The 57,606-nt window shown below is 45.1% G+C and overlaps 2 protein-coding genes across 3 annotated transcripts; both read right to left on the bottom strand.

Annotated features, from left to right (window-relative positions):
* Positions 1–3,218: 3,218 nt before the first annotated feature.
* LOC309517024 (von Willebrand factor A domain-containing protein 5A-like) lies at positions 3,219–25,773 on the bottom strand. 2 transcript variants are annotated; one of them, XM_082196022.1, is made up of 18 exons: positions 25,640–25,773; positions 23,218–23,314; positions 22,792–22,994; positions 22,135–22,357; positions 21,168–21,340; positions 17,957–18,146; positions 16,594–16,775; positions 16,173–16,261; positions 15,465–15,609; positions 14,917–14,996; positions 14,724–14,838; positions 12,763–12,927; positions 12,499–12,602; positions 8,415–8,620; positions 6,747–6,929; positions 5,237–5,388; positions 4,357–4,480; positions 3,219–3,868 (listed from the first exon to the last, which is right to left on the bottom strand). In XM_082196022.1, the coding sequence occupies exons 2-18, from the start codon at positions 23,255–23,257 to the stop codon at positions 3,789–3,791; spliced, it is 2,454 nt and encodes an 817-aa protein (XP_082052148.1). In that variant the 5' UTR covers positions 23,258–23,314; positions 25,640–25,773; the 3' UTR covers positions 3,219–3,788. The 2 variants fall into 2 exon arrangements, with proteins under 2 accessions (XP_082052148.1, XP_082052149.1); XM_082196023.1 differs by having other exon boundaries at positions 18,032–18,146.
* A 4,673-nt stretch (positions 25,774–30,446) lies between these two features.
* LOC309517025 (von Willebrand factor A domain-containing protein 5A-like) lies at positions 30,447–48,430 on the bottom strand. The gene is made up of 18 exons (XM_082196024.1): positions 48,302–48,430; positions 47,863–48,065; positions 47,202–47,424; positions 46,057–46,229; positions 43,602–43,716; positions 43,308–43,480; positions 43,029–43,117; positions 42,186–42,330; positions 41,530–41,609; positions 41,337–41,451; positions 39,938–40,102; positions 39,678–39,781; positions 39,251–39,456; positions 37,173–37,310; positions 36,510–36,611; positions 33,351–33,493; positions 32,851–32,974; positions 30,447–30,779 (listed from the first exon to the last, which is right to left on the bottom strand). The coding sequence occupies exons 1-18, from the start codon at positions 48,339–48,341 to the stop codon at positions 30,700–30,702; spliced, it is 2,418 nt and encodes an 805-aa protein (XP_082052150.1). The 5' UTR covers positions 48,342–48,430; the 3' UTR covers positions 30,447–30,699.
* Positions 48,431–57,606: the final 9,176 nt, after the last annotated feature.

Below are 57,606 nucleotides of genomic sequence, written 5' to 3'. Positions count from 1 at the left end.
GGTATTTAAGACAAGAGGTGCCAGAGTCTTCCGAGCAATTCTCTGTGACATGCCATGTAACATCCCTCTGCAAAAAAACTCCCTGGCCTCCTAGGAACTAGCAAAAGCAGTCACTTCATGTGAAGAGCTTTGGATAGGCCTTCAGCCTTCAACTGATGTGCTGAGATCTGCTACTGGGCTGCAGTCTGGTGGGGAGAGGCCGTAGCTCTATGGCAGACCATCTGCTTTGCCTGCCTGCAGAAGGTCTCAAATTCAATCTCCAGGGAGAGCTGGGAGAATCCTGTCTGAAACCCAAGAGAGCCACCAGGAGTGTAGATATTATAGTACTGAGCTAGGCAGGCCAATGGTCTGACTTGGTGCAAGACAGCTTGCTGTGTTTCTCAGTACCAAAGTCATCAACATCACCATGGGGGGACGGGACCATACAATATGTATGTTGTGGTTAAAGCTGGACTGAAGACTGCTGAAGGAAGCCCACCAGAATGCAGAACTGAGGAAACCACTGGGCAGTTTAGGATTTTCACGAGGCATCCTCACTAATAAAATATTCCAGGCATGTGCACTTGAAGGGTGTCCAACTCCTGTTTTGCACTGTGCCTTTCAGCCATGAGCCATAAATAAGGCCAAGGAAAATCACTCTGCCTGTGACACTGAGCAGCTCAGATGGTCCATGTAGGATAGCTATGTGGTCCTACTTAACAAAGGACCGTCCTCTATTTGAAAGGGTACCTGGTCCAAGTCTGGTATAAAGATACACAAACCATGTGGGGATCTTGAAGTTGCCAATCAACAATTAGCTCCTGAGTAGCAGAAACGAGGCCACCTGGTCAGTCATCTGTATTTCTATTTGAATTATAGTAATTATTTATAAATCTGCCTTCTCTATTTATATTTATGCAAATATTTTCCTTTTATTACTGATGCATTTTCACTTTTCTGGAGAGGTACAAGTGGCCACCCTAGTAGGTTGGCTGCATACAGCAGAGAACAGAATTCCCACACCTTAATAACCATTGTGCAGGAGAGGGGATTTAAGCAGGAGTTGCTGGCATGACAAACTACATTTGCTGAAATTCCCTCTCCTACCCACTATAAAAGGAGCAGGAGGCTTGCCTTCTGCATTTAGCCACCTTAGGGTACAACTACATTAAGTGGGCTCACAAGTTACTGAAATTATCTTATCCTCAGGGAAGGCATTTTATTTGATCTCCCACACTCAAATTCTTTGACCAGCTTAAGCGAGCTTTGGCAAAGGTTGCCTCCTATCAGCTGTGTGGAGGAACTGCCCGTGAAATGTGGCACCCAATTGCAGTAGGAGTTTCAGGTAGGAATCCCATTCTGGTTGCCTTCACAGTTGTTTGATTAGGAAATCAGCCCTGAGTGCTCACTGGAAGGACAGATCGTGAAGCTGAGGCTCCAGTACTTTGGCCACCTCATGAGAAGAGAAGACTCCCTGGAAAAGACCCTGATGTTGGGAAAGATGGAGGGCACAAGGAGAAGGGGACAACAGAGGATGAGATGGTTGGATAGTGTTCTCGAAGCTACCAGCATGAGTTTGACCAAATTGCGGGAGGCAGTGCAAGACAGAAGTGCCTGGCGTGCTCTGGTTCATGGGGTCACGAAGAGTCAGGCACGACTAAATGACTAAACAACAACAACAATTGTGGAGGAACAGAAGAGGGAACACAAGGGGATATAGAATATATAGATCTTAAGGAACTTGGAGAAAGGTGGGAGGAATGGGGTGCAAGGAAAGCTAACACATAAACCTCCCATTCAACCTGCTGAGTACTGGACCACGCTGGCTGTATGCACAAATGGTTGGGCTTGTTTTTCTCTTAAGTTCTGGTATCTCAAGAGTTGGTTATGCAAAGTATTCCTGTTCATGCCCAGGACACTCTAACAGCTACATCTTTCTATCTTCATATACTTGTGATCCCCGTGTTCTCCAGGCACAGAGTGCCATCTGGTGGTCCAAGCAATGCTTGCCTGCTTGGCATACAATTTCTTCTAGCCCGAACAATTCAGCGGTCTCTGTGCGGAAAAAGTTTGCTTGACAAAAAGCATAAGAGGAAGTTATACCTTTCAATATGACCTAGTTCCAGTCCTTGGTAAGAGTAAAATTAGAACAAAATACCATCACAGGTTGATGGCGAGACTTTGCTCTGTCTGAATCCATCTCAATTTACAGACAGGGTCATGCTACAGCTACACCATCTATTACAAACCAGCCCCATTCTGCAAAACAGCTCTGCTCAGCTGAAAAGATACAAAGTATCTGCTTATTTGTAAATCACACTACAGGATTTGTCAATTGCTTGCAGATACTTTCAATCAGTCCCTTTTCCCTCAATGAAAGCTTTGTCTGTTGACAGCAGACACTGAACATGGGAATACCTGCATCACTGGGCAATTACCCTTTCCCCAATTTGCAAACTTAAAATTGAAAGGTTACAAAATGCAGATCAAAAACTCAAAACTCAAAAGACTGTAACAGTACAAGAAAACATTATAGGTGTCAAGAAGACCATAATGCAAATGGTAGGCAAATCCCTCGGAGGACACTTCATAATCAGGGCATCACCACTGAAAAGGCTCTCTCTGGCCATCATCTGTCTTGCCTCATTAGGTGGGGAAACCTGGAGAAAGGGTTCTCTGATGACCTTAAGGACTAGGCACATAGAGCTACAGAAGACAGTCCTTCAGGTAACCTGGCCCAAATCCATTTGGGGCTGTAAAGGTTAATGACAGCACTTTAATTGGGCTTGGAAACTGACTTAGCTGCTTCATATGTAACACTAAGTCAAACTATGGCCATGAGGATTTCTGGGGAGATGGCAGCTGCTGCTCTGTCCTGCTGCTGTGAGCTAAGTAATGGTTTGGGGCTCAGCAGGTCATTCAAACATGCTGCTGTGAATTAAGCCATGGTTTAGGTCAGTGGGTTGTTCAAATGTGGCCTCATGGTTTGTCTTGCCCCAGACCAACCGCAAGCTGTTAATCTAAGGTTGATCTCAGTTTAGTAGCTTGTGGTTTGTTTGTTAGTGTGGACAACACACTAAGCCAAATCAGAACTCAGAACAGTGTAGCAGCAGCAGCAGGAGTGTAGCAGCCACAATTTCCTCTCCAAGAACTCTCACATTCCCACTTACATGTTGAAGAGAATTGTTGCTTCCACAATGAATGACTTTCAGCACCCACCTATACAACATTCATTCTCCTTTTTCAAAATTAATTTTTATTGAGTTTTCCATATTTATCATAATCACATTTTGTTACATACAACAATAACCTTAAACATTGCTCAAATGAGCACAGACTTCCTTCCCTCCCTCCTACTGACTTCCGAACATCTTTACTAAATTCTTAGCATCTCTATAACCCCCTTTTTACTTTCTGACTTCCTATTAACATTTCATCTCATTATATGTAAATCAGGTCCTTATGTTCACATTACAAAACATTTCAGTATACAACATTCATTCTCAACACATCCGACCCTCTCCTCTGATGTGTACCCTCTCCCCTTCTTAAGGCAACAAGACCTTTAATTAATTAATACATTACATTATATTATATTACATTACATTAATGTAAGGCAGCTCCAAAGGAAGGAAACTCCAGTGCTTTTTGCAGCGAAGCTATGGCAGCATCAGAAGCAAGCACACAGCTTGGGATTGATGACACCCTAGTGGGAATACAGCTGGGTACACTTGGAGGGGCGGGGGGAAGAAGAATGAAGCAGAAACTTCAGTTTTAAAAGGCACAGAGAGAAAATTGCAGAGAGAAACTCAGATTTCAAAAACGTCCGGGCTCACACCGCTTCCAAGCATTGCATTGCCGGCCTTTACACACTCAGCCAGCTGAGGCCCTGCAGACAAACAAGCAGTTAGCTAGGATTAATCAGTGCCACTCACCTCACTGCAGCCTGTGCACAAGTAGCTTTCAAACAGGCCTGTTCATTTCTCTCCATTCTATGCCCTCCCCATGATGGAAAAATGGGGACATATCCACCTCCGAGCTGGAGATGAAGAGTGTGTGCCATACTAATGGTACCACTGCCTTCTGCATTAGCATTTGTTTGGTGAAAATCTCTATGGCGGGAGCTAGGGAGTAGCAAGCTATGCTGCCCAGACTGGAGCTCTAGTGGTGGGGCAAGATTTTTTCTTTTTAGTGTGGATGCTAAATCCACAAGAAAGAGGATCGGGCTGGACCCAAGTAGGGATCAAATAAAAGTTTAAATGAAGCATTGGTTGGACTGGGAAACAGAAGTGCTGTCTCATCTTCAAGCTTCAGCCTCTCCATCATTCTTCCTCACACCATCCTAAGCCCGCCCGCATCCAGCTGCCCACAACTCACCTGTGGTTGCATGGAGCCAGCTGAGAGCTTTTGCTTCCAGTAACTCCCACTCATCCTTCTGCTCCATGGCATTGATGTGGAGCCATAGGATGGCCAGCACTGTCACCCATGCATTCAGGGCCACCTGGTAGCGAGAATCAGGAGTCAAAAGAGAAACATTGGACCCTGGTCACTCACTGGTCCTGCACATGCATGGCAATGCTTAAGCAAAATAAAACCATGGTTGAGTGTGACATGTTGGAACTATGGTTACAATTTAGCGACAACCCAGGTTATGAAGCCATGGTTTGAAGCAGGTTTGAAAACCATCGTTTACCTTACTGCTCATTCAAACATCATTTCTATGGAGGAAGCCATAGTTAAGGCAGTTTCTCCAACCTTTCTGCTTATAAGATGAGAAATAAGCCTCTCCTGCATCTCATTCTACATGGGTGGCCATTTATATCCACGGACTGTTGGCTATTTGCAGTATGGTAGCGCTGCAGAGAGCTTGCTGGGGAGACCATGAATTAAAAAGGGACTCAAAAAGTACTTAAACAAGGTTTTAATTACAAAAACAAAATCTCCATTTACACTAAATACATCAACAACAAACCAGACCCAACCACCAACCCATCCCCCAGGGTAATGGGAGAGCTAGGTGCTGCTCCTTATATACTACACCCAATTGCTGACACAGCTTAATCAATACAACTCAGCAGCACCTGCTATGTTTCACCGCTGCAAAGCTGGGTCTCGTTATCTTGCTCTGGCCCCTTAAAGACATACACATTGGGTGGAACAATGATGAACCTTTACATTTAAAGAAACCATTCAACAGTCAGATTGCTGTTGCCACTCTGCTCCCAGTAGATGCCACTGGTTCTGCCACAAAACCTACCTGGGCAGGTGATTTGCTTGAGATCTCAGCCTCACTCAGGCCTAGGATGCTGGCCAGGTCAGAATCAAGTGGCCAGGAGCCATCAGCATTCTGCAGAGATACCAGGTTCAAGAAAGGAGATTCCTCTTTCTTGGGGGTGGGCTCAACGTCCTCTGCAAAAGAGCCATTAAAAATATGATCAACTTTAAGGCAGCTAGTTTCAAAGTGAGTCAGCTGAATGCAATCTCCCTTGAACAGCTGACACTGAGGAATAAAGGACAAGGGAGCTCGATTGTACTCGATACCCTGTTTGAAAGTTTTGTGAAACTCTCTGGCTGGAAGCAGAATGCTGGACCTTTCATCTGACACAGAAGTGTTACTAAGGGCTTGCATGCTTGCTGGAACAAGTACAGTTGCAGTATACTATGTTCTCATTATGTCCAATTTCTATCAAAAGATGGGAGGAGGTATTCTGTACCAGCTGAAGCTTCTCAGCTCCTGTACAAAAGGCAGCCCCACAGTGTGTAGAGAAGGCTTCAATCTCAAGGTTGCTGAGAAAAGCATGGATGGTACTTCCTTCATTGCACTGGCAGGACAAGTGCATTCCTTTCCATCAGTATACATAGGACAATAAATAGCTGAGCCAATGGGCATATTGTTTCTGAGAGCTCATCCACACCTTGTTCTTCTTGCTGCTTTCCTCTGGGAAAACCCATGGTTTAGTACTGAATCAGAACAAATGGAAACTGAGTTTTCCATGGATTGCTGTTTGTTCCGATTTACCACTAGAGAGTGGGTTTTATGGGGAAAAGTGGCAGAACTGTTGCCTTTGTAGGAAGCACAGGACAAGCAGAAAACTGCCCAGACTCATGTTTTCTGGGCACGGGGCAAGCAGGAGTGTGGATGAACACTGACTCTCCCTCCTAACTGGACACCTTATCACCACCTGGCAGAGAAGCCCTCGTCCTGCGTTTAAGGAAATTCATCAACATCGAGACTTCCGATGTGTTGCCACATATCCGGATTTTCCCAACTTTCAAGCGATTCCCATCCAGACACTGCTTTAGATGGCTGAATCCGGGCAATGTTCAGGAAATTCCAGACGTATGGCAACCCTAACATAGCTTGTCTATTACAGGGGTGGCCAACTCCCGAGGGACTGCAATCTACTTTCAGAATTAAAACCTGACAGTGATCTGGTCAAAGTTGATCTGGTCAAAATGAGACAGCCCATTTTATTGGGCTTTTTTTTTGGGGGGGGGGGGCTTTTAAGGGATTAGTTGCTCTCCAAAACAACGCTATGAAAGCACTTTTCCATTACAGATATCAGGAGAAAATCCAGGCAGGGGAGAGGATGCGGGGCTGGGTGCTCTTAGGCAAAAGCAAAGGGAAATAAGCCCGCGATCAACTGTCATCGACTGCAACCTCCCGGGGATCGACCTGCTGGACATCCCTGGTCATTAGTTTGACAGATGTTTCCAGTTTCCACTGCTTCCAGTATCTGCACTGCATCCATTCCGTGAGGACTGACCGCAAAGAGACTCCGAACATAAGGTGTCTTCAAGCTCATTTATGCAAACAGCAGAGCAAAGGATGGGAGGACTTGGCATACTACACATCATATACATAGGTGCTGCTGCTCCTGCTCGTCTGCTGCTCATGCCAACTGAATGCATCACAGCAGGTCCACCAGGTGCTGAAAAGGGCAATAGATCTAGCAGGAAAAGAAAAGACATAGCTCATGTGATTTTTTGGTTGCTACCTTCCAGGATATAGCATGTTTATTTGTATCCTCCCAGTCTTCCAACAAGCTCAGGGTTGTCTAGACCTTGACAGCAACTGCAATGAAAGCCCACCTCTCTTACAATAAGTGTGCGGTGGGGACGCTGGAAAAAGTTCCAAAAGAATAGTTCAGACTTCACAACAAAAGATTTGTTATCTATCTACTCCTATCTTTACACTGGCCTAGGAGCACACTCCTCCATCTCTTGAACATCTATATCTTACTATCTGCATTAAAATGTAAGGCTGTCACCATGCAGTCCCCATTAGAGGATTCGCAGTGCCTCATCACAATCCTGGATTTGCATGGAGTCAGGGTGGGGTAGGGGTGCAAAGGAGAAGACAGGATAAGCAACACCAGTGGCTATTGCACAGGGGCGAGAAGGCATGAATACTAACAGGGGGAAAGTGGTTCTAAATAACAGAGGTTTAAGTAAAGCAGGGATGGAGAATAACTGAAAGGAAAAATGTTATTAATTATTGGGGGCACAAAATTTATTTTAAACAAAATTGTTATTTCAAACAATGGCAGAGGTTTGAGTAGCATGAAGAGGAGTAAGCTGCAGTTTAAAACAAGGTTTGAGTACAGTGAGAAGGGGCAGAAGGGAGAAGGGAAAAGCTCTGTTCTGTATAGCACCCATCTGTTATTTCTTCTTGTTAAAACTTAAAAAAATAAAACCCTCAGTGCTCCTCCATCCCCGCTTTACTCAAACATCTAAGGGAGGTATGAAGGGTGGTGGCCTTTTCAATGGTGGCCCCCCTCATTTATTGAATGCTCTCCCCAGGGAGGCATAACTATCACTAGCTGTTTGTAGGTGCCAGAGAAAAACATTCTTATTCATTGAGGCCAACAGATCTTAATTTTAGCGAGGTGTGTGGTAGAGTTGGGTGTGAATTTTCAGCTGTATTGTTCTTGTTTTTAAAGTTGCTTTGAGTTTCATGTTTGAAGAAAAACAGCTGATAAATAATGATAATAACGATGATAATTTTATGTGCAAAATGCTAAACAACTGATGATTTGAAAGGGAACTGATTTGAAACTGATCACAGTACAGTGGTATCTCGGGTTAAGAACTTAATTCGTTCTGGAGGTATATTCTTAACCTGAAACTGTTCTTAACCTGAGGTGCCACTTTAGCTAATGGGGCCTCCCGCTGCCGCCCTGCGATTTCTGTTCTCATCCTGAAGTACCTCTTAACCCGAGGTACTATTTCTAGGTTAGCAGAGTCTGTAACCTGAAGCGTCTGTAACCCGAGGTACCACTGTATTTGAAATGAGCTCCCTGAAAGCACAATCAAATCAGCTCCTGGTCATCTGGACAGGTTCTGCTAGATGGCACTAAATAGATGTGATGGCATTCAACCAAACTCTCCCTTAGTGACCAGGGCTCTCCCACAATACATCTCCTTGAACTTACACGGATGGGGAACGTCTCGGCGGGTGAGAGGCCCTTGAAGTGGCGTGCCCAGCTCTGTGTTAATTCCCACATAGGCGGTCTGTGAACACACCACCCCTGAACTCAGGCTCGTCTCCAGAGCCAGGCGTTGTTTTTGCTTTTCCTTCTCCCCGACCCCCTCCAGTTCCTGCAGGAGGGCCTGAGCTGCCAGACGGTGAACAGGGAGCCTGCAGAGAGGGAAAACAGGGAGCATGGAGAGAAATGCTGGGACCATTTGGCATGCTGTAAACCCCTTAATATATTCTATAATCCAGATTTGCCAACGGACAGGGAAGACTGGATTTGGATGGCCAACTCGCTTGTGAATCAGAGGAGAGCATTCCACAAACTGGGGGCCATGAAAGAAAAGGTCTGTTCTCGTGTTGCCACCTTCTGGATCTCTCATGAAGGAGGCACATAAAAAAGGGTGTCAGAAGATAATCTCAGAGTCCAGGCCGGTTCATATGGAAAGCGGAGGTCCTTGAGGTATTTAAAGCTTTATAGGTCAAAATCAGCACTTTGAATTGGGCCTGGGAAGTAAATTGGTAGCCAGTGCAGTAAGACCAGAATCGGTGTTGTAGTAGTAGTAGTAGTAGTAGTAGTAGTAATAATAATAATAATAATAATAATAATAATAATAATAATTATTATTATTATTATTATTATTATTATTATTATTATTATTATTTGTACCCCGCCCATCTGGCTGGGTTTCCCCAGCCACTCTGGGCGGCTTCCATAGAAACCAAAAATACACTAAAATATTACACATTAAAAACTTCCCTGAGATGTCTTCTGAATGTCAGGTAGTTGTTTATCGCTTTGACATCTGTTGGGAGGGCGTTCCACAGGGCGGGCACCACTACCGAGAAGGCCCCTGTAGCTTTGCTTCTCGCAATGAGGGAACCGCCAGAAGGCCCTCGGCGCTGGACCTCAGCGTCCGGGCAGAACGATGGGGGTAGAGATGCTCCTTTAGGTATACTGGGCCGAGGCCGTTTAGGGCTTTAAAGGTCAACACCAGCACTTTGAATTGTGCTCAGAAACGTACTGGGAGCCAATGTAGGTCTTTCAAGACCGGTGTTATGTGGTCTCGGCGGCCGCCCCGTCACCAGTCTAGCTGCCACATTCTGGATTAGTTGTAGTTTCCGAGTCACCTTCAAAGGTAGCCCCACATAGAGCGTATTGCAGTAGTCCAAGCGGGAGATAACTAGAGCATGCACCACTCTGGCGAGACAGTCTGCGGGCAGGTAGGGTCTCAGCCTGCGTACCAGGTGGAATTGGTAGACAGCTGCCCTGGATACAGAATTGACCTGTGCCTCCATGGACAGCTGTGAGTCCAAAATGACTCCCAGGCTGCGCACCTGGTCCTTCAGGGGCACAGTTACCCCATTCAGGACCAGTGAGTCCTCCACACCAGCCCGCCCCCTGTCCCCCCAAAACAGTACTTCTGTCTTGTCAGGATTCAACTTCAATCTATTAGCCGCCATCCATCCTCCAACCGCCTCCAGACACTCACACAGGACCTTCACCGCCTTCACTGGTTCTGATTTGAAAGAGAGGTAGAGCTGGGTATCATATTGGAACATATTGATGGACACCCAGTCCAAAACCCCTGATGATCTCTCCCAGCGGCTTCATATAGATGTTAAAAAGCATGGGGGAGAGGACGGAACCCTGAGGCACCCCACAAGTGAGGACCCAGGGGTCTGAACACTCATCCCCCACCACCACTTTCTGAACACGGCCCAGGAGGAAGGAGCAAAACCACTGTATAACAGTGCCCCCAGCTCCCAGCCCCTCTAGACGGTCCAGAAGGATGTTATGGTCGATTGTATCAAAGGCCGCTGAGAGATCCAGCAGAACTAGGAAACAACTCTCACCTTTGTCCCTAGCACGCCGGAGATCATCAACCAGTGCGACCAAGGCAGTTTCAGTCCCATGATGAGGCCTGAATCCCGACTGGAAGGGATCCAAATGGTCCGCATCCTCCAGGCGTGCCTGGAGTTGTTCAGCAACCACACGCTCAATCACCTTGCCCAAGAATGGAAGATTTGAGACTGGGCGATAGTTGGCCATACTGGCCGGGTCTAAAGATGGTTTTTTAAGAACCGGTTTAATGACCGCCTCTTTCAGCGGATCTGGGAATGTTCCCTCACGGAGGGAAGCATTCACCACCCCACAGAGCCCATGGCGCAGCCCTTCCCGGCTTGCTTTTATTAGCCAGGATGGGCAAGGATCAAGGAGACAGGTGGTTGGTTTCACGCGTCCAAGCAGCCTGTCCACATCCTCGGGGGTAACGGATTGAAATTGATTCCATGCAACTTGACCAGACAGGGCTCTAGCACTCTCCCGCCCTGGCCCTGCTCCCACGGTGGTGTCTAGCTCCTTCCGAATATGAGTGATTTTATCTGCAAAAAACTTTGCAAAATCGTTGCGGGAGATCTTGGGGTCTTTACAAGGCCCTGGTGGTAAAGGTGGTTCCGTTAAATTGCGGACCACCTGAAAGAGTCTCCTGCTGCTATTTTCTGCAGATGCAATAGAGGTGGTGAAGAAAGTCTTCTTCGCCGTCGCTATCGCCACTTGGTAGGCTCGACGTTGAGCTCTAACCTGTGTCCGGTCAGATTCGGAGTGAGTTTTCTGCCACCGACACTCTAGCCGTCTCAACGATTGTTTCATCGCCCTCAGCTCCGAAGAAAACCACAGGGCTGTCCGGGCTCCATGCAATCAGAGAGGGCGCTTCGGAGCCAGACAGTCGATAGCCCTGGTTAACTCCGCATTCCAGCGGGCCACCAGGGAATCAGCTGAAAGGCCATCAACATGGGATAAAGCATCCCCTACCACTCTCTGGAAACCATTTGGATCCATTAAGTGGCGGGGGCGGACCATCCGAATTGGTCCCACCTCCCTGCAGAGGGGAAGGGTCGCGGAGAAGTCCAGTTGTACCAGGAAGTGATCTGACCATGGCACTTCTTTTGTTTCACTATTACTTAGTGTCAGATCACCCATGTCACTAGAGGTGAACACCAGGTCTAAGGCATGTCCATGAGTTGGGCCAAACTTATTCAGGGACAGCCCCATGGAGGCCATGCTTTCCACGAAGTCCCGAGCGGCCCCTTGTAAGGTCGTGTCGGCATGGATGTTAAAATCCCCTAGGACAACCAAACTAGGTGTATCCAGGAGAACATCCGCCACGACCTGAAGCAGCTCGGACAGGGAATCCTTGGTGCAGCGGGGAGGTCGGTACACCAAAAGGAATCCTGTACTGCCCCTATTGCCCAACTTCCAGAACATGCACTCAGAAAACTGGATCTTCCCAGTTGGACGCCTGATGCAAGCTAATGACTTCCTAAAAATCACTGCAACCCCCCCTCCCCGCCCACATGACCTGGGTTGCTGTGCGTAAGAGAAACCTGGTGGGCAAGCAGCGGTAAGGACAGGCCCATCTGCTTCCTCCAACCAGGTCTCTGTCACACATGCCAGGTCAAATCCTCCATCCACAATCAGGTCGTGGATGGCAGTGGTTTTATTCATAATTGACCTGGCATTACACAGCAACACCTTCAGGTCATGTGGGTTTCCCCTGTTGATTCCAGTATCCATCCGGTCAAGGCCAGACCCGGAGGCAGGGATAGTTCTCAAACAACGACTAAACCTGCCTCCTCGGTAATGACATGGTCTGGTCTTAGCGTACCTCCTCCTCCTGCCCATGATCACTGAGATCGGATGTCCCAGTGCTTCCCCCCCCTGTGGAACTTGTCCCAGCCATCGTGTGGTCAAACCGTCTTGCCATGGTGAATTCTGCACTAGCTGATTTTTAAAACTGTGTCTGTTTTAAAGTAAGGCTGTGAAATTTTCTTGGTTTTCTTGTTTTATCTTTTGTAAACTGCTTGGAGGATTGCTGTTGTTTTTGTTTTTTACAATCAAGTAGTGTATAAATTAAATTAAGCAAGCAAACAAATAGTAAGATGAGAGCTTTCCAAGTCAGCCTGTAATTACACAAAGCACATCGTGTTTGTCAAAAGCTATGGAGTGGAGGGCAGAGGCAATATAATAGGAGAAGTCTTACCTGTCACTCTCCTGAGCCTGGAGTGAGAACTTCATTGTTTCTTTGAAAGTCTGGTCTTGGAACTGGTACTGAAGAACAACAGTCCCTTCATTGGAGCCTGAAGACTGGAGCAGAAGAAAAGAAAGCATCAGAACTGGGAAAGGGCAAGAAGCCTTCGGAACAATACCTTCTGACATTAAAAACCACAAATAAAGTCAAGTTTTGGTATTCAGGATAGGAGAGAAGCATTATTCAGTAGTTAAGGTCCTGGTGGTCATTGCTTACCTGATGCTGCCCACGGATCTGGGCATAAATGAGGCAGCGCTGCCCCTGGAAGATGACCTGTGGGCCGGACCCCACAAGCTCAGCCTTCAGACCAGGAGGCAAGTCCCAGCTCAGAGAGATCCTGGTCACGGCTGGCTGCAGGGCCTTCTTCAAAGACTGCAGGGCCTATGGGAAAGCAAGAATTTTGCAATGACATTAAGAGAATATCAAAGTTCTTGTTCAACTATCGCTTAAAAATAAGTTTCTATGTGAGATTGTTTTGAAACTGTGTGAACAGTGCTTGCAAAGGAGTCAGGAGAGGGGCTGGTGAAGATGCCATCTTGGTTTCTCCAAAAGCCACTGAACATAGAATAGAAACCCACCGGACAGACTCTGAGCAATGCAATGACCCTGCCACATAGGGGACGCTAAAAAAGAATGGAATTGATAAGGAGACAAGAGATGCTATGAGAAACCAATTTCTTTATTCCAGCAGAAACTATGGCATTGAGATAGTGTGATGGACAGGAATTGGGTCTACTTGTGACCCAACGACCAGTATCAGTTGGGGAGTAGATCAGCCAATTGGGAGAGAGAAAGAATGGAATTTAAGTCTGAAACTGACAGTTACTGTCAGGACTGTCAGAAATTGCTCAGGCAGGGATTGCCTAAGGGTTAGATAGGGACCTGGGTTTAGAGATTAGGGTCTTTCTGTCTGGGTGGGCAGAAGGGGTTTCTGGCTCTCTGAGCAGGCTCACCATAGGGCTTATCTGTTAGAGAAAACAGATTGCTTTCAGTAGCTTTCAGTTATGCTTAAGATATTGAACCTTCTCTGCCCACAGACAATCTATGTGATGGGCAGGGTATAAATAACAAAATTATTATTGTTGTTATTATGGATAGGGGAAAACAATGGCCATTCTAGAAATGATTGGTGTTGTGTATTGAGTCAAAGGATTTTATATCTGTATTATTATTGTCTGTATTTGCATTAGGGTAAAGTAACTGCCTTTTGGTTCCAGAGGGTACAGCTACTATTGGTTCATTTAAGCTGCTGCATTTGGATCCTCTGTCTTATTGGTTCCCTCCAAAAGGCAGGACTGTGATTGCCAGATATTGTTCCCTCCAAAATGTATCCTTTCTTGCTAGTTCCCTGTCCCTATAAATGTAGCTTTCCTCTCCCCAGTCTTTAGTCTTGTTGCTTTAATAAAGTGTTACTAGAGAACTGTCTCCAGCATGTTATATCAAGAGAGCTGAAATCACAAACCCCACGACACAACAACTACTCTGTCCAGTGACAGATTGAAAGTGTTAAGGCAGTTATTAACCATCTTTGAAACAAAGTATTGTACCTTGCAAAGGAAACCACTAAGCTACAACAACCCCTTTGCATAGAAACCACTAGGCCCTTCTACACTCGCCATTTTGTGGGTAGATTCAACAGCATACTGGCAGGTTCAGGTTGCACAATTGTGGTTGATTTGTGTAACAAACTCACTTCCTCCCTAAATGATTGGATTTCTTGCAATAAGGAAAACAACAGGAAAATGCACTGGAAAGCGTGAAGTAGCAATGGCTTGATGCAATGGTCATCCAACCTCCCCGTTAACAAAACAGAAGGAAGGTTCAACCAAAAAGGAATCTGGAGGCAACCTATGTTGCTTTTTCACAATGTTTTTTCTAAATGTCCCATAAAGAAACTCCAGCTGTAACTCTAGCTGGGCACTCCTAGCTGTGTAAGGTTTCAACATGCAGTCTAGGAGGAGAGTAGAAGGCTGAGCAAATGATCAGTCCAAGGGTACAGCCCTTATGACAACGCCTTATGAATCTGGGCTTCATGGATGCTTTGCAGAAGTAAGAAAATGTGCTATTTTGGTGAGGAGGGAGCTGGGATTCCATGCTCTGATGGCAGGGAGGGATCTAGCAGTGTCCCTGCCTGGTAAGGACAGGCAGAAGAGGAATGTGGAGCTCCTGAGCCTCACCTTGGCCTGCATGCGCTCCTTGCCTGCGATGAATTCAGCACTGCCTCCAGCCGCACGGGCAATTCCTTTGATGAGGGCTGTGGAGGCCCCTTCGCCAATGCCAAAGGAGAAGCACCTGTCAGAGAAAGAGGAGGTGAACCTAGGCCAGGTGCAGAGAGCTGCGAAAAGCTGGTTTCCCTCTCCCTTGCCTTACCTGTGGGAGGTGCTGTGACGTCGAACTTCAGCAATGACCTCATCTGTATTAAACACCTCTCCATCCGTGAACACAAAGAGCTAGAGAGAGAGAGAGGGAGGGAGGACAGAGAGGTATCAGAAGCTATCCTATTCCCCTTTTGAAGTCCATTTTCAGGGCTGGATTCAAATCCTACATGTAAACAGGGAAAACCAGCCTCACTAACAGCGACCCCCTCCATAGTGCAGCTGACCCCAGTAGCGCACACCATCTGTGCCAATCAACTGCTTGCAATGAAACAATCAGGGGCTCCTGGTAGCTTCTATGTAGCTACATCTTATATGATGTCAGATATGGGGCAGTTGGGCATGATATTGGGAGTGAAATGGCCTTGGGAGCCAAATTATGGCAATGCTGGGTGGAATGAGATGCACCGGTTGAGGGTTCCTTCACCCCTGCCATAAAGGAAACTTCTGAGATCAGGCAAAAGAAATCTCATTTCAGTAACTCTATTCCCAGGCCAGCCCTGAATACAGGAGAACAATGCCAATAACTACAGGACTCAATACCTGGCGAGGATACCCTTCTCGGCATGGCTGGCTGTAAATGGCCTGCAGTGGCTGCAGAATCTCTGTACCCCCCAGATCGGCTTGCAGCTCCTTCACCTGTTGGAGGGACTTGGACATGGTCTCCTGGGTGTATTCTACACTCTGCCTGTAGAGAGTTTCAGAGAGTCAAGGAGGCAAAGGACCTATTTTCCTCCCAAGCTCAGCCAGTTCCCCACCAGGCTTTTTTTTTAACCTCCCACAACACTCCACGTTTCCACCATAATTGCTCCCCTAAAACTCACCCACTCAGATGCATGCCCTTCCTCTCATCAGTCAGTACTCAGACTGTGCTATGCCTCATCCAAGTTAGAGAAAAGCTATGTTTACTCTGCAGCTAGCACGGAGGAAGAGAAACAGCAGGACTTGGAAGGCACACATGGGGAAGAGGAAGATTTGAGGTAGCCAGAGAGGAGGACAGAATTTCGAGGGGTCCAGGATGTACTGCTTTGCAGATGAAGTTTAGAAGGCAGCTTGCGAAAACATCCCTTCTGGTTGGGAGAATTTTTTTTTCAATTCCTTGGTTAAATCTTTTGGGGTGCACATGTGCACACACATTGACATCAAAGGTCAAGTAATGTATCTAACACCCTGTTTTATTCTTTACCAGTGACCAAACATATAAACAGGTGGAGAAGTCGGAAAGTAAAAGGTCTGTGACAGTACACTCACGGGTAGAAGGAGTCATAGGTGGATCCAAAGCCATAGATGTTGAAGTAACATCCCAGAGGGAGACTCTTCAGCAGGAGAATCAGGGTCTCCTAAAATAAGGTAAAAGATGAAGCTACGTGGATATCCCAACCCACCCTTTGCAAAGGGCTGGACTAGATGACCCTCAGGGTCCCTGCCAACTCTCCAATTCTATTTTTTTATATAATCTTTATTTATAGTTTTCAGTTATGTGAGTGTTTCTACAACTCATGAATTCCAAAACTTTAAACATTAAATCCCAGGAGACCCTGTCAAATGCCAACTTTATAATTCTATGATTACAGGCCTTCCCACAAGGATCCTCCCACCTGCAGGCTTCCATTACCCTGCCTTCTCCAAAGCACAGCACCGTCCCTCCCTAGGCATCCAAACACGTGGGTACCTTGGCGCTCTGAATGCGCATAGGTGAATCAGGTGAATCAGAGCTATACTCGGTGTTGCACTCCATGCTGCCAGAGCGATCCAGCAGGAAGAGGAATTCTCCAGTTGCCTTCTGGCTTGGCTTTGGGGCAGGGACGCTGGGGTACAGAGTAAGCAGGAGAGCCGGGTCCCCCATCAGCGAGGCTGTGTTTCATTGGAAAACAGTAGATCCAATAGGTATTTGGCAATATCCCCTCTTTCTTTCTTTTTTTATATAATTTTTATTTGCATTTTTAATAAAGAAACAAAAAAACACACATCCTACATCCCCTTCCCTCCACCCACCAATTATACAACTTTCATATCAATCACAACATACACCTAAATACAGTGGTATCTCGCAAGACGAATGCCTCGCAAGACAAAAAACATGCAAGATGAAAGAGTTTTCTGTTTTTTGAATCGTTCCGCAATACGAATTTCCCCATGGGCTTGCTTTGCAAGACGAAACGTCTTGCGAGTTCGTTTCCTTTTTCTTAAAGCTGCTAAGCCGTTAATAGCCGCTAAGCTGTTAATAGCCGCTAAGCCGCTAATAGCCATGCTTCGCAAGACGAAAAAACCGCAAGACGAAGAGACTCGCGGAACGGATTAATTTTGTCTTGCGAGGCACCACTGTACCTAATGACTCTCTCTTCTACCCTTTTCCTGGTTTATTTACTTTTCTACTAAATCATGTATTATTCCAAATTTTTAATGTTCAAATTTCTTTCTCTGTTAATTTCTATTAGCTCCTATTCTGCTGGATTTACTCAAAACCTACTAGGTTATTTACTTGTTTATACTGTTTCTTAAAATATTCAATAAACATTTTCCAATCCTCCTTATTTATCATCCTTTTATCCTATCCTGTCCGTTATACCTGCAAATTCAGCATATTCAAGCAGTTTAATCTGCCACTCTTCCCTAGTGGGTACCGTACTTGTTCTCCACCTTTGTGACAATAAGATTCTAGCCGCAGTGGTGGCATATTGTAATAAATTCTTTTGTTTTTTAGGGACTTCTGTTGTTACAATTCCCAAGAGGAACGTCTCAGGCTTTTTAGGGAAGGTTTTTTTTAATACCTTATTTAATTAATTGTAAATTACTTCCCAGAATTCCCTGATTACTTTACAGGACAACCACATGTGGAAAAAAGATCCCTCTACTTTATTGCATTTCCAACATTTGCCTTTTTCTTTTTAAAACATTTTTGCTAGTTTGGCAGGTGTTAAGTACCATCTATGGGGCCTTTTTGTCGTATTTTCTTTTAATGCTTAACACGCCATACGGTTCATATTTACTGTCCATAAATTCTCCCATAGAACATAATTAATATTATGACTCACATGCAGTCCTTTCACCTCTCAGCACCCTTTTGAGTTTCTGCCCCCACGTCCTCTGTTGCCTTAGGCTTTGCTCACCTGGGGCAGCCCCAGGCTTCCCAGCCTCTAGGAGGGCGCTGGGCTTGTGAACATCCTCGTAATATATCAGCAGCTCCACATCTCTGTCAAATTGGTGCCCTTCAGCCAAGGAGACCTTTGGGGTGGCAAAAAGAAGCAGAGCTTGAATGCTGGGCAGAGTTTAAACCACTCCCCTCTAAAGAGCTCCCACATATATTTATGTGTGCAACACATTTTAAAATATTGTTAGCGTTTGAGATCTTTAATTCTAAAATAGTGTGTCATGAGAGATCACTGAGGTTACAATAATCTATTAAAGAACAGATGGTGGAATAAGTATTGGGTAGAGACAGCTGCCTGCTTTTACTCAAGCATGGAAAGCTCTTGTTTCCTTTACTTTCAAATCTTCTTCTCAATGTTGGTTTCAAAGGGACCATTCAGTAACTCCCACTACAGACACAGAGTAAAAAAAACCTTTCCCATCCTAAGGGGAATTCTGGGACTTCTTGTTTTTGGTGAGTTTGGCTCTTCAGGTTGACAGTGAAGGCCAGAACCTAGGCTAAAGAGGAAGACCAACTTGTGAGGAAGTGGGGAATACAGAAGGATATATTCCTTCAAGTTTGGGGGACAACATGGGAGTAGCAGACCAGGCAAAAGTGGCCAAGGCAGCCATTGTGAACTTCTCTTTGTACATTGGGAACCAAAGCTAGAGATCTCACAATATATATATGCACGTATGTGTGCACAAAGATGTATCCATCACAAACTTAAGTAAGATTAGGTTTGTAAAGTAGAACTAGAAAAAAGTAGTATCTTAAGAATGAAACACCAAAGATGCAATGTTAATAAGAACTCAAAGATTAAGGGGTGACGAGTATTGGGGGAGGGAAGTCACATGGGTGTATTATTTGTTTTCTTTGTATCATTATTTTGTGTGTTGCATTTTTGATTGATCAGTGTACTGTATATCTTTGGAATTACACACACACACACACACACACACACACACACACACACACAGATGTACCCATCACAGTTCAAGGGCATAGTTCATCCAGGCAAAAGCACACAAAATGGTCACCAAACTGCAGTTCCCAGTCCACTTTCAAAGCTTGAAACATGGGTTGCAGGGGAAGATGCCTGCAGCTTGTGTTCTTAAGCCACAGGAATGCACTCAAGGATCAGGCCTTCTCTCCTCCTTCTATTTGCACTGTAAGGCTTGTGTTCCATCCTGTGGTTACACTACAGTGAAGTTTGCTTATGCATATAGCAAGTTAACGCTTGCATCCACTGAGGTTATCACCCCATGACACAGTAAGTGTGGGTGGGGATTTCTGCTTAAAGACAAGTGGCCAGACTTACTGAGCTAGCCTTGTCACATGACAATGAAAGAAAGGGCTACAACCCACCATAGCTTGGCCCACCTCATCCAGATCTCCTCATCCTGCCCTGAACAGCACCATACTATGTTATGTATTTTCATGTTTTTATTCATTAAAATTCTATCCTACCCTTTCCCCCAAAAGGAGCTGAGGGCATGAAATGAAGCAACAATGCAATATTAGAAAAATAAAGAACACTTAAAAGCATAAACAGCATCTAAAAACAGTTATATATCCCCGTAGCAAGCAACCCTAAATGTTAATCGCAAGGAAGACGTGATGCACCTCACCAGAGAGGAAATTCCATAAATGGGGAACTGCCACCCAAAACACTTTGTCATGGGTCAGGGCCAACCAGGGAGTACTCAGTGATGACACCACCAACAGGGCCGACAGCAGTGTCTGAGGTAGTCCATATTGGGCAAGATGCTCTTTTAGGTACATGGGTCCTAAGCTGTGAAGAACTTTGTATGCCAATACTGACACTTTGAATTAGGCTTGGGGGCTCACTGGCAGTCAGTGACTCACACATTATTATTAAAAGGTGCACTTATAGTACATATATTCAGATTATAGGTTCATCATGAGCTCATTCAGGATTCAAGGCCGCACCAGACATGGCATTATACACATTGTTTAAAAATCAAACCAGCCATGCAAGGCCAAAGAAAGAGCCAGTGGTGTTGAAGGAAAGCCATATTCAGACAAACAGAAACAATACTGTTTCCTGCCAAATGGTGGTCTCCGTTAGAATTGCCCCCTGCCCACAGCTCCCACCTCACAAACTGCAAGGATGGGGAGCGAGATTCCAAACAGGGCTTGTAGTGGTGTGGCAAGGCCACCTGAAGAAGGTATAACAGGTATACCATTGTGCCTCATATGCTACCATGTCCCTTAATAATGCTTAATGTGAATGCTAAGAGTGCCCAAATGCTAATAATCAATTGCTGTGTCTCTCTCTTGCTGCTGTGCCTGCAGAAAGCAGAAAGCTGCGTTTGCAATCTGTAAAGAACATTCCTCGTGCTCATGCGATGGTCACCATGACCTGACAAAGCAGGATGTCCGAAGTTGGATACTTTCCATTTTACGCAGATGACTGATAACAAAAGGGGGGATTTTGGCTTTGCCTGCCAAAAGGGAATTTTTTAGCTCGCTTGCTGATAATAAGGTAGAAGCAATTAGTAACATCCTGAGTACATATATGGAAAAAGCAGAATGATCTTTAAATGGATCTTTAAAAGCAGTGATCTTTAAATGGACACAGAAGGATTTAGGAAGGGTTGTGTCCAAGCTCATTGGTTTGATTTTGAATATGAATATGTAATGCTTTATGAATTTATGAATATGTAGTGCTTAATGCTGTTTGGAAAAAGGTATATAAACCCAAAGCCCCAGAGCTCCACACCCAGTCTTTGGAAACCATTCCGCTGGGTCTTACTGCTGCCAGCAATAAAACTTTACTTTCTTTTTCTCCATTGCTGTGTCTGTGGTTTTTGAGCACACCTTGAAGGTATCAGGTATTCATTTAACCCTTCGCAACAGTGGTTGCAAGAGTCAAACGCTCCCTTTCACAAGCCATGGCCCCAATCCACCTTACCCTTCCCTTCCCTTCTTTTCGTTTACAAAAGAAAACCTGTCGTGTGAGGCTACGTATGTACAATGGCACATCTACGTCAGCCATTAGACCTAACCACAGATTTCGTGTACAGTTTCCAGTGGAGAATGAAAGGAAACAAATATACCCCTTTCAGAAGCTGTTCCATTCACTATCGTACCTGGGCAATCGTACGGTCTTCTGCCCTGTAGCGCAAGGGCTCAAGGGTGCATTTGGACTCCACACGGTTGATGCCATAAGGCGACTCCAGCGTAGCACTGAGGCCGAGGGTGTAAGGAAGCTGCCCCTTGGGCACTCGTGGTATGCTCTTGGTGACATTGGCCCCTCCTGAACCTGCAGACGAGAGAATGAGAGTGTCATGGGTTATGGAACACAGTGGGCAAGCCCTCATGAGGAAAATGTTGCAAAAACAACATTAGCTACCATTACATGATATGGTGCTATAGCACACAAGGGAGGAAGAATTAGGCTGCTGGAAGTGTCACCATGAAGTGGGAACACAGCTGGGATAAGAGTGACACTACACTTTGGCTTAGTCTACATATGCAGCAGAATGAAGATTCAGAATCCTGAGAGTGTACTGTACAACTTCAGGCAGCAAATCTGAATGTTCTTCCTCTATTTATTTATTTATTCATCCATTCTAATTCTTAAGAGGCTTGTACATGAAAGAGAAAGGTTGACACATGAAGCCCAGCTGGGGATGAAGTACAAATTTTACTATATGGTCAAAGACCTGGTAAAACAACTTAAAACACCGAAACCATGCAGCTTCTAAAACACAGAGTTAAAATATATGGTGACCTCTATAAACCAAGACACAAGTAATTGTAACAAAACACATTCATGGGTCTTTACAGCAGGAAAGAGGAATCTAGCACACTTCTGTTATTATTTTGTTTGTGTCAGCCAATAAGAAGGTCAAACCCAATTCAAAGGTCTTTCCTCGGTAATTTGGTAGGATGGGAGTAAAAAATAACTCATCTCATCCTTATATAAGTTGCATACAAAGGAGCATATTAGTATTCCTAATGTTCCAAATCCACAGAGCTTAGGTATAACAAAACAGCATTGCAAGAGGCTTGTATGTGGGGCTAGTTAGTGTGTTTGGGGGTGCAGGAGCTTACCCTGAGGTGCATAGCGGGGGTTGAGGACAGCGGGCAGGACAAAGCGGATGGCCCCGTCGGGCTCCGGAGCCAAGGCCTGGACATAGGAGAGCTTCAGCGTGGCCTCCCCATCCGGAGGGAGGTTACCTAGGCTGCAGGTGAAAATGTCACTGGTGTTTTCTTCTCTTCCAAGCAGGAACGCCTGCCGGCCTTCACTCAAGGCATCTTCATATTCCTGCTCTGCCTGCATTGGGTGGTGAAGAGAAGAAAAGAACATCAGGAGTGAAGAAGGCAAGGACACAGGCAGGTGTGGTCCCAAGAAAGGATTCCCATTTAAAAACAGCTGTCGACCAATTGGTTACCTACCAGCGAAGCTTCCATGCTTTTGTAACTTTACCTTGTGAAAGTAAATTATAAGCACTGTAGAAGCTACACTGTAACTTTAGAATTCATACATTAGGTTAAAATTACACCAAGCTGCAGCAGAAGAGGCCAGGAAGCCACGCTCCCCACTACAGCAACTGGGTGTTGTTAGGCACTCTTTCTTTAAAGCACAACATGTCAGGTTCTTGACACAAAATCTGCTTGTAGGCACAGAGTCCTACAAGAGCCTCCGCCTCCCTTCTGAAACTGGCCACCCAATGCCAAAGGCCCTGATTCTCCTCAGACCTTCCATACCTGTTTCTTCTCTCGGATCTGGGCCTCAATCCGCGTCCCACCAATCAGGCCCTCGAAGGCATATACGGCGGCTTCATCATCCAGAGGGAAGACAAACACAACCTCCACTGGAGACTTCTCCTCATTGTGGTAGCGAAGCTCAGACACTACGTCAGCCACAAAGCCACGGACCACCACATCCACAGAGATGCTCTTCAAGGGCACTGGGGCAAGGAGAGAACAAGGAAGGCTCAATGTATGGCCCTGTGTATACTTTGGAGAAACCCTCTCCAGTCATCTTGGCTCCCACTGCCAGGCCAGCCAGTTATTTAGGATACCTGAACCTACATCATCACATACCCTAAACTAGAAAGCTGTATATTGGCAATTTAGACTTCTTACTGCTTTGCACCTGCTTAGCTGAATAACCAAATGCAGGTAACTTACCAGGTTCCTCAGACTTTGTGACAAGGCCACAGATAATCATGACTGATGACGATGATGATCTTTGTGAAAGAATTGGTTTCCCAACAATTCAGCGCAACTGTAGAAAACAAAGAATTTTTGGCTAAAGCGACGGAGAGGTCAAATGAGCGAAGCTGACCCTCTATCAGAAAATTGCTGGGTGTAATTAGGAAAAACGGATTAATAAGCAATGAAGATATGATAGAATACAGGTTGCCAAGGTTAAAGAGCGGGTGGGAGTTGAGTATTTATCCCGAGGAACTAAAGACGGAAAGAGTTCAAGTGAGCGAAGTGGACCCTCTTATTATTTCAATATGGCCATTTTTATACTGTACCAGCAGAAAATACCTGGCATTGCTCAAAAATTGTATGGGAACTTAAAACATTATAATGCTGTTGGATGAAAGAGAATGCTGTATACAATTCTGGGGAAAAATGGCAAAAATGTTTAGCCTTTAGTGGTACACAAATAAGCAAAGGCTTTCGTTGTGAATTCATTACTTGGGAATAAGAACTCTTGTTGGTTCTTGCAAACACTATCTCATCATCTGTCCTAACACTAATCTTGTTTCTCAATACTCTGGTCATTCCTTATGTAGCCAAAATGGGACCCCCTGTGCTCAAAAGGGAGGTGTCAACAGACGCAAGGGAAGCTCAAGGTTTGCAGAAGTTCAAAACACCAGTACAGAACCTACGACACACACGGAAGTGAAACCAACCTCCAACAGCACTCTTATCTCTTCCTTCCTGAGTGCTGTTGGAGGTTGGTTTCACTTCAGTACAGACTTCCTTTCTCATGCTCTCTTAGACACTCACATGGTGTATACAATCATAGTACCACTCGCTGGAGCAGCTCGGATAGATAAAAATCCTAACAGCTTCCAGGCCATGTGGCCAGCATGACTAAGCCACTTCTGGCAAATCACAGCAGTGCACGGAAACGCCGGAGCAGTACCTATTTATCTACTTGCACTTTGACATGCTTTTGAACTGCTAGGTTGGCAGGAGCTGGGACCGAGCAACAGAAGCTCACCTCACTGCGGAGATTCGAACCGCCAACCTTCTGATCGGCAAGCCCTAGGCTCAGTGGTTTAGACACAGCACCACCCACGTTCTCATTTACCTCTCTTTAAACACAGGACTGTGAGTCTAGGGAAGGTTAAAGGACCTCAAGGGGTTCCAGTGAAATTCTGTGTTTATTGAGATTTCTTGCCTGCTCCCTGGAGGGGCCAATTGTTTCCCCTAGTAGCATTAGCACTGGATTACAGCGAGTGTTGGGAAATGCCTTCCAATTTCCACTGCACAAGGAAGGGTAGGGCTTGGGGTCAGTTACGGAACAGTGCAAATCACTACTCCAAATAACTACTCCATAATGCAAAACCACAGGCACGCCTCATGAATACTGAGTCACTCTTGACATCAATATGACAGAATTAACTGTTCCATAGAAGAGCTGGTCAAAAGTGTTTGGGTTCCTGGGTGGAGCTGCAACAAACACTCCCCACCCTTAGTCAAGATGTGCTATTGCCCAGGCAAGGTACTGTGGCACCCAAAGGAGAAAACCGCATAAGCAGAAATAGGTGCAGCTGCAGTCTCTCCCTGGCCATTTTTTTAAAAAACTAACAACTTGCTGTCTTTCTATGGCACACAAATCCAGCTGCCTGAGGTGCCTGCCTCACTCTGCGTAATGGTAGGGCCACTCTGCAACCCCCCCCCCACCCACTGAGGGCACAGGTGTCTAACCCTAGTTGTACCACAGGAAAAACATCCACAAGCCCAGGAGAGGAAGAAGAGGCCATGAAGAGCTTCTGAAGTCTCACCCGACTACATCACAGTCCCAAAACATCTCTTCAGAACAGCAGCAGCAGCAACAAAGAATGCACCTCTGAGCACATGCAGAGTGCCCGTTGGTGCAACCAGCTTTCTCAGGCTCCGGAATTAGGATGCAGAGTTTTAGGATGAGATTACCAGGCTTCTAGGCAGAGTTGTCCACACACGCTACATTTAGAAAATAAAACGGGAGGAGAGAGGAGACCTACCAACCACCTTGGTACCTCCCTAGGAAGGGAGGTTCCTAGTGGCAGAACGAAATCGCTGGCTGTAATAAGGCAAAATGGCCCAAGAAGCAATAAAGATATGATAGAATATTGATCGCCAGGGTTAAAGAGCGGGTGAGTGGCGAGTGTTTATTCAGAGGGAACAAAGATGCTGGAAGTTGGGAAGCAAAAGGGGATTTGAGTCCCAAACAGATCCAGACGCAAATACTTAAGGTAATGGGGATCCAGATAATCTAGTCGGGGCTGCATTTTTGTTTACAGGAAAGAGAGAGCGAGAGAGCGATGCTATGAGGATGCGGTAGAGACGAGCCCATTCAGAAATCAAACGCAGTAAATCATTTTCTTACCTCAAAGCGCTAGCAGACCTCGATGGACGTCCTTCCTCTTCGACTTGCTCTGCAAACAGCGGAGCTAAACCGAAAGTAAACCTTTCTGCGCTGAATGCAGAGGGACTTCCCGTTACTCCCGCCCCCAGCCAGGGAGTGTCCACAAATTCCTTACTAGATACTGGTGAGGATTTTTCCATTCCATCTTTAGGCCATTAATCTTAAAGTCATGGTGTCCTCTTGTTTTTGTTGTAAACAAAAACTGCTACCTTTCCCTTATGGGGTACACATTGTAGGTTCTCCATCGGTAGGAGAGAATAACAGAGGCCAACCAGAGAATATCGAGACGCAAAGCAGCTAGTAAGCCTGATCTTTATTAAAGCTGTTGCAACAGGGTGCTCCCCCCACACGCAGGAGAGAGGAGGAGGACTTGCTATATTAGAACGTGGATTAAAGATGGTGTCGCTAGAGGAAGCATCGATTTGAGCTCTGTGTCAGTTGTGTGGTTTTTATTAGGTTTTACTAGTTTTATCTGCCAACAAAGGTCCGTATAGTAAAAGCCATGGTTTTCCCAGTAGTGATGTATGGAAGTGAGAGCTGGACCATAAAGAAGGCTGATCGCCGAAGAATTGATGCTTTTGAATTATGGTGCTGGAGGAGACTCTTGAGAGTCCCATGGACTGCAAGAAGATCAAACCTCTCCATTCTGAAGGAAATCAGCCCTGAGTGCTCACTGGAAGGACAGATCGTGAAGCTGAGGCTCCAATACTTTGGCCACCTCATGAGAAGAGAGGACTCCCTGGAAAAGACCCTGATGTTGGGAAAGATGGAGGGCACAAGGAGAAGGGGACGACAGAGAATGAGATGGTTGGATGGTGTTCTTGAAGCTACTAGCATGAGTTTGATCAAACTGCGGGAGGCAGTGGAGGACAGGAGTGCCTGGCGTGCTCTGGTCCATGGGGTCACGAAGAGTCGGACACGACTAAACGACTAAACAACAACAACAGTTTTATCAGCTTTTTATTAGCTTTTATCAGTTCTAGTATTTTATCGCTCGGTATCTTTTTCTTAATTATTATAATCACAAGTTTAAACTAAAAGTTTTAGAGAAAGCCCTGGAAAGTCTCGGAGAAAGCCTTAATTAGCTCCAGCTCGACTCAGTCTACCAACTACTTATCAGCAGGAGAGGAGATTGAACGCCCTAATCATGGAAGGACACTAGTAGTTGCTGCATCTCCGTGAAAATGTCTAGGAAAAAGAAGTGACCAGCTTCATATTCACAAGGGAGCCCACAGCAGAAGTGCAAGCAGAGCAAACTGGATGATTTCGTAAGAGCCCAGAATCCAGAACCTACCACATCAAACAGAGTTCATTCCCAGGTAGGTGGGGACGCTTAATGGGTGGAGACCACCCAGGGGAGAACGCTGAGATGAGCACCCATGAACCATCTCATGAACTACTATCCGAGAGGGCACCACTCTATGTGGAAATACTCGCGGACCACTGCCTGCTGACTGCAAGAACAGTGGAGGAAATTAACACCAAACTAGAAAAGGTAACATCACTCCTGGCTGAGTTGGTGCTTTTGGCGGCCAGAAATAGCACCCTCAGTACTAAAGAGACTGACCATAGCGTTGCCCTCCAAGACCACTGTGCACAAGGGTGTAACCGGTCTGGATCCGACAACCGAGAGACTACTAATAGCAAAAGTAACAAAAGTGAAAATAGGGACTGGATCCTACAAAACACCCAAGTAGCTCTCGATATACAGTATGTCCTTTCAACGGTATGCTGCCTTACTGGAAATCAATCGCTAGTGTGAAGAGAAACCTTAAGCTTTTACTAAATATCCAGTGCGACAATCTGATTGCGATAAACCTGCTTTGCATGGACTTCCAACACACCAGACTCATGCTGACCTTTTCCGACTCGACAACTCCTAAAAAGCTCCTGAAATATAGGGCCCTCTTACAGGACTATAATATTGAGTTGAGGCGAGTTTTTAAAAACACAGAACGAAAACAACTACTGCCAAATTTGCCGTATTGCCGTACTGGCGCTAGGGAATCAATGCCCTCTTTGTCGGAGGGCACTTGGCATAGTCCTGTGGTTCATTCGGCAGGGCCGTTAAGGATGGATATGTGTGATGCACCCAGCCGTAACCCTCCCTTGGAGAGGAAAACTCCAGAGCAAAAAGGCTAGTTACATAAAGAACGCCAGCCCAATCTAGATAAGTCAAAGACAGGATACTCCAGTAGCCCCTTGTTTGATCTTGAAGTTCACCATCCATTACCCCGGCTGGAACCCAATCAGCCATCGCCAAGTGACGCTCCTCCCAAGGGAAATGCGACACACAGACAAACAGAGACAGATCTAATTGTCTTTGATGAAGACCCCCCCCCAATTGCCTTAGCAAATGACACCAGGGTCCACGGATTAATAACCAACACCCCAAGGGTAGTGGACGAAATACATCAGGAACCGTCCAGGGCTTCAAGTGATAGCCAACCTTCTGACATGCACCTAGATTGACTTTATGCCATGGCTGGGAACCTGGTGCAAAATTCCTCTCTGCAGTTGTTATTGTGGAATGTGGCAGGGTGGTTTTCTAAGTCCTTATATAGACTTTTGAATTGCCTGCCCTGGAGTCCAAGAGTCAAGACCACCCCCAGAACCATCATATATACATCACAGAAGGGGTGTAGCCCAAGACCACCCCCCAATACATCAGAGAAGGGGAGGACTACAACAGAAATCTGAGTGCGTTGTTTTTATCCTGTCTGCCAGGTTACCTGATTGGATTACCTGGGCATCCTGGCCACTCTTTTGTTATGATAACTGTACTCAGTTATTGACTCCAGGTATCAGGTCACAGGCTCACCCTATTCATATCTTAACTGTGCCCTTGAGACAGGATTTGTGAGCAAAGAGACAAGGGAGAGGCTCCCCATTTCCTTTGACCTTGCAGAGAAATATTTGAGGTCAATTTGGAAGAGACAAATGGTTTCAGGACTTTGCCTGTGGGTCTCAGACATGTGGTCTATACATTTATGTATGTGCTTGCTTGGTACATTTATGAACATCTATTTTATATTTATAAGACCTTAAAATTCTTATAACATTTTCATAAACACTGTTGGAACACTTGATGACCCCACTGGCCATCTATTTTATGTGATTCCCAGGAAACCAAATTTAATATGGGTCTAGCAGAGAAATACTCAGCTAGTGTTTTCCCAGTCCTACCATTCTTAAGATTATCATTTGAGCCTGTATGCAGTGTTGGTGGCCAAGCTATTTTGATTGCTGGGCAAGGCTAACTACTTTTTAAAAGATGTGACTATAATATTTAAAATAAAGTGCCATATATATATATGCACACAATCTCCAATCAACTCTATAATCCATTATATATATATATATATATATATATATATATATATATATATTCAAAATTGAACCAAGTGACATCCAATAATTCTCTTAAAAGCAGTTTTATTTCTTGTTCCAGCAGAATACAGCAAGCAATCAGAGAAGGCAATCAGAGGCTGAACCCTGATCCCCAATTACACAGATAGAAACCTGTTATGGTCTACCTGTCAGCCTGCCCGCAAGGCATACATTTCCTGTTTTGCACTTGTTTTTAAAGGTCATGGTTAAAGACACTTTCAGTTTTTTCCTTTACTCTGTTTGTGATTTGTACCATCTCTGTCATGATGCTGAAATGCAAACTTAAGAGAGGAACAATGAGAATACATGATCAAGTATTCCAAAAGGACTGGAGTAAATTTATATAATATATATATGATATATATGAAATTTACATGATATGAAAGATTATTGTATGCAATTAACATCGTTTCCTGCTTGGCAGGGGGTTGGACTCGATGCCCCTTGTGGTCTCTTCCAACTCTATGATTCTATGATCACTAGCAGGGGTGTCTGAAGACTTGTAATGAGACATTTTCTACCTTTCTATATTTATTTAAATGTTGAGCTATTTTGTAATGAGTAATTAGAATTGGAAAACGTACAAAATGCAATGATACAAAGGTTAATTTTGAAAGTCATGAGACAGGAGGGAAGAAAGTCGATAGAGTCTAAAGAGCCAGGGAGGTAAAGTGGATAATAATGATGTGAATGTATATGGAAAATAAAAATTATATAAAATCATAGAAAATACATGTCAGCCATCTTCACAAACTTTTCTTCTTAGGCTTGCTGCTCTGAAGGCAAAACAGTCCACATTTTTCAAAGGTGTAGGGGGACCTGTCCCCTAAAAAATAATTAATGGGATGCCCAACAGATCTCTTAGCTGAGAGTTTTAAATCTTTGAACAAGACTGCTTTTAAGTCCTTGTAGATTGGACAAACCAGTAGGCAGTAGGGTAAATCTTCAGGCACATTGGCAAACTCTCTCTTTATAAGGAATCGGGTGATAGCATCCTTCAGCTTTGGCAGAGTGCATAGACTGGAACCGCAGAGCTGTAAAGGCTTTTATCCATCTGAGCTTTTAAAGGTCTGGAACACTGAAGAGAAATGTGGCTTTCCACTAAAAGACCCACCTAAAGTACCCACCTGTCCAGTATTAACTCTCAAACTATTTGCTCCTCTTTTCTGCTGACAGCATGCATTTGGATGTAGGTGGATTATAAACTATTGTTTTAATCTGCTGGAACAAACAGTATAGAGAACAGATTGTGTTCAAAATTTAGGTAGTGATTTGGGTTTCTGGTTAAAGCAGAAAAGTGGCCAAACCTGGTTTGTAATAAAATTTCATTTAAGTACTGAATGGTTGTTTATTTTGCAGTTTGTAATTCCTTTCAGTATTATTTTTTTTTGTACCCTCACTAGCACAGAGTGCTGGCTTAAAGCACAGCAGACCAATATAAGGCATCTCCATATGAGAGGAAACTCCAGCACTTCTTGCAGTGAAGACATGGAGGAATCAGAAGGAACTGCTCAGCTCAGGGAGTGACAAGAGCTTTATGAGATGGCAGCCAGCTATACTTTGGCAGGAGAAGAAAAGAAGAGTGCAGCAGAAACTCCTGCTTTAAAAAGCACAAGGCCACAGAGCCAAACTCAGATCCCAAAAGCCTCTGGGCTCACGCTGCTGCCCAGCATCTCATTGCCAGCCTTCACGCACTGAGCCAGCTGGGACCCTGCAGACAAACAAAGAGGCAGAGTTAGGATCTACCAGCACCAAATATCACTTTTCAGCCTGCGCCCAACTCTTTTTCCAGGGCCAATAACTGATCACTCCATCTATGTGCGATGGGGAGGAAGACAGAAGGCTGCTGTTCATTCCATCTTTTACTCATTTTTTAAAGCGAAGTCTGAGTGTGCTCCAACACATTTTTTTTTCCCAAAGGCCTGGAAGGGGAAACCAATCGCAAATCATACAAAGGGGCAACATTTTGAAGTGCAATTAACTGAATGGCAGAAAGGCAATCAGAGACCACTGGATGGTGCAGAAATGAATTTTTTTTTTGGGGGGGGGGACACTGTTCTTATTTCAAAGCACAAATGTTCCTCATAGTGATTGCAAGCAGGAAGCGCTGCCTTCTGAATTGGATAGGCAAGATCCAAGCAGGTGTGCTCTTTGCCCTGCAAGTCATCCTCATTCTACGCTCTCCTAGTTGGAATGATAGAGGAATCACCATCTTCCCCAGCCAAAATCTGAAGAAATCTCTAATGCAGGACCTGGAGACAGTTGTGCCTCCCAGTTTAACAGACTGGAACCCCTGTGGTGAGCCAGGATTATTTTATTTTTTAATGTACACTGTAAATTGTTGGGAAAGTGGATTGGTCTGAGATCAAGTAGGGGTGGAAAAACCCCAGCACCTCAAATGAAATACAGCATAGTTTAGACTCCTGTTGGAGACTCATCTTCAAACTCCAGCCTCTGTCTAGACCAGGGGTCTGCAACCCGCGGCTCCGGAGCCGCATGTGGCTCTTTTACACCTTTGCTGCGGCTCCGGGGCAGATACTAGCGAGGGGAGGAGGCGCATTGTGCGCCCCGACACTCCCCACTGTGGCGGGCGCTGTACTGGCTGTGACGTCGCATGGGGGCAATGCGTGTGTCATGCACCGTCCCGACGTCACCTTCCCGCTCGCTGTCAGATCGCGGCTCCAGAGATATATTTGTTTTAAATGTCGCAATGGTTTTGCGGCTCCCAGTTTTTTTTCCTTCGGAAACGGGTCCAAGTGGCTCTTTTTATCTTAAAGGTTGCAGACCCCTGGTCTAGACTCCTTCATTCTTCCTCAGCTTACTGGCATCCAGCTGCCTAAAACTTTCTGCCTCCAGGAGAGCTGGGAAGCAGAGTTCATTCTTATCAGCTTTTCCCAAAGCCCTGCTCCATCAGGCACGTTCAACCCCTAAGCAGTGCCAGCTGGTCATTATCAGAACAACAGTTTAGGAAATGGTGTCAGTTTGATTCCTCCCTTTTTCTCTCCCTGTCCCTTTCTCCCTTGTGTTGTTGTTGTTTTAAGATTGTAAGCCTGCAGGTAAGCACTGTCTCGCTTTACCTGACTGTATTTAAGTCGCACTGAAGAGTGACTTATATACAGTCACTCTTTACTGAAGAGTGGAGTAAAGGTAAAGGGACCCCTGACCGTTAGGGCCAGTCACAGACGACTCTGGGGTTGCGGCACTCATCTCGCTTTACTGGCCAAGGGAGCCGGCGTACATCTTCCGGGTCACGTGGCCAGCATGACTAAGCCGCTTCTGGTGAACCAGAGCAGCGCACGGAAACACTGTTTACCTTCCTGCTGGAGTGGTACCTATTTATCTACTGCACTTTGACATGCTTTTGAACTGCTAGATTGGCAGGAGCACGGACTAAGCAACGGGAGCTCACCCTGTCACGGGGATTCAAACTGCCGACCTTCTGATCGGCAAGCTCTAGGCTCTAAATAAATGCTCTAAATAAATAAAAGCACAATAAGCCTATTGTGCAATTCCCTTCCAAGAGAAGTTAGACTAGCTCCCTCTTTTGTTAGCTTTATTCAGACAGGCCTTTGAAAACTAAGGCGCAGGTGATGTGGAATAATGGGCTGGTTAGGACAAGCTGAACTTCCATGATTGTTTCAAAGGCATTTTTAATGCATTTTTCATTATTTTTGTTTTACTGCTCGGTGTTTTAAAGTGTTTTGAAATATAAGTCACCTTCTATCCCAGTCTGGGAGAAAAAAAGGGTATAAATACATTAAGCAAACAAACAAGTTTTTCACCTGCAGTCGCCTGGAGCCAGCTGAGAGCTTTAGTTTCCAGTAATTCCCATTCATCCCTCTGGTCTATGGCACTGGAGTGGAGCCAGAGAAGGGCCAGAACAGTCGCCCATGCATCTGGAGTCACCTGGCAATATGGAGCAGGAGTCAAAAGACAGATAGGCACTGAGCCCTGCTCCCTCACTGGCTCTGTACAGAAATTACATTTGACAGTTCTTAAAGAAAAACAAAACAAAGGCTGAGTGTGACCTTTCAGTACCTGGTTACAATTTGGCCACAATCTGGGAAATAAACACATGAAACAGATGAACCACCTGCTTTTGCAGATCTACTTTCTCTCTCTCCCTCTCTCGTTGAAAGCATAAAACATGGCCATAGTGGGGGGAAAACCCACAGAAGGAACTCCGATACAGGAGAAGTTTTTAATTAATTGCTTCCAACAATCAATTTAACAGAGCTTTTATTAGAAAGGGCAATGCCACTGATCCTGCCACAGACCTTACCTGGGCAGGTGATTTGCTTGAGATCTCAGCCTCGCTCAGGCCTAGGATGGTGGCCAGACCAGAATCAAGTGGCCAAGAGCCATTAGCATTTTGCAGAGACACCAAGCTCAAGAGAGGCGATTCCTTCTCCTTGGGAGTGGGCTCTGCAAGGGGCAATAAGAAGATAAATTAAGACAGCTCATAGCCTTCACACCACATTCAGAACTCTCCCATCTACACTATTAGCTAGATTTTCCAAAGTTCTCAATAGACAGTCATGATGATACAAAGAGTGGTACTTCCTAATATGCTCCACCTTGATCACCGAGATCCTCTGAAGAGGCATTTCTGGAGGTTCCCCATGCCCCCGAGGTTTGGTTGGACTTCCGTAGAGACTGGGTCTTCAGTGTTGCATGCTCTGCCCCACAGGACTCCCTCCCAATTTGCAAGGAGAAGATATCTTTTTGGATATCTTCTGTTGACTGTACTGTTCAGACAAGTCTTCATGTATGAATCTCTTTGTTTAAACAAACTAGTATCAAAGGAAGTTTTATTGGTGTTTTTTTGTTATGGTTTATGGATATTTTAAACACTGATTTTATTATAATTAGTATGTTGTAAGCTGCCTTCATATATCTTATGACTGTGTGGATTATAATTTTTTTTTTAAAAAAAATTGCTGAACCAGAAAACCAGAAAGACTACAGCTCCCATCACCCCTGTCCTTTAGGCATGTTATCTTCCATCAGGTGACAGAGTCCCCCTTCCTGTATTTTCATATTATTTGATTCTGGAATTCTGTCAGTTCCTGTAGTGAGTTCTTCCAAAGTATTCCTCCCCCCAATAGCTTAAAAACAACAATAAAGACCCAAATCCATGTAGGAATTAGCTAGCTATATACCGTATTTTCCCGTGTATAACACGCCCCCCCCCCCTGTATAAGACACCCCCTATTTTGGGGAATAAAAATTTAAAAAATGGGGGAAGACTTGTCGAGTTTTTTGGGGGGAGGGGGATGCTGAAAAATCACTCACCCGCCTGAACGCTTCCTATCAGACGCAACAGAGAAGACACCAAACGCCTGATTACTCGCTACCAGCCACCTGTCGCCCGCCCAATTGCCGCTGCAACAGCGAATCCAATAAAAACCTTGCCACAGCCACCAATCACTCGCACGACCAACACTGACAATCTTCGGCTCACAGCATCAAACAATCACCCGTCCCCCCCTCTGCACTACCCGTGCATAAGACAACCCCGATTTTAAAACATTAGTTTCACGTAAAAAATACTCGTCTTACACATGGAAAAGTACAGTGGTTGTGTCAGCTGAATGGAATCTGCCCTGAATAGCTGACACAAGGAAACAAAGGAAAAGGTAGAGTGATTGCAATTTAAACTCTGCTTGCCAGTTTTGCACAAGGGGAAATGCTGGAACTTTGGTCTGACACAGAGGTGCAGTTCATATATTCTAAGGGCTTGATGGGTTAAATACTTGGGCCTGGTTTACTTGCAGGAACCAGTGCAGTTGCTGTACATTATGTTCTCGTTATGTCTAGTTTCCATCAGGAGATGCGATGCGGCACTCTGCATCAGCGGATGCTTCTCAGCCTCACAGTGTGCCCATCAAACTTAAAGCTCAAGGTTACTGAGAAAAGTGCTTGTAGGGCACGCTTATCCCTGTCGATTTACACAGGACAGTAATTAAGGCAATGGGCTTGTAGTTCACTTGGTCTCCCACTCCTGGCAGCAAAGCCTCCTTCATAAATTCACCACACATGGTGGGTGAGGTTGTAGTGCACCGGAACAGACATTTACGCTGACTGAGCCTATGCATGAGTAGCTTCTTACAAGGAGACTTCTACATCATCAGGATGGGAGCCCAGGCAGGGCCGTCTCCGGCAGGGGGTGCAAGGGCCCCCCCGGGCACCACGCTCCTGAGGGCGCCGGGTTGGGGAGTCTGGGGCTGAGTTGGAGTCATCTGGGAATGGGAAGAGCTGTGAAATGTTCTAGGGGCAAGCATTTTTGTTGTTGTGAATTCCATTGATGTTAACAACTTTATCGGACCAGTAGTACCAAAATCTCTAAACTGGTATTTGAAGCATACAGTATGTGTTAATGAGATGAAAGCAAACTAACCGTGGCTCCAATTGAGAAAATGTTTGATATACATTGACTTTTAGTGATTTTTTATGACCAAGAAGTTTGCTAGAGAGAGATTTTCCCGAAAAAGGTCAACAACTTTGGGGGCGCTGGGCAGATCTTTGCAACCCGGCGCCACATATGCTTAAGATGGCCCTGAGCCCAGGCAGAAGCAGCAGCTTAAATATTGTGTTTATAGATGTCCATGCTAAAAAGCATTGACATCTGAGGATGGGGTCAGCAACATAGTCCTGTTCCCTGGTTTTCAAGTGAGCACCAGTACTGACATGGCACATTCAAGAGGTTTAAAGTTCTGTTTTGAAGTGCAAGCTTCTAGACCTCACAGGGTCCAAAAACCAATACCACACACACTGAAAGTTGAATTGCTGGTACCCGATTGGAAATACAGAAGGGGTTGAATAACACTACATAATTGGGGGAGGACTTGCCTAGGATCCATGCCCACTTTGATCTCTACTATTTCCCCCTCAATCAACCTCCCTTTCTGCCTCTATCTCCCAGTCAGAAGAACTGACAAATGCAACTCAGATTGATTCAGAATTCTCCTTGTCATTTTGCCAATTCAGTATAATTGGGATAAATAACACTGTAATCATATGAAATCTTTGGCATGTTTTGAATGACTCCTGCAAAGTTATACAAGTCATAGATATTTTGGGTAAACTGAAGTTAGGTAATAAAGAATATGCAGTTGATAAAAGAAAACTTGGAACCCATGATGGAGAGATTGGAAGTCATAATAGGTGGAAGGAATTTCTTATGTATGTTTTCTTTTATGTTTTCTTTTATGCATGTTATTTGTTTTGATATACTGTTGACTGGTGATATTAATTTTTTTTTATTTAAAAAAAGACAAGTGCAACTCAAGCCAAGCATGCAATTCAATATCCCGTTCACATTATTTCAGTTACAGACTTATTGCCAGTAAGACCTATGTACAAAATGAATGCATTCAGTGTTTTAACTCTTCTATGCAGAACACGAACAGATTCAAGATGGTGACAGTGTTTTTATTACCTGAGGACTTAGCAGAGTAAGAATTTTGAATGGGAGGAGGTGATGACAGCATCAGGGAGCCATATATCATTTTCGCAGCTCGTTTGCCCTGCAATAGACCAGCTAGATCAAGGGGGAAAAGACACAGAAATCTATTGTGATTTTGAATAAGGTATAGGTCCCAGGATTCTTTGGTGGCAAATGTACCTTAGATATGTGTTTATGCAGCCATTGACTCTACAGCAAAGAGCTGCCGCCCTGCTGTCTTCTCCCTATTCTATGCCTGCCTAGAACTGCTGCTCTCAAAGCCTAGGCTGGACCTTCTTTTTTTTAAGTAGTCCTTTTAAGTGGCTTTCCCAATTGATTTGACTCCAACTTCCATCTGCCCCAGTCAGCAATGGTCACATGTACAAGTTGTAGCCCAACAACATCTGGAGAGCCAGAGAGAGTGATTTTGAAGGGAAGAGGTTTTTAAGTAGTTTATGAAAGTTTAGAATTGTCTTCTAAATGGCTCCCTTTCACAGAGATTAAGGCCAAGCCACGTCTCAAATTAACCCAGATGATTAAAAGTTAAGGGAACCAGTATTGCAGATAAGGCCTATGTACAAAATGAATGCATTCAGTGTTTTAACTCTTCTATGCAGAACATGAACAGAGTTGAGATGGTGGCAGTGTTTTTATTACCTGAGTTAACCAAGCGAGGATGTTGCATGGGAGGAGCAGAGCAGGAAACCATCGGGTTGCAACCTGGCGTTGGCATTGGTGAAAATGACATGCCTAGAGATGCAGATTGTGCATAGCACAATGCCATTCTAGCTTGTACTAGACCAAGGAGGAAAAAACACACAAATCTAATGAGATTTTGAACAAGCTACAGGTCCCAGGATTCTTTGGAGGGAAATGTTCTTTAGACAAATGGCGTGTATGCAGCCATTGACTCTACAGCAAAAGAACTGCCGCCTTCAGGGGTGCCAACTTGAATAAAATATTTGGGGGGCCCAGGTAAGCCCAACCCTGCATAATCGATCATATGACATGGTGCACACAAACAATTTGAATGGCAATGCCCATCAATTTTGCAGGGGTCCAGACCCTTCAAATATTTTATTGGGGCAGGGTGAATCCCCCCAAAGCCCCTAGGAGTTGGCTCCTATGGCCGCCTTGCTATCTGCTCCCCATTCGGACTGCAGCACCCGCAGCCGGGGCTGGACCTCCATTGTTTAAAAAATACTGTAGTCCTTTCTTGGCCAGGGAGCAAGTGGCTTTCCCAATTTGTTTGACTCCAGCATCCATCTGCCTCAGTCAGCAATCGTCACATTTTCAAGTTGTAGCCCAACAACATTCAGAGGGAGGGAGGGAGAGAGGGGGAGAAAGAGCGATTTAGAAGGGAAGAGACTTTTAAGTGGCTGATAAACACATCAGCAGGGCTGAAGGAAGTTCCTTTAAAAGTCTTCTCAATGGCTTCCATCACATAGATTAGGGCCAAGCCATCTCAAGGAAGCACAAGCCACATTCTGGACCAAGATGATTACTCCCTCCTCCTCTTGCTCAAGATGCTAAACGTTAAGGGCACAAATAATAGAAAACCCTTCTCCAAGCACCATCTTGGCTTTCTTGGGTTGTGACCATTGAAACTCATTGATATGAGGGAAATACATTGATATTGTGACCACATATCACTCTGCTCTAGCACTTAAAGCATTATTTTACCTAGGTTAAACAAAACTTGTCAGTTCTTGCGGTCTTAACAGTTTGTTATTAAACTTTGCTTCATTAATGGATTGTTGCCTAAGACCTAGAAGATCTAGAAGACCTACTGAGACAGAATGAAAATGTGAGTTATATTCACTCTTGATATAGCTTGATATAGGTAACTTCTCACCTCAAGACCCCTGGTAGTTTCCAACACTGAACTCTTAGCTCAGTTTTTTCCTAAGTAACACCATTGCTAAGGAGTACTTATCAAAAACCTTTTCAAGTTACGTATTATTAGCAAAGCTCATGAGTTTAAAGTTATATGTAATTGTTTGAGCACAGCTGAGGAAAATATTTTAAGGAGACTTTTGATGCTTTAGGATTAAAGTTCAGCTCATCATATCATCACGGCTTCTTCTCTTCTCCATTGGAAGAACTCAGAAAGATACTCTATGGATGAATTATTTTTTAAATAAAAGGTGAGTTCTGCCTCCTTAGAATTCTTGATAACCGTTTGAAATGTTATTGTGCTCATACAACTTCCACTATTCACTTCTGTATGTATATTATTATTTAAATATTGTTTGATATTTTGAAGCATATTAGCTTTTTCTAACGATCTTTTATGAAATATTTTGCCTTAACTATTTTTTTTCAGTGTAAAGGCTGCCAGAATCCACAATTAATCAGGCAGGTGTACTTCCCTAATGGAATAGCTAATATTGCTTCATTAGCTTGTAACTCTAATATTTAGAGAACACCAAGTGATGAAACTTTCCTAAAAGAGCCAAAAATATGTCAATTGGATCTGAAAGTTCAAGCTGGAATGTTGTAAAGGTAAGCTAAGATTTAGACAGAAACAGATTTGAAACACACACACACACACACACACACACACACACTTAGAGTGGGATATCGGATATCTCCAAAATATCTTAATGAAGGCTGAGTAAAACCAACTCCAAGTCACCCCAAAAGTCTTTTCTAGAAGGTACTGAGCAGATGCAGTGACACTGAATCCAACATGGAATCCATGGTCATTGCCAAACACATCTCCTTGAACTCACATGCATGGGGAATGTCTCGGCGGCTGAGGGGCCCTTGAAGTGCTGTGCCCAGCTCCATGTTCACTCCCACAAAGGCCGTCTGTGAGCACACCACCCCAGAGCTCAGGCTCGTCTCCAGTGCCAGGCGCTGCTTTTCTCCTCCCTTCTCCCCAGCCCCCTCCAGTTCCTTTAGGAGGGTCTGAGCCGCCAGACGGTGAACAGGAAGCCTGCAGTATGGGAAAAAGGGGGCAGCGGGGAGATAAATGCAGGGACCACTTGGGATGATGTAAACCCCTTAATATAGGCCATCCAAACCCAATCTTCCTTGACTATTGGCAAATCTGGATTATAACTTGATGGCTTCCAAATGCTATCTGTAATTAAATAAATCGTATCACGTTTGTCCAAGGTTGGGGGGGGGGAGACTTACAAAATGTGACAGTATTACCTGTCAGTCTCCTGATAACTTAGTGAGAACTTCATTGTTTCTTTGAAAGTCTGGTCTTGGAACTGGTACTGAAGAACAGCAGTCCCTTCTGTGGAGCCTGAAGACTGCAGAAGAAAAGAAAGATCAAAACTGGGAAAGGGTAAGAAGCCTTCGGAACAATACATTCTGGGATTATAAAACACCAGGACTGGCAGGTTTTGGTATTTAGGATAGGAGGGAGGGATTATTCATTGGTTAAGGTCCTGGTGGTGGTTACTTGCCTGGTCCTGCCCATGGATCTGGGCATAAATGAGGCAGCGCTGCCCCTGGAAGATGACCTGTGGGCCTGACCCCACAAGCTCAGCCTTCAGACCAGGAGGCAAGTCCCAGCTCAGAGAGATCCTGGTCACGGCTGGCTGCAGGGCCTTCTTCAAAGACTGCAGGGCCTATAGGAAAGCAAGAATTTTGCAATGACATTAAGAGAATATCAAAGTTCCTGTTCAACTATCGCTTAAAAATAAGTTTCTATGTGAGATTGTTTTGAAACTGTGTGAACAGTGCTTGCAGAGGAGTCAGGAGAGGGGCTGGTGAAGATGCCATCTTGGTTTCTCCAAAAGCCACTGAACATAGAACAGAAGCCTGCTGGACAGTCTCTGAGAAACACAATGACTGGGCCACATAGGTAAAGGGACCCCTGACCATTAGGTCCAGTCGTGGCCGACTCTGGGGTTGCGGCGCTCATCTCGCTTTATTGGCCAAGGGAGCCGGCATACAGCTTCTGGGTCATGTGGCCAGCATGACTAAGCCGCTTCTGGCGAACCAGAGCAGTGCATGGAAATGCCGTTTACCTTCCCGCCGGAGCGGTACCTATTTATCTACTTGCACTTTTACATGCTTTCGAACTGCTAGGTTGGCAGGAGCAGGGACCGAGCAACGGGAGCTCACCCCATCGTGGGGATTCAAACCGCCAACCTTCTGATCGGCAAGCCCTAGGCTCTGTGGTTTAACCCACAGTACCACCCGCATCCCCGTGCCACATAGGGGGCACTAAAAAGATTCGAATTTATAAGCAGATGACGGGTGCTATGAGAAACTGAAGTGTGTTTTTTTTTGTCAAGCAGAAACATGCAAATATAGGCACTTCCAGACTTGCTACTTCCCAGGTAGGATTCCACAGGACACTGAAAGATTCAGATTCTGCAACTGAAGCTTCCTCCTCAAAAGATAAGACTTTCTGCAGAATGAGAAGCAACAGGAAAATGCACCAGAAAGTGTGAAATAACCCTTGCTTGATGCAATGTCATCTAACCTCCCTATAAACAGAGGAGGAATCCTCAATAAGCCAGGCAATCATGAAGGCAACCAATGTTTCTTTCCAGTGAAGTGGTTTAAAATGTCCCATAAAGAAAGCGTAGCTATTGGGCACTACTAGCAATGCAAGGTTTCCATATGCAGTTCAGGAGAAGTGTAGAAGGCTGAGCCAAATGATCAATCTGAGGGTGCAGTCCTTATGTATTAAGGTTTCATGGATCTTTTCCAAAACTTAGTGGTTGTGCTGCATGGGAGAGCTGGGATTCCATGCTCTGATGGATTGTCAGGGGGCTCCTGGCAGTTTACCCACAGCTCAGGAGAAACTGGTGGAGACCAGGAGAAGAGGAATGTGGAGCTCCTGAGCCTCACCTTGGCCTGCATGCGCTCCTTGCCTGTGATGAATTCAGCACTTCCTCTGGCCGCACGGGCAATTCCTTTGATGAGGGCTGTGGAGGCCCCTTCGCCAATGCCAAAGGAGAAGCACCTGTCAGGGAAAGAGGAGGTGAACCTAGGCCAGGTGCAGAAAGCTGTGAGATTAAGGTTTCCCTCTCCCATGCCTTACCTGTGGGAGGTGCTGTGACGTCGAACTTCAGCAATGACCTCATCTGTATTAGACACCTCTCCATCCGTGAACACAAAGAGCTAGAGAGAGAGAGGGAGGGAGAACAGAGAGGTATCAAAACCTATCCTATTTCCCCCTATTTCCTATTTCCCCCCCTATATCCTATTTCCCCCTATTTCCATTTGCAGGCCCCAATTGCATTCAAACCCCACATATAAACGGGGGAAATACCTATCCTAGTGGTGGTGCAATTGTATAAAGTGTGTGAGGGAGTGGAAGACTGACTCTTTAATTCCTCCATACTGTGCAAGCTAACTTAAATGGCAGGAGATTGACATGTGGGGGGCCTCTCTTCTTTGACATCCGTTTGCAGGCAAAGATTGCATTCATTGTCCATTTGCAAACAGACGAAGTTGGCCCCAATAACTGTTCCCCTTCCCACTTCCAAAGGGAGGTCTCAACTCAAGTATCTTCCATGGGGTTGTACATTTTTCTATTTATTCAAAATAATTTTAGACTGCTCTGTATCCTCATGGACATCTGGGTGTTATGTAGAAAAAGCACAATGCACATAACTTAAAACCTTCACAAAAAACACCAACTTCATGTTTGTTCCACCACTCTTTGCAGGTCACTAAAAACCCTACTCTTGATACCTGGCGAGGATATCCTTCCCGGCACGGCTGGCTGTAAATGGCCTTCAGTGGCTGAAGAATCTCTGTACCCCCCAGATTGGCTTGCAGCTCCTTCACCCGTTGGAGGGACTTTGACATGGTCTCCTGGGTGTATTCTACACTCTGCCTGTAGAGAGTTTCAGAGAGTCAAGGAAGTAAAGGACCTATTTTCCTCCCAAGCTCAGCCAATTCCGCATCAGGCTATTTTGTAAACCTCCCACAACATTCTACGTTTCCACTAGGACCACCCTTTTATTATTTGTTACATGGTCTAATTGCTCCCCTAAAACTCATCCAGTCAGATTCAAACTTCTCCTCTTCCCATCATTCAGTGCTCAGAATGCGCGAAGCCACATCAAGGATAGAAAAAGCCTATGTTTACTGTGCAGGTAACAAGGAGGAAAGGGTAATAGCAGAACAAATAGGGAAGAGGAGGTGAGAAATGTTTAGGGGTCCAGAATGTGCCTTGCAGGAGATGCTGGGAAGCTAGCTTGTGAAAATACCCCATCTAGCTTGGACAGATCTTCTAACTCCTTGGGTCAAATCTCTTGACACTTTTAAAAACCCTTCCATTTCATTGACCTATAAAAGCAAGGGTGAGGAACCTTTGGCCTTCCAGATGTTGATGAACTACAAGTCCTGACAGCCCTAGCAGGCAATGATCCAAGAGGCAGGGATTATGGAGCTGTAGTTCAGCAACATCTGAAGATAAAGAAGTGTGTTCAGATTCCTGTGTCAACCATTGCCAGTGATACAGCATAGGAGCAAATGGAGGAGCAGAGAAGTAATGAGTCTGACAACACTGGACACTCTTTTGACACTCACGGGTAGAATGAGTCATGGGTCGATCCAAATCCATAGATGTTGAAGTAACATCCCAGAGGGAGACTCTTCAGCAAGAAAATCAGGGTTTCCTGAAATGTGGGGTTGGGGAGGGGGGAGAGAAAAGCAGGAATCACCCTAGGTGCCCCAGCCCAACCTCTAGCATTTAGTTCAACATTACGGGCCCAGCCTCCTTCAAGGAACCATTCATCTGCAGTCTTCAATTACCCTCCCTTCTACCACTCCATCCTATTCTTCAAAACAGGTTTGCCCCTTGGGTACCTTGGCACTCTGAATCCGCGTTGGGGAATCAGGGTTCCGATCGGTCCAGGAACCCATGCTTCCAGAGCGGTCCAGCAGGAAGAGAAATTCTCCAGTTGCCTTCTGGCCTGGTTTGGGGGCAGGGACACTGGGGTACAGGGTGAGCAGGAGTGCTGGGTCCCCCATCAGAGAGCCTGTGCAATGCGGGAGGAAAGGAGATCCATTAGGCATTTTCACCCAAGGCAGCACCCTTTCACCTCCCAGTACCCTTTGTGTTTCTGCCCCCATGCCTCCATTGCCTTAGGCTTTGCTCACCTGGGGCAGCCCCAGGCTTCCCAGCCTCTAGGAGGGTGCTGGGCTTGTGAATGTCCTCGTAATATATCAGCAGCTCCACGTCTTGGTCAAACTGGTGCCCTTCGGCCAAGGAGACCTTTGGTGTTAGAAGGAGAAGCAGAGTTTGAATGCGGAGCTCTGTTCCTATTCCTCCCAAAGATGTTTATGTGTGTAACACTTTCGAAAACGTTGCTATGGAATTTGGCCATTTATTCCAAAACTGTGCAAAATGAGAGAATTCTAGGTTGTGCCATTTGATTCAATAACAGGCAGCAAAATAAATGATCAACTGCAGGACCTCCCCTGCCAAATGTAGAACCTGAGATACTGAGAGAAGCTCTCTTGGGTCCCAATAGCTCACAGTTAGTCAATATTATTAAAATGTGCCCTTAGAGTAAGCATATCCGCATTATTACTGATCAAAAGGAAAGGATTTGAGGCCAAAACCAAACCCTACTGTTTGGTTTTACATGACTGGTTTTATTTGTAAACCAATAGCCAAAGGTGATGAAGAGTCATATTCAAGCTGCAGGGTAGCAAGAGATTTTAAAAAACTTTCCCGCCCCCCATAGTCCATCTTTTAGTGGGGTAGCATCCACACTTTGGAACTCCCTATGTATTGACATCAGGCAGGCTCCTTCGCCATATGCTTTTGGACACCTGCTGAAAACATTTCTGCATAGGCAAGCCTATCCATGAATGTAGAGTACTGACATATCATAGAATCATAGAGTTGGAAGAGACCACAAGGGCCATCGAGTCCAACCCCCTGCCAAGCAGGAAACACCATCAGAGCACTCCTGACATATGGTTGTCAAGCCTCTGCTTAAAGACCTCCAAAGTAGGAGACTCCACCACACTCCTTGGCAGCAAATTCCACTGTCGAACAGCTCTTACTGTCAGGAAGTTCTTCCTAATATTTAGGTGGAATCTTCTTTCTTGTAGTTTGGATCCATTGCTCCGTGTCCACTTCTCTGGAGCAGCAGAAAACAACCTTTCTCCCTCCTCTATGTGACATCCTTTTATATATTTGAACATGGCTATCATATCACCCCTTAACCTCCTCTTCTCCAGGCTAAACATGCCCAGCTCCCTTAGCCGTTCCTCATAAGGCATCGTTTCCAGGCCTTTGACCATTTTGGTTGCCCTCCTCTGGACACGTTCCAGTTTGTCAGTGTCCTTCTTGAATTGTGGTGCCCAAAACTGGACACAGTACTCCAGGTGAGGTCTGACCAGAGCAGAATACAGTGGCACTATTACTTCCCTTGATCCAGATGCTATACTCCTATTGATGCAGCCCAGAATTGCATTGGCTTTTTTAGCTGCCGCGTCACACAGTTGGCTCATGTCAAGTTTGTGGTCAACTAAGACTCCTAGATCCTTTTCACATGTACTGCTCTCAAGCCAGGTGTCCCCCATCTTGTATTTGTGCCTCTCATTTTTTTTGCCCAAGTGCAATACTTTACATTTCTCCCTGTTAAAATTCATCTTGTTTGTTTTGGCCCAGTTCTCTAATCTGTCAAGGTCGTTTTGAAGTGTGATCCTGTCCTCTGGGGTGTTAGCCACCCCTCCCAGTTTGGTGTCATCTGCAAATTTGATCAGGATGCCCTTGAGTCCATCATCCAAGTCATTGATAAAGATGTTGAATAAGACCGGGCCCAAGACAGAACCCTGTGGCACCCCACTAGTCACTCTTCTGTTTTAATCAATTTTTAAATCCCTGGTTTTAACTATTCCTGAATGTTTTAAATAGCTGTTTTTTAAACTTTGCTAGTGGTAATTTTATTGCTGCTTTCCTTTTTGCAAACCGCTTTGAGTGTGTGTGTTTATTTTAATTTTACAATCAAGTGGCATATAAATTCTGTGAAATATAAACAAACAAACAGTGGTCTCAATAGAAATCCTGCCCCTAGGCTGCCTATTCGTAGTGGGAGGGTGGCTCCCACCTGCCCTTGTTACCAGTAATGCCCAGCATGGGAGTGGGATTCTGGTAGAGGCAACAGAGTTAAAACTCTCCTCTCCCACACCAAAGCCAAGATCCAGCTTGCCCCCTTCACCTTATTTGTTCAACCAGCCAAGCAAGGCCAATATACCTCTGTGTACAGGGTGGTATATAAATTCAATAAATAATAATAAATATAATACCTGGTGGCTATTCACAGTGGAAGGACAGCTCCCCTCTCACAAACTGCAAGCATGGGGAGGGAGATTCCAAACAGGGCTGTAGGGGTCGCAAGAGTCAAATGCTCCCCTTCCCAAGCCATGGCCCCAATCCAGCTTACTCTTCCCTTTCCAGTTATTTGTTTACAAAAGAAAGCAAATAGCACCTCTATGTCGGCCATTAGACCCAAGCACAGATTTTGGGATGTGTGTGCAACTTCAAATGGAGAATGACAAATACACCCTTTTTCAGAAGCTGTTCCTTTCACTATTGTACCTGGGCAATCGTACGGTCTTCTGCCCTGTAGTGCAAAGGCTCAAGGGTGCATTTGGACTCCACACGGTTGATGCCATAAGGTGACTCCAGGGTGGCACTGAGGCCGAGAGTGTAGGGAAGCTGCCCCTTGGGCAGTCGTGGTATGCTCTTGGTAACATTGCCCCCTTCTGAACCTGTACATGAGAGAGCGAGAGAATCATAGAACCACAGAATTGTAAAATACCATGAGAATCATCTCATCCGACTCCCTGCAATGCAGGAATGCTCAGCTGTGCCATATGGGGATTGAAACTGCAACCTTGGTGTTAGCAGCACCACGCTCTAACCAACTGAGCTATCCAGCACACTATGGTTATTGAACACAGTGGGCAAGCTCTCATGAGGAAGACACTGTAACACAACCCCATGTGGGAGGAAGAATTAGGCTGTTGGAGGCGAAGGCACCATGAAACAGTAATGTACAACACGCCACCCTCAATCCCCAGGCAATTACCCAGGGTTCGAGTTTCCTGTTGGAAATGAGACACAGTGGGGACTGTCGTGTCTTAGGATATGTGGTTTTATTTACACATATATACAACCTGAGTCTCGACGGAGGAAAATCCCAGCGCTCACATCCTAAGAGGGTCCTGCTCCTTCTATTGCTGCAGCCGCCAATTCAAAGAGAAATCAGCCCTGCTCTCGGGGTCCTTTCTTGAGGCTGCCTCATGTCAGCCCACATGGCTTCAGCCCCCCTCCATCTTACCAGAAACCCTTGCCAAAAAATGCAGCCAACCCTCCTTTCACTTACATCACCACTTCTAACAAACACACTTATGGCACTTCTCCAATTGAGTTAATGTAACAAAATACCTTCCTGGGCCTTTCCAGCAGAAAAGAGGAACCTAGGAACTGTTTCTTTTAGTATTTTATTTGTGTCAGCTGATAAGTCGGACAAACCCAATTCAAAGCTCCTTCCTGGGCAATTTGGTAGGATGGGAGTAAATAATCTATTTTGCTCATCTCTGTAAAGGTTGTACATATGAAATGAGCATGCATTAATGCTTCTGTTGCTCCAAATCCACAGAGCTTAGGTATAACAAAACAGCATTGCAAGAGGCTTGTATGTGGGGCTAGTTAGTGTGTTTGGGGGTGCAGGAGCTTACCCTGAGGTGCATAGCGGGGGTTGAGGACAGCGGGCAGGACAAAGCGGATGGCCCCGTCGGGCTCCGGAGCCAAGGCCTGGACATAGGAGAGCTTCAGCGTGGCATCCCCATCGGGAGGGAGGTTACCCAGGCTGCAGGTGAAAATGTCACTGGTCTTTTCTTCTCTTTCAAGCAGGAAAGCCTGCCGGCCTTCACTCAAGGCATCCTCATATTCCTGCTCTGCCTGCATTGGGTGGTGAAGAGAAGAGAAGAACATCAGGAGTGAGGAAGGCAAGGTCACAGGCAGGTGTGGTCCCAAGAAAGGATTCCCATTTAAAAACAGCTGTCGACCAATTGGTTACCTACCAGCGAAGCTTCTATGCTTTTGTAACTTTACCTTGTGAAAGCAAATTTTAAGCACTGTAGTATCTACACTGTGACTTTAGAATTCATGCATTAGGTTAAAATTACACCAAGCTGTAGCAAAGGAGGCCAGGAAGCCAGGCTCCCCACTACAGCAACTGGGTGTTGTTGGGCACTCTTTCTTTTAAGCACAACATGTGAGCTTCTTGACACAAAATCTGCTTGTAGGCACAGAGTCCTTTCTAGGGAAGCCTCCGCCTCCCTTCTGAAACTGGCCACCCAATGCCAAAGGCCCTGATTCTCCTCAGACCTTCCATACCTGTTTCTTCTCTCGGATCTGGGCCTCAATCCGCGTCCCACCAATCAGGCCCTCGAAGGCATATACGGCGGCTTCATCATCCAGAGGGAAGACAAACACAACCTCCACTGGAGACTTCTCCTCATTGTGGTAGTGAAGCTCAGACACCACGTCAGCCACAAAGCCTCGGACCACCACATCCACAGAGATGCTCTTCAAGGGCACTGGGGCAAGGAGAGAACAAGGAAGGCTCAATGTATGGCCCTGTGTACACTTTGGAGAAACCATCTCCAGTCATCTTGGCTCCTCACTGCTAGGTCTGCCAGTTACTTAGGACCCCCCCAACCTACACGGTTACATACCATAAACAAGAAAGCTATATTTTGGAAATTTATAGCAGTATGTGGCTTATTGCCATTTTGCACTCACTTAGCTGAATAACCGTATGCAGGTAACTTACCAGGTTCCCGAGAGTTTGTGACAAGGCCACAGACAGTCATGGCCAACAGCAATAGTCTTTGCTGAGGAATTGGGTTTCCCAGAGATTCACCCCAACTGCAGAAAACAGAGATTAATTTTTGGCTAGAGGGGAACCATACGTACAACAACTCTGTATTTTATTTTCCTTTGATTTAATGGAAATGGTAACCCCCACTTATTTGTATGAAATATTGTTCCCATTTAAAATAATACTGTTTACCCAACGTTATTACACAATTGCTCTTATAAGGATATTTGTTTGTCATTGTTTTCTGTTTCATCCCTGAATGCAGAAGAATGAGGGGATGCTAAAATGACAGATGGAAGGAAGGTGAGATTTGATGCCAGGTTTAACCAATCTTCTCTCAGCCCATGCCTCTCCCTATACTCCCCACCCCAATTTCTGGCAGCCAATCTCCCTTGACATGAAAAAGTTTGCTGACCCTTGCTTTAGGACATGGGTAGGCAAACTAAGGCCTGGGGGCCGGACCCGGCCCAATCACCTTCTAAATTCGGCCCGCAGACGGTCTGAGAAACAGTGTGCTTTTACATGAGTAGAATGTGTGCTTTTATTTAAAATGCATCTCTGGGTTATTTGTGGGGCATAGGATTTTGTTCATTCTCCTCCCCTAAATATAGTCCGGCACCCCACAAGGTCTGAGGGACAGTGGACCGGCCCCCTGCTGAAAAAGTTTGCTGACCCCTGTTCTACCCAGAGGGACCAAAGGTGAGGGGAGGAGGGAAGCAAAGGGGGATTTTGCTCCCAAACAGATCAGACGCAAATAGTTAAGGTAACGGGGATCTCTAGTTGGGGGTGAAGTTTTGTTTACGAGAGAGAGCGCGATGCTATGAGTGGGCTGTAGAGAGGAGCCCACTCATAAATCATTTGCTGTAGATCATTTTCTTACCTCAAAGCGCCTGCAAAACTCAACGTCCTTCGCCTCTCGCCTTGCTCTGCAAACAGCGGAGCAAAACCGAAAGTGAACCTTTTTGAGCAGAACGCAGAGGGACTTCCCGTTACTCCCGCCTCCAGCCAGGGAGGGTCCACAAATTCCTTACTGGACACTGGTGCCTCTATTTTTCCATTGCATCTTTGGGTACAGGTGGAATATGAACTGAAATATTACATAGATATTAACACACACACATGCGTACCACTTTTAGCACTAACTGAGGGTTAGTAGTCCTATTTTAGAAATAATAAAGGGCTTTAGCCACACTTTTCTTTTGCCCCACTCTTTCCAGACAGACACTCCATGTCAGAGGGGCTCCCCCCCCCGGAAAACCGGCTCTTTCAAGCTGAATCGGAGCAAAGGAAAAGAGCACTGGGACAAAGAGCTTTAAATCGCAGATCATGCATGGAAAAATCAGAGGAAAGGTAAACGTGGATAAGCCCAAAGATGGTTCCTTTTATTTATGCTAGGCTCCAGATTGTTACTGAACCCCTTTGGCCTATTTTTCTGCCTGTCTTGTCTTGCTGCTGTATGGAAAAACACATGAATCTTATCTGACCTTTGAAAAGTTTGTGAGTAAACATATTTTAACGTGTGTTCTCTTTCTATGCTACCTGTAAGGGAAAGTGGGAAACTTTGGAATAAAATTAGAAGTGGCTATTTTAAAGTTCTAAAAGCCTATATTTTCACACTTAACTTTGCTGCATGTTTTGTAATTTTAAATCTCTGCTGGGGCTCTCTCACCAAAGAGTATATGCCCCAATTGATCCCAGCATCCAGGGAATTATTGTTTTAGTCTTTAAGCAAAGTAACAAAAATACCAACATTATAAGTCACTGTTTGTTTTATTGCACTGAATTTTATAATATGTTTTGAAATGTTGCTAGCCACCTGGAATCCCAGTTTGGGAGAAATGTGGAATATAAATATATTAAATTAACAAATAAATAAGTCTCTCGCCTGCAGTTTCCTGGAGTCAGCTGAGAGCTTTAGCTTCCATAACTTCCACTCATCCCTCTGGCCTGTGGCCCTGGACTGGAGCCAGAGAAGGGCCAGAACTGTCACCCACGCAGCTGGCAATTTGGAGCGGGAGTCAAAGAGAGAGAGACATGTATTAAGCCCTGCTCCCCCACTGGCTCTGTACACTTGGCAGTTCTTAAAGGAAAATAAAACAATGGTTGAATGCAACATTTCAATACCTGAACTGTGGTTACAATTTACCACAATCCGGGAAATAAAGCCATGGTTTGACGTGGGTCTGCAGACCATTACTGCTCATTCCAGCATTATTTCCATAGAGGAAGTTATAGTGAGGACAGTTTCTCCAGCCTTCCTGCTTATAAAATGAGAAGCAGGCTTCTACTGCACCCTGGATGCTAGGTGCTAACTCCCTGGGGCCCTGGGTGCCTGAGCACCAACGAAATTCCCCACAAATTTCAGGGCTAGGGCCATGCATGCTGCATAGCACCCATGAAACCGGGCACCCACAGTCACAAGACCAAGCTGACACACTTGACTGCATCTTATTCTGCATGCCCTGCACAGAGAGGACTTTGCCTGGCAGTTGAAACTCTGTGGTTTCATGAGAGTGTATAGAATCTTAAACTTGGCTTAAGGCACAAAACCATTGTTAGAACTATGCAGTAACACCCCACCCGTGTCCAGAGTAGGTGAAGAGAGACCAAAGACAGACATTTCCATCCACCGACACAGAATTAGAAATACAATGCCACTGATTGTGCCAGAAACCTTACCTGGGCAGGTGTTTTTTGCTTAAAATCTCAGCCTTGTTCAGGCCTAGGATGCTGGCCAGGAGGACAGAACCAAGTGGCCAAGAGCCATTATTAGCATTTTGCATAGACACCAGGCTCAAAAGTGGTGATTCCTGCTCTGCAAGGGTTAGTAAAAATAAAATGAATTAAGACAGCTCGCAGCCTCCACACAGCATTCAGAACCCATCCCTCTAAATTATTAGCTAGCATTTTCTCTCTTAACCCCCTTTTTTTGGTTCTTAGCACAGTATCCTATCTGGCATTCTCTTTCCCAGTCGATTATTTCTTGTTCAGTTTTTTCAAAGCTCCCAATAGACAGGCATTGATTAGACTACAACTCAGCAGTAGGCCCCACACCCTACCTGTCAGGCGATGACTGGTGCTCTGGGCCATTAAAGTTGAGAAGTAATAGTTACTAGTTATGCAACTCATTACGACATGGCATGGTGACCATTGCTTTTTAGAAAACACAAAATGAACTACAATTAACGTTAGCTAAAAGGCTGCATAGCTTAACACATAAAGACAAATTGACATGTATATGCCCTTGTGTAACTTGGTTTTGCAATTCTGTCACTTGCTGCAGTGAGTTCTTTCAAAGTATTAATCCTCCCCTCAATAAAAGAGCTTTGAAAAAGGAATCAACAGATCAAAAAGGAACTAGCTAGCTATTTAATTGTGTCAGCTGAATGGAATCTGCCCTGAATAGGTGACACAAGGAAACAAAGGAAAAGGGGGAGTGATTGCAATTTAAACTCTGCTTGCCAGTTTTGCAGAAGTATCCGTGCTGGGGGGGGGGGATGATGGGGCTTGGGTCTGATTCAGATTTGCAGTTCATAAGGGCTTGATGGGCTGGAGTGCTTGCAGGAACCAGCGCAGTTGCAGTGCGTACTATTCTCATTATGTTTCTTTTCCACCAGAAGATAGGATGTGGCACTTTGCACCAGCAGAGGCTTCTCAGCGTCACAGTGTGCACAACAGACTTAAAGCTGGGTGGTCCTTTCCTCATTTCTCTGGCAGGACAAGCGTATCCCTATCCCTCAATTTGCATAGGGCTATCATTCCCTGCATCTCTCTCCCTGTTTGTCACCTTATTACCACCTGACAGAGTAGCCCTCTTCATCATGTGATGGGATGCTCTTACATTGGGTGAGGCTGTGCCTCACTGGCTTGGACTGATGAAGCCTATATATTAATAGCTGCTTACCCATAGGCTTCCATGCAGTCAAGACTCCCAGCTGCAGAAGAGCTCCAGTTACATGGGAGACCACACATAAACAGCTGCTGGATGCATGGGGAGAAAGATTGACACTGGGATTTGCTGCCCCTGGTGGACCTTGCCAACTGAGGTGGTTGCCTCACCTTACCTCATGGGCGAGCTGACCCTGCTGTAGGGCATCTTAAAGATTTTTACAAAAAGAGACAAGTGACTGCCCTCTAGAAGCTTACAATCTGAAAGACAAGTCAGACAAGGGGAGTGGAGAAATGTTCTTTTTAAAAGAGAAAGGTAATAAAATTATGAGTTAATATATTTAGGGATTAGTTTCCTATTTAGGTGGGGGGTTTGGATGGCAGCTGTGGAACAGTGCCAATCTTATTTATTAATTTATTTATTACATTTATTTTCCTCTAAGAAGCTCAGGGTGGTACACATGGTTCTCTAACTCCCTATTTTATCCTCCCGACAACCCTAGGTTAGGCTGAGAGACAGTAACTGCCCCATGGTCACCCAGTGAGCTTCAGGGCTGAGTGGGAATTTGAATCCTGGTCTTCCTGGGTTGCAGTCCAACACCCTAACTGACACACCACAGTGGCTCTGAACAAAAAGGAGAAGGGAAAGGAAATGTCAGAAGTGAGATTCAAACCCACGCCTCCATATGGAGACCAGAACACCCAATCCATTCACAGGAAGGCTTGTTCACTGCCTTGAGTCTGGCGCTCAGCCATCCTGACACTGCATTAATGCAAAGTCACAAGCTTGTCTCATGACTGCTAAGTCACACTTCCCTGGGGAGAACAGTTCCTCAGTTCCTGTAGTGAGATCAGTATGAAAGTATTAACTCAGGGGTCAGCAAACTTACCGTGCCTTGGGCCGGTGTCTCAAGCGCAGATCGTGCAGCAGGCCGGAGGGCGGGGGAGCGCGTGCCCATACGCATGCGCACACGCTATTTCCGGCGCACTTCTGGGTCGGAGGAGCACTGGAAATAGCTTGTGTGCATGTGCATGGGCCTCCTCTGACCTGGATGTGCACTGGAAATAACGCTTGCGCATGTGCACAAGCTATTTCTGGTGCTCCTCCGACCCAGAAGTGGGCAGCCGCACAGCGCAGCGCCGGTAAGAGTGGGCAGCGGCAGTGGGTGGCGGGGGTTGCCGCGGGCCAGATAAATGAGTCCCTCCGGCCTTATCCAGCCCACGGACCTTAGTTTGTGGACCCCTGTATTAACTGTTCCATATCAGGACAAGGCCATGGTGTATTGTTATCTAGTTTTGTTAGTAAAAGACTAACGAAGTGTCAGAGTACTTTTGCTGGCTGGTTCATTGCTGCAACGGACTAGCATGGCTGCTCCTTGTCATTGCGTAGGCTCAGAGATCCAGGCACAACTTGGGCACCACCACACGTGGCTTGAAACATATTAATCTTGATTAAACTGGCTAATGATAGGTGTATGTCTAAACCCGGGGTAGGGAACCTCAGGCCCTGGGGATGAATGCAGGCCTCTCTATCTAGCTGCTGGGATTCCTCCCCATCCTCAGGTTGTATCCTTCACCAGGCTTGCTCTACTGCTCCCTCCAGCAGTGGTTTTGTCTGGCTGAAATGTGCTCTTGAACTGCGATAGTACCTGTTGCTTGCCTGCCTGGGAGAGAAGTGTACAGTGTATGACTTTTACGTGGCAGGAATAAAACCCAATGCTCAAAGGTAAAATTAACAGTTAATGTTTTGTCTACTTTCCCCTCTAACCCCCCACACCACGAATCTGTGGCCCACAGATGGCTGCCCATGAGGGGATGAGGCTCTTGAGTTGAGATGGATTCCTTGCCTCTGTTCTAAGCAATGCATTATATCTGGAGAAAGGTGCAGTTTTTATTGAGAATGGTGTTATAAGAATTCTAAGGTCTCAAAAATAGAACAAATATTCATATATGCACACATATCTAAATATATAAACCATGTGTCTGAAACAATACAGTGGTACCTCGGTTTTTGAGTGTCTTGGAAGCCAAACATTTTGGTTTTTGAGTGCCGAAAACTCGTAATTGCTTCCGTTTTTGAACGTGCCTCAGTAGTTGAACGGCTTCCACTGTGTGTTTTTCAATTTTTCCAATTGAACTTGCAGCCAGCCCTTTGTGCCTCGGTTTTTGAACATTTCAGAAGTTGAATGGTCTTCCGGAATGGATTATGTTTGAGAACCTAGGTACCACTATTTAGGAGTGCAATTCTGAAGCCATTTTGACTCTCCCAATAACCTCAAAATATTTCTCTGCAGTAAGGGAGGCAAATGGGGAAAGCCTTCCCATTGTCTTTTTGTTTACAAATCCTGTCTTAAGGGCATATTTGTGTATGAATAGAGTGAGCCTGTGACCTGGATTCAGGAACTAAAAGAATGGCCAGGCTGCCCAGGTAATGCAATCAGTGACCATTATCAGGTATCCTGGCAGACAGGATTTCTGCTGTAGACTATTTTGTCTACAAAATAGTAGACAATATTGGTAGAAATATTAGTAGAAATATTAGATTTCGGCTCCGGTCTTCCGAGCTGATATGGCTCATCTTCCTTTGAGCCCAGCAGAGCATTAAAACAACAAAGTCCACAACGGAAGGATGAGATAGTATGGGCTACTCGCCATGCTTTATTACTAAGCTATGCAGAGAGCAAAGAAATATACATGTTCTCTCTATGAGAAGCAGAGAGCAACTGAACAAAAGAAACGAACAGAACAAAGGAAACAGGAAACCAGTAACGTCACATCCCGTCTCCCTTTCCCGTGAGAATCCAACAGTATCTGGACTGTGGGATGTAAACAGTCCTGTGACTGCAAGCAGTTGCTCAGTGAGAAACTGAAACTAACATAGACTACCTCCTATGATGCATGTATGATGATTTTGGGGTGGTCTTTGGCTAAGGAGGTTGCACAATGTCAAAAGTCTTTAAAGGTTCCTGCACACTTTTGTTCTAGGTCTCTCTCTCCTTGGAAGGAAGGAAGAGATCTCTGTTGCAACAGAAGAATAAATATCTGCCTTGCTTTCCACTGGATCCTGCCTCCGTCCATTCTTCTCTGACCAATGATGGACTTAGTGGACTCAAGAGTCCCATGGAGAGTTGGGCAACAAAAGCCAAACCTCAATTTTTACACCAAAAGATTACATTACAATGAAACTGATAGTTTAATGCTCCTCTCTTAGACAATGGTCACGTTTTTGTGCAAATGTATGTCAAGTGTTTCCGGAAGCGTGCTGAGTGGTGACTCACATGCCTTACAGTGCGTGGCTGGCAGCAGGTATACAAACATCTCAGTTACACTGCTGTTTACCAGAGGAATTCCAGGGAAACCGGCTTTTCCAGTGACTGGGTTTTCTCTTGCTCCTGTGGGAGGAAAATGGGGGCTGGGGTGTGGACTATGAGCCCAGAGGAAGCTGAGTTTTCACTGTAGGACAAACTGCAATCTTAAGAAGAAGAAGAAAAAAGAATTGTTGTGGAGCTAAAGAATCTAGCCATTTGATTTTGATGCACAGCGACTGTCCTTTTCTGGCCTAAACGAGAGGCAAACCAAGGCCTAGAACCTGTGACCCAACAGCCAAGATTCAAATTCTAGAGCAGAGGGCAGAAAATAGATTTGGAACTACAGGTAGATATCTGGGTAGTATGCAGTAGATTAGCTATCATTTACTCATTCCATTCATTTCAACAGGTCTGCTCTGAGTAGGGCTGGGCAATAACTGGTTTTCAGTATCACGATATATCACCAGCTAAACATGGTGATATGTCAATATATCACAATATTCTTGTTTGCCTCACAAATTTTCTTTTGGATTCAGGTCAGGGCTTGTGGGGTCAGAGTCTGGTGATGCAGTCCCTCAGAGACTCCACCAGAGGGATGGAAAATCTCTCCCTGATTGCCTATAAAGTCAGCTAGCCACAGAGGTGGGGAGCAAGAGCGCTTTGGGAGAGAGTATAAAAGGAGCAGTTTCTAAGGGAGTTGGTTAGATAGGGCTTGATTGAAGAGGAGAGATAGGGAGTAGGGTAGGATCTGACTGAGGGAGAACCCGTCCCGAGTTAAGCATCCATACTGAGAGGAGACTATCCTTAGCAAGAGGACAGAGCCTCACAGCTTGGATAGGGAGACCGTGCTGAGGGTCTGTGAAAGATATATAGACAGGAGTGTTCTGGGAGGGCTGTGACTGAAGCCAGACAGGTAGAACCTGTGGCAATACAGGCTACCTGTTGTGAAGGAAGCTGTATGGTGTTAAAAGTATTTAACTGCCATAACTATGTAACAGAAACTGATTTTGAGCAACATTGTGTTTAAGCCTAAGACATCTTATAGGTAGTTAAAGTAAATAAGTTAACTTCTACCCGAAAGAACACATTTCCTGACCCACTTTGTTTCACAAACTTCTTTTTGTTTAATAAAACTTTGCTTGTTTGTTTGACCATTTTCTGCCTGAGACTCGAATCACAAGGTTTTCCCTCACACAAATGTGTAAAACTTTGTATCCCATTGGTGTACAGAGAATTGGTGTGCATTATATTTAATAGGGGGCAGTTAGCGGGGTGAGTCTGCCACATTATTAATTGTTGCTAAACGGTTGGATCTGCTACAGGGCTATTCAACACAGTTTGCCGCATTATATTCAGCATTAAATTATCTTTCTAATGATGTATAATTTTATGTCATTATTCAAAAATAGATTGATGTTAAAAGCCATCAAACCTTAGAAATACAACTTTCCCTAAAAGTTTCTACAATTTCGGTCACTGCTGTAGGTTTACTTGATGTCTACAGGTAATTTTAAATAATAATAATAATAATAATAATAATAATAATAATAATAATAATAATTATTATTATTATTATTATTATTATTATTATTATTACAGTGGTACCTCGGGTTAAGAACTTAATTCGTTCCGGAGGTCCGTTCTTAACCTGAAACTGTTCTTAACCTGAGGTACCACTTTAGCTAATGGGGCCTCCTGCTGCCGCCGTGCTGCCACCACACAATTTCTGTTCTCATCCTGAAGCAAAGTTCTTAACCCAAGGTACTATTTCTGGGTTAGCGGAGTCTGTGACCTGAAGCTTCTGTAACCTGAAGCATCTGTAACCCGAGGTACCACTGTGTTGTTGTTGTTGTTGTTGTTGTTGTTGTTGTTGTTATTAAAATATGTATACCACTCTTCACCCAAAGACCAACCACAACATAAAAATATAAAATAAGAACAAAAAATACATAATAAAAAAAATTATTTAGCCCCCCCCCTTCACATTTAAAAGGTCATAGAATGTAAACTTAGGGGTTGCATAACTAGAATGGATTTTATCATATTAAAAGTTTTCACTTA

Source organism: Podarcis vaucheri, assembly GCF_965113315.1.
Source record: "Podarcis vaucheri genome assembly, chromosome: 13".
NCBI classification, from domain to species: Eukaryota; Metazoa; Chordata; class Lepidosauria; order Squamata; family Lacertidae; genus Podarcis; species Podarcis vaucheri.
Note: the sequence above shows the minus strand (reverse complement) of the source record. Positions and strands in the feature narration are given on the sequence as shown.

Coding starts and splice junctions, on each gene's coding strand:
- LOC309517024 (XM_082196022.1), bottom strand. CDS start 23,257: ATGATTATCTGTGGCCTTGTCACAAAGTCTGAGGAACCTG. Junction 16,776..17,956: donor GAGAGGTGAAAGGACTGCAT/GTGAGTCATAAT, acceptor AATGAAACACAG/CCTCGCTGATGGGGGACCCG. Junction 12,928..14,723: donor AGGAGCGCATGCAGGCCAAG/GTGAGGCTCAGG, acceptor GCTTTCCCATAG/GCCCTGCAGTCTTTGAAGAA.
- LOC309517025 (XM_082196024.1), bottom strand. CDS start 48,341: ATGACTGTCTGTGGCCTTGTCACAAACTCTCGGGAACCTG. Junction 47,425..47,862: donor AGATCCGAGAGAAGAAACAG/GTATGGAAGGTC, acceptor CACCCAATGCAG/GCAGAGCAGGAATATGAGGA. Junction 40,103..41,336: donor AGGAGCGCATGCAGGCCAAG/GTGAGGCTCAGG, acceptor GCTTTCCTATAG/GCCCTGCAGTCTTTGAAGAA.